This window comes from Ostrinia nubilalis, chromosome 12 (assembly GCF_963855985.1).
Source record: "Ostrinia nubilalis chromosome 12, ilOstNubi1.1, whole genome shotgun sequence".
Classification (NCBI taxonomy): domain Eukaryota; kingdom Metazoa; phylum Arthropoda; class Insecta; order Lepidoptera; family Crambidae; genus Ostrinia; species Ostrinia nubilalis.
Window position 1 is genome coordinate 6440964 of NC_087099.1, and position 72089 is coordinate 6513052.

Sequence of the window (72089 nt, forward strand, 5' to 3'; positions counted from 1 at the left end):
TCCACATCGCACGGTTGGTAGCGGCCTGCATCCAGCGCTTTCCTGCTACCTTTATCAGGTCTTCGGTCCACCTTGTGGATGGACGTCCCACGCTGCGTTTTCCGGTACGTGGCCTCCACTCATAGCAAGCACACTTGAAAGCATCACAGTTCTTCTTTTCTATTCCCCAGAGCCGTTATTTCGTGACAATTGTATTCACTTTTGTTGTGATTCTAAAAGTGAGGACATACAATTCTTAAAAAAATATTTAACAAACTGTTTTTCTTTTAAGTTTTAAAGGAATAGACTGGGTACTGAGTGTTTGCGGTGCATTTTAGCACTTGCCAAATGTTCATATCAAAGCACCTGTAATAAAACAGTATGATTAGCTGAAAATGTTTGATTTTGAGAAAAATGGTTAGAAAATAGGTAAAATTGTACTTGTACCTAGCAGTGAATTAAGTTACATTGTATGGATAAATACTTAAATATAAATTTAAAGCACACATTTTTAATACCAACGTATTTTTTTTAATACGACCTAAAATGTAAATACAAAACATAAAAAGAAAGTTTGCTTAAAAGAATTACGACGTGTAGACTACCCCTAAAGTAGTTTGCCGTTCCGTTTTAGCTGTGGTCAAGTCGGACTTAACTTTACACTGCGTTCGGGTCTTTCCGCCGGCTCCCGAACGATTCCGAACGTTCTTATTTGTAGTAGACTACGGCTCGTAGCGGTAGTCTGCAGTAGTCGCTTCGTAGCTCTCGTAGCACGTCTACGTCGCTCGCTACGGTCCGCTTTTCACTCTCGCTCCCATTTTCGAGGAAAAACTTGAATAATTGATCGCCGATGAATTTGTAAACGCAACTGATTGAATTTTGGTGATTCGTATTATTAATATCTACGGGGTTTTAGCTGATTGTGCTTGGATATTCTCTTCAACAGGTGAGGTATTGATATATTTTATTTATAGATTTTAATAGTTAATGTTAGATGCTTACTTAGATGTTTTTTAAGCTTTGTTTTGTTATCTTTTTTGCCAGAAGGTATTGTAAAAGTGTAGATTGAGCAAGTTCTTTGCCGTTTTTTAGTTATTTTAAAAGCAATGGAACTCAATTATTTATACTTCTTCGTTCTTCAGTGGTTTGTATTTATTATAAGTTTAAGTATTTAAAAGCATGATATTAATCACAATTTGTGTCGTGACTCTTTTCATTACGTTTATGAAACATCTACATAATTTATACTTCTTTGATCATTTTGTATTATGTATGCTTTGGTTAATGAATGTTCACGTGGTTTATCCCGAAATTCGAAATCACACCTTATTTTGTTTTTGTCTTTTTTGTGTTAATTATTGTATTAGACGGAATTTAATTTCGTAAATCGGATTTAGATTTTTTACTTACATAATTAATATTTATTTTTAACTAATTACATTTTTGGTGACTTTTTTGTAACTACAGTCGAAGAGTAAATAAGGTCCATTCTACGAGTATTACATAGCCATATACGAGTACAATTCATCGTACGAGTTCATGCCCGAGGCATACTCAAGGATAACGAAGGTTCGAGTAATTAATTAGTCCTTTTGAAGACCCAAATAAAGTGTCACCCATCGTTTTGGTCCATTATCTAAGTTTTATTCTGCAGAAACAGTAAAACGTTCTATTGTGGCGTTTCCAATTTTACCGTTTTCCGAGTTGTGGACAATATAAAGGGCTCCTCCATTTAAATGGGAGATTTTTTGCGTCTCTACCTATTGAGATTAGTCGTTAGATTGATCCCTAACATTTGTAGCATGAATTAATTTATTAAATCTAAATAATAAATAGGTTATTGACAATAAGAAAGCTTTCTTTATTAAGATTTTGTTGTAGAAAGTTACCAAAGGGACATTTAATTTTATTAATAAATATTGAGACTCAAACATGGAATAAAAAGCTGATATCGAATAAAATTTTCTTATTTACTTTATCTCTTTGCTGGATGAGTATTATTATAATATTAACGAAAACATTCATCATTTTGTACGTTTTCTCTTTAGAAAGACTACAATAACTAAGCTGTAAATGTTTATGTAAACTGAACGACCGTAGTTTAATACTTAGACCTAACTAAAGAGTCGAAGCTCAGGAGTCGAACATTAATAGGAGCAGTAAATATTTATGTTTATGTGGCAACAACGAAAATAGTATCATTTACTAAAGTACTTTTGTAAAGATACAAATACATTATCTTTTTGTTCGTAGTCTAAATTTACCTGTTAGATGAGTTTTCAAGTCTGTATGTAAGTCTGTAGGTAACAAGGTTTTGTTTTCAATAATTATTTTTGTACCCATTAGGTTAGGTTAGCTAGGTTTTGTTTTCAACATCCAGCCTGGAATTTCACATATTCGTCTGTCATAACTCTAATATGTACGCCGAGTTCAGACATATTTCTCGTGTCATTCTCCCGTATAAGTGAGTGCCTATTGTTTACTTATTCATACTTGCCCGGGGGCACATTCAGGCATAACGAGTGCTCGAGTTAATTAATTAGGCCTTTTGATGACGCCGGCAGTCTCTCTCGGGGGCTCTTTGATAAACAATGCCTTAGCTTTTTTCACGACCTCGTTTTCTGGTTTTGAATGTTGGAGATAGATGGAGGTGTATGACGACTGTTTTGTTTTTGGTGGGGTTTTTCAGTAGGTACTCGGGGTTGGGATGAATTTTGTTTTGTGACTTTATATTTTGTTTGTTTTTCGAAATTGGATCTGCATGTTAGCATTCATGCGACGTGTACAAAATTAATGACAGTAGCCCAATTTTAATTTGAAGTTTGGTTTGGGTTCACAATTTCAGAATCATCATTTAAGATGACAAGATTACGAATGTATCACACATTTTTTACGTAAATAGCTATCTAGATGGGTGTTCACTGAAAAAAATGTTTGGTTACTGCTTACACAACAAAAGTGACCACCGAACTAAGTGTTAACTATAACCAAACTAAGTCTAGCTCACTACAGATTTATTTGTTTAATTTACACAACATTTTGTTCCTCTTAACCAGTGTTCGGTGGTCACTTTTGTTGTGTAAGCAGTTACCAAACATTTTTTTCAGTGTTCAAAAGATATTTTTTATATCCATGAACCACTTAATGTATTTTGACAAAGTTCACAAGTACCAACCTAATATGACTATTATATCTAATTAAATAGCACCCACTTAGATACTCGTATATGTAGGTGGGACATAGGTACATAATATACTGTCTGTGACGCTTTTCACTGTCAAAACTTGGATCCCAATTCTGAACTCGTTAATATGCTCTTTGATACACGAGATTGCTAGAACTTCTGAACTGAGGAAACAGTTAAAAATAAGTAGATAAAGTTTAATAGGAAGGAGTTCCGTGAAACACAATAAGAATAACTTGTTTATGGCAGTGCTGGTACTGGGTGCTTCAGAGTGGAATACTGCTTGCTTTTATAAATAAAGTTAAATTTTATTCGGTACGCAGTTCCCGGCGCGGGTCAACGTCCTCATTTTCTTGCATCGACTTGCATATTCGTAATTGGTTCGTACAAAGAACTTTTTCTGAGAATTTCATTTCGATTTGTTTTTAAATGGGATTCAAAAAGCTAGTTCTGAACTTTTAACCATAATATAAAAAGTATATTTGCCGTGTCTTTTGGGACAGCGTTTTTTAAACTATTTTTCTATATTTCTTAGTCAATGTAAACTAACGAGCCAGCCCTACACTCACTGGGTTTTTAATCCCCAGAGAGAAACTTTTTGGGAAACCTAATCTCAGGCTGAAGTTACTCAACTTCTCAACTCCTTGTCTTACTCGCAAGACAAAAATTAGAGCTGCTGTTTTCTCGAGCATTCTAGTGTTGGTATTAATAAGTATCACGAACTTGTGTCCCCTTAATATTCATGACTTATACTTACATTAACGACATCAAATTCATTCTAAAATTGAGTCCTAACCAAAATTGTTAAGTTTTTTAGCTTCTATAGATACAGATGTCAGTGTAAAAAATGCTGATTTTCATGGTAATTTGATAATAAGACTTAGGTTTCAAAACTTCGCACACTTATCTAGTTAGGCGCTTGCTCTCAAAATTCTCGAATATAAAAGCATGGACAGAATTTAAACAGATCTGATTACATTAGAGCGTTGGAAGTTCTAAAGATACCAAATGAACGAACATTTAATTTTCTCTTCGGTTTGCTAAGTTCACAGCGACTGTTCTATTTAATACCACGTAGTTGTGAGCCCTCGGATTAAAGGCTTCACACCAGGTGTTGCATTTCTAGTTAACTAAACACCTCCCCTGTTTAGTAGGGTTCTTGCGAGTTACTTGTTTATTTTAGGACTTTGTGTAAATCAATGCGAAGTTATCTTGTAAACTTACGACGTGCGACACGTTTCTTGAAGTTGTTTCTAACTAGATTTGCTATCTAACATGTTTATAGTCGAGTTACTTGGGAATTAATTAAGTCTGAAGAAGTTTGAACTTACGTCGTCACATACGAGTATTAGTCGTAAGAACTAAGTGATATCAAGTCAGATATTGTAGATATATATCACAGTATTAAAAAATACGAAAAAAGCGTGAGGATCTACTATTTCTGAATCAACCTACTATATTCATAGTGAGACTATAGTTGACTCATAGACACCCACAATCATTTATGATCGATTTCCATTATTGTGTCTTTACTCACTAATTAAAAAGTAAATAGAACGCGTAACTTACCTACCTACGTTTGGGACATCATTACAAACTTAATATATGAAATCTAAGTAACATTTATTGAGGGGGAAACTCAGCCCTCTCCCTCCACCCCTTAACTCAACCCTTAAACATTTAAATTGCCAAAGTGACTTTTTAAATAAATAATTATGTTACAGAGTGCTGCTTTAAATTTTAACAGCTGTGAGTGAACATGCGTGTTCAACATTTGAATAATTTATAATGTAAACGTCAATAAACACTTTATACACATTGCTAACATTTAGATAGCGTTTATTTTGGAGCTAGAATAACACTCATTAGGCATAAAGCAGAAGCAATTTCACGCTTCTATAGGATTATAATTTGCTTTCCACGTCAGGAATTAACGTTTGTTAAATTAAATTCATACAGACTTCTAAAAATATCCGTTAAAATCATCGTCATCATCATCAAATTATTTAATTTGCCGTATAATAATTTGTTCATTGTCCAGACAGATAACAGAACATCAAGTTTAAACATTTTCGTTTCAAAATCGCCTTTACTACAACTACATTCCGAGTACAACCACACATCATATTTAATTTGTCATAACTGTACTTTATGGACACGACAAACATTTCACCAAAAGTTGAAAACGTAAAACACATCACACAGGTATTTTTCGACCCGCATTTGGCGTTTATTCCAAAATGATATATCATTAACGCCTTTGTCCAGCAATTTTCGCTGTAACTGCAATTTATTGGCCATTTACTTAAAGCGATTATTTACTGAGTCTGCGGGCTATATGAAATTGCATTCCAGTCTTATACAACACATTTATTAAAGCTATATAATGCAGGGGTCATCTATCTCCAGGTTGCTGTTGCAAAAGTTATGGCCTAACTATTGACCGAGCATGAGGTATAAGAAAATAAACTCTCAGTTATACGGTTTTAGATATATTTTCAAATTCATGGAGCATTGACCACGTGCATTCAGCACTCCATCCATGCACCGTTTATGCGATGGCAGCATTTCAAATTCAATCATATCTAGTTGAGACTGGAAGAAAATTTGCGGTGACTTACCTCTATATTGAACACAACTAAAATACCCGAATGTTTTTGTTTTACACCTACAATGTTTAACTATTCAAACTAATAAAAAAGTTACGTCAAGTTACATTCTTAATTAGTTACATTTAGTGCTATTCATAATCGTGTTGATATCTTAAAATATATTTTCTGAACTTATGAACTTTTTATTAGACGAACCGTAAGAAAATCAGTAAGAATAAATATGAATTTCAAATCAAACTAAAGAATAATATGATAGAAAATCCCATGGCAATGTAATGCTTGCACAAAATGCCGTCCCATATGCGTCTGGCATGGAAGATAAATGGCCACTGCATACCAGTTTTATATTAAACTTGCTATTTGCAAAGCTAATCACGTATTTAATTTTGCTAAGCAATATTGGATGTAACAACGTGATATATGATACTAGAACGTAAGGCTTCTTGATAGACTATTATTTACCTTACGAGTATGTACTTATTGTTCCATTAACCTAAAAGCAGCTTTTACACTCTTGTCTTTCAAAATTTCGAACAAATTATATTCATATGAATTAATTCGATATCATTTACTTATATGCTTCATGAACTCGCTTTTAAAGTTAATAAAGATAGGTATTTAACTTCAAAACAAATTTTTGTTAATTTTAATAACGACAGGACAAATGCGATGTTATTAATTGTATGAATAAAAGGAAATTTTTCACTCAACATTTATGACGATCGATCGATATGACAATCTGTGTACATCCATCAATGGCCCATAAAGACAGTCATTAAACCTAATCAGTATTGCCGATAGATGTATCTTGTATGTCAAAATGAAATCTATTGCTATGGAATAAGTAGTATGTAATACAATTAGCTACCAGAAGTTGTGTTTGTGGAATATCTACCGAAAGTCATTTATCTTAGCGCTCCACTCACGTGGTTCGCTCGACGTTTCTATTACCGTTACGTGGTTACTTGTTGCTGTAAAAGGTAACCAATAGTGCTGAACAGACTATTAAGCTTTTACTTCCAAGTGGAGAACAGCGTGGAATAAATGAAAGATCTATCTAGATACTATTTTGTAAAATATCGTGGACGATATTATGTACAACCGTCAAAAAACTTTCATACACTAACGGAGAATAGCTTTAAGTTTTTAACTTTAGTCCCTTGTGAAGTAAAGCTCACTAATCTCTTTGGTATAAATCGATTGACAAAATGACATTTTGTAGCAAGATATTATGGTTAGTTGTGTTATGATTTCTTCCGAGCACGTGCGACATATCGAACTGTTTTCCTTTCATCAGATTGTGGGGTTTTCCAATATTAAGGTCGCCATTTTTTCAATGGGCTAGTTCATCTGCTCACGTATCCTTTTTATATCTGTAAAAACTACCTTGAAAATATTTGGATATTCGGCAATTCGGCATTGTCCACCAGGTTTTAAAATTTCAGGAACCGTATTACAGAACAAAGATTAAAACTCGATTCATTTAAGACACACCGCAGACTGCAGACTTTTAGTCGGCCGATAATTGGATCGGCTTCCAATTTTTATGAGGAATCGGCCGACATAAATCGGTGTAATATGCGCACTTCCATAAAAGTTCATACTAATTAACAGCCCGATCAAACTATCGGCCGACGAAAAGTCTGTACCTAGTCTGCGAAGTATCTAAGGACCTTCCTACATAACTTCTCTGTTGCTTTTAACATATTTTCTTTGCCCAAATACTAACCGTGCATAAAAGTTGTCCACTGAAAGTGACGTCCACGTGTTCACCAGATGCGTTTTCAGTTACCGCATGCATAATAAATGCAGGTAACTTGTTGCTTAGTCTCTCTATTTTTGTTCTGCTTATGTTGTCAACAAAAGTAATGCTTATCTGGGAACTGACGGAGTTTGTTAATAAAAAAGTTGTGTATGCAGCGGCCATTTATTTACTTGTCAGACGTGCGTTGCAAGTTTGAATGTACTAATTCAGGTGAAGATGATGTGGAAAACCAAGCGATTCTTCTTCTTCTTACTCGTTACGCTCTTGGCAGAGCGGTCGTGGTCACGTTGAGGCGTTGTTCACATCGGTTGTAGAGGCGGATACAACTCTCCGCACGATCTCCCTCCATCTCTCTCTATTGGCAGACTGTCTGGTGCAGTCACATACGCCGTCTCCCACTGCTGCTTTCACTTGGTCGGTCCAGCGCATTGGTGACCTGCCACGCGATCGGGTTCCTTCGACTTTTCCTTGGACGACCAGTCATTCTATGGAGTTGTCATCCCGCCTCGAGGACATGTCCGAAGTATTGCAGTATGCGATTAGTACTAGTTAAACTAAGCTTTCTCACACTAAACATTAAACTTAAGAACGATGACTCTAGTTGGTACTGATTGCATTCTTGGATTACGTTAGAAGATCACATTTCGATTTTGCATATATTATTATTTGGGGTTTGATTAACAGGCGATTTGAATGTAAAGAAATTAAACCTCTTTTTATTCCAACCACAACTACATTAGGATTAATACCTACAATATTATATTGCTCAATACTATTATTTTAAGCCTGTAATGTAAGCCTATAAAATTGTGGACCGACAACATCTTAATTATTATTATTTACTACTCTATTAGCTTATTTCCACAATATTCTTTTCTGTGGCGCTTCGCTGCAGACAGCACCGCGTGTGCCTCTGGCACACAAGATAAATGGCCGCTACATTACACAACTTTTATATTAAACTTGCGTCTAACTTGACTTCTGATGTTTGACTAGAAGCAATCATTAATGCTGGGCAATATTACTTAAAAAGTAACTACATATTGCTTGTTTAGTATTTATTTATTAGGTACATCAACAAAGTCACATGCATACAGTTCATACATTTTAACATGGTTTAACACATGATGTGTATATGACCTCAATACAGGTATACATGTCGCAGGCAAATTGTATGATTCCGCATTTTACAAATGGCGTCGTCAGTTTACAAACGCTCGCTGTTCTATGAAATGCCGAAGGCAAATTGGCGACTCGTTCAATTGATAAAATTTCGACTATGATTGTTGCAATAGGGTGACCATCATAAAACACATATTGGACAACTCAGACTTTATTTCAGAAATCAGGTATCTATTGTATTCAAATAGGACAAACTTAAAATACGTGCTACTCCATAAGTCATTCAAATATTTTCATATCAAAAACAACACTAAACTAATTTAAACTGATGACATACTTAAGTAACAATAATACAACTTTAATTAATTGTAGCTGTATTTTAATTGTATCTTGGTACTAATTTGGAAACACTTTTAGGAATAATATGGCACTTTCGATTAAAGACAAACGGATAGGTAGGGACATAAAACTATGACAAAATAAGTTACTATAATCAGTTATTTACTTAAGTCTTACATTTTAATTATACCTAAAAAAAACCTAGAAGTATAATAAACCTATAACACTATATTTTTTATACCAATAAATAATACTCCGCAGCAGTTCTCCGAGCACCAGATTTCATTGTCACCTTAGCGTATTTTACGTGCCGGATAACCTCAAAAACTTTTTCATTTGTCCACGGCTTTTTCACTGCTCCTATTTTGTGAATCGTAAAATTTCCTTAATTCACTATTAATATAAATGTCTTTTTTGTGAAAATTCCTTTGAATACGCAGAATTTGCACTGTTTTCTATATCACAAAACCACTACTCGACGCCATTTTTCTTGTTTTGATAAGCAGCGCCGCGCGTGGTAAGAAAAAGAACTAAATACTTCAATTTGCCGCGGCATTTTGTAAACGGCGATTGAATTGGTTATCAAATTTTGTGGCATATTATAAAGTGCCAAGGCAATTTACATTTTGCCTTCGGCATTTCATAGAACAGCGAGCGTTTGTGAACTGACGACGCCGTTTGTAAAATGCGGAATCATACAATTTGCCTGCGACATACACATCATTTATTTTTGCTATGTTAGGGTACTTATACACTAGAAAAAACAAAAATTAATTGAATAGAGTTTAAGCGCCGAACAATATAAAGGATTTAGTAATTGTTCATTTTGTTTGGTGCCTAACTTTTGAAAATGTTGACATGTTTTAATCAATTAACTTAATTAAATCATCATATGATTTACCCGAAACATGAACGATAAACCGGGTGGTTTTAAATTAAGTAAAATAAAATGTATGTATGAGCCCTGAGTTGACAGCGCGTGTTTTGTTTTAAGTTTATAAAAATAATATTATATTTTTAAATGCAGAGGACATAACAAAGGCCACAACAAACTAAAACATGTTTTAAAGCTTGAAATGTTTTTTTGGCAATTGAACAATTTAAATAGTTCAATACAAACTTTAGTTAGATTGGATTTTAGAAATGTTATAGGTATGTAACTGAAATTCGAAATGCAAATAATGTCTTAACTGAAATCACAAACCTAATTTCGTTTATTATTTACTAGCTTTCCGCTCGCGGCTTCGCCCGCGTGGAATTTTGTCTGTCACAGAAAAACATTATCGCGCGCGTCCCGGTTTCAAAAACCGGGATAAAACTATCCTATGTCCTTTCCTGGGACTCAAACTATCTCTATGCCAAATTTCATCAAAATTGGTTCAGTGGTTTAGGCGTGAAAGAGAGACTCACAGACAGACAGAGTTACTGTCGCATTTATAATATTAGTATAGATTCAAACAAAATATGGAATGTCAGTTACTTAAGGTTCCTTTGCAATGTCAGTATTTTGCGATTTACTCGTCTTATTCACTGAGCAGTGACTATTGTTTGAATTAGCTAAGTGGTATTAAATTACTGAAGTAACTTAAGCATCAAATAATTGTAGCACGAAGTTTAATTAGACTTTGATGTTAATTACTGGGATTAAGAATGAGACAGTAACTTTACAAAGGTTTAAAATGCACATAAGCATTGTTATAAACAAAAGATTTTATCTCAATTTTGAGACACAAGCTAACCGGGCGAACTTCGTACCTGCTATGTTCATCAGAAATATTGTAGGATTAATTTTTTTCCTGATCGGTCCAGTAGTTTCAGAGACACAACACAACACAAGATTAGCACAATACAAACAAACAATCAAATTTTTTCTCTTTATAATATTAGTTTAGTTAGACAATGAGTCTGTACCTTTAGGTAAAGCAATCTAATTGTGAAATTCTGTAACAGTATCGGAATCGCTAAAATTGTCGCCATTCCAATTTTCGTAGATTTCAATCCAATAGAATTTATTGATTTCGTTACTCCTTCAGTTTTAATTCAGACGTAAAACCTTTTGTACAAAACAAAATTAATGAGAGCTAATAAATTGTATTACAATAGAATAGATTTAATAATGTACAATACAACGACTGTGTATAAGTATTATTACGAGTATTACCATCATGATGTAGAATCTATGTAGGTACATTTGATTGTAATAGTATGATAAATTGAGTCGTACTAAATATTCGTCCTGTTTTTGTTGGAAGAGCAAGCTCTTGATAAAAATCAACCGAGGAGTAGGTACAGATGCGATCTAAGGATCTATAAATTGATTGTTTACCCATCTCCATTGGTAATTGAATTTATCTATACCCTACCTAATATAGTGTAGGTAATAAGAATAAGTTTATTAGTTTATTTTCCTCAAGAGTACCGTATATTCTGATCATAATACTTCTAATATAATGGCTCCACGTGGAGAAATATAGAAAATTCTTTTAGAAAATAATTTTCTTCTAGAAAAGAATAGAACTATCATGTCTGGAGTTTCGGATACCGGAAAGTAAACTTTAACAAACAAAATATAAACAAAATATAAATAATATTATTATGTGATAATTCCTAATAATTCCAACAGTAGTTTTATATGTAAATTATTGTTATTAAGAACCCCGAACGAAATGTAAGCCTAAAATTTAATCCGATTAGGCTGTCCAAACTACCCTACTAAGCCCGAAGGAGGTTTTATATACGATTATTATAAGTTGAATGTTAACAAACAAGTTTGATAGGTTTTAACAAAATAAAATTGAATATTAATAGTAAACTTAATTGTATCTAGAAATATCTGTACGGGGTAAAATTTCTTTTTGTATTATTTGAGTCTCCATTTGACCTAAGTTTCATCATAGCAAGTGATTAAAAACATTTATGAATTTCACGACTAAGCTCGAGTCGTAAAGGCATCCATGTAGATAGTATATAATTTGGATGCAATAAGTTATTGAGAAGTATTGAGTGTGTTTTAGAATTTCAGCCAAGATTAAGCTTTCACATGTTGTACAGTTAAGGCTAAATCGTATTTTTGGCACTCATGTTAATTCTTTCTTGTAATGTAGAAAAAATAGTGATGAGCAGTCAAGAGAAAATAACTTAAAATCACAGAACCTCAGCGATAAATTTAGCATCGATAAAGCAAAACATTAATAATCGAAAATACCCGCGTGCGACGGACCGAGATAACTGGCTATCGGTCAGACACTTCCATTATATGTATTTGCCGTCGCTGCAATTTATCTGGCTGCGCTTTTTGTCGGTCTGCTCGTAAATTATGAATAGCAGAATCAATTCCAGCGCTGGCCTCTGTAATAATAGAATTCAATTTTGTTCGCAGATCTCATGTTCGAACATGAAAACTTCGAGGGCACCTGAAAAAGTTTCGATCACAAAATGCAGGATGAAGATACCGAGAAATAAAATGTAAACATTTCGGTAACGGTCAGAGATGGGTCGACAATTTGTGTACGTGCTGGCCTCAGCACTGGCACTGCAAATAATTGGTGCGTCGACGTTGATGTGTCCAAGTGACCCTAACTGCGTTTGCGGCGGCACGCTCGCTGTCGAACTCAATTGCAACATCGACGGTGAGTGCACTCCGATGTTCGTTTCAAACTGTCTTTTACAGCCGACAGAAAAAGGACAGAATAGTTTTTGTTTAGTTACTTTTTATTGGATTAAAATGTTTCGCCAACAAATAAAATCCGTGGTAGTGAATCCTACGAAAAAGAGTTATTTATGTTTCTTAAACTAACAACGACGCTGAAAACTTGATTCAAATCCATTGAACCTCGATCGATCCAAGCTTCGCTTCATAATACAGACTAAGAGGCAGACTTGATTTTTTACAACCAATTTAAACAGTTTTCAAAAATTAATATACCTATTTATTTCAATCCAAAAGTAACATTATGTTCATTTCAAGTTACACTAACGACCATTGTTTGTTTCAGGACGAATTTTCAAGATAAATCTACTACCAAACACATACATAAACATAAAATGCGAGAACACCACAAGTCTCGACTATAGTAGACTACCAAAATGTGCCAATGTTTCAAATTTATTTAAATCAGTCAGCTTCAAAGACTGCCCTATACCATTATCATCTTTCAAAGATGTCCTCACAACCATGGGAGTATCTAAAACTATGGCATTGATTTTTCAAAACGCCAAGAACTTGTCTGGCTACTTTGATAGAAAACACTTTGCTGGACTTCAAGATTTAACCAAACTACTTCTGTCAATAAATGGCGTAACACACTTACCAGACAACTTATTCGCGGACATAAATAAGTTGACTTGGCTTAACATAAGATCAAACAGTATCAATCTCACAGAACAACTGTTCAAGCCACTAGAAAGATTAGAGACTTTAGAGATTAGTCACAATCACATGACCAATATATCTTCGAACTTATTTTCCCATTTATCATTCTTAAGAAAGCTTTCGTTGTGGCAGAGCAACGTTACCTGGTTCTCCAAAGACTTTTTCACGGGAGTCAACGTGCTCGAAGAATTAGATTTAAGCTCTAATGGACTTAACGAACTTCCTGGGTCGATATTCAAACCGCTCAGGAAATTAAAGAAATTAACATTATTCTCAAATAAGTTCTCGTCGCTGCCACAGAGTTTGTTTAAGACTAACGATGAGTTGGAAACAGTCGTTATCCTTAACAACGATGTCAAATTACAAGAACTCCCGAAGTATCTGTTCGGGAACCTGCCGAACTTGAAGTTGATTTATATTCAAAGGTGTGGACTCGAAAGGGTTCCGTACGACGTTTTCGCTGACTCGCCTTCAGTAACGAACATATCACTAGCGTACAATGATATCAAGTCCCTGCCAGAATCAGTATTCAATGACCAAATTAACTTGCTGGAATTGGATTTGAGCCACAATAAATTGGTTAAATTGGAATCGAAACTGTTTTCTTCGTTGGTTAGATTGGAAAAGCTTGATTTGCGACACAATTCGTTGGTTGAAATAAGCGGGTAAGGAAAACAACATTTTTTATCTGACGAAACTGCTTTCAACTGAGATTCTGTATTAATAAGGAGAAAAAAAAAAGAAACTTAAATGATTACACGGCTCAAAAGTAGTTTCGCCTAGATAGTTTTTAATGTAACATACACTATACGTTGCAAATACAATATGCTAATGTTATCCAAAACTTTCAGCACGACGTTTTCCTCGTTGCTCAGCCTTATCTACCTAAACATGGAGAACAACAGTTTGAAAGTAATATCTTCGTATTTGTTCAGCAACAATAAACAGAAGATGTCTATCTCGTTGGCGTACAATAAACTCGATTTTGAACACAAAGAATTGATAAACAATTCGTGGGTCGTGAATAAGGCGTCCCCTTTTGCGCATACTTACAATTTGAGATTGCTAAACTTGAGTCATAACGAGTTCAGAACGGTCTTCGACGATTGGTGGATAAACGGACATGATCATTTGGATATCAGTTATAATTATATCAAGAATCTATGGGTAAGGCTCAATTTAATAAGGAATATTGACTGTCATTTACAAAATTAATGTCGATTCCGACTTCGTTGTAAGAAACTAATGATTTTTGACATCACTATTATTCCTGAATAAGTTGTTTATATGACATTTTCTATATTTTGTGCGTGAAGTCTAACAGTAATATTATATTACAGGATGGAGATCACCCACTGGATGAAGTAGCAGATTCAAAACGAAGCTACCAAGACTTCTTTAAAAAGCCACTTAAAGAAGTTTGGATTTCCCACAATCCATTGAGTTGTGAATGCCAGAACTTTTACTTTCTCGACTTCTTAGATGAACATACCAAGACAAAGGTAACTAATTTCTTTTATCCCTTTTGAAGCTGCTATCTGGCAGCATTAAATACCTCTTTACTGTGATCGTGACGTACAGTTCTTTGAAAATATTTAATTGTTTCAGGTTATCGACATTCACTACTTCAAGTGCCACATTTGGTCTAGAGAAACGTGCTACACACGTTTTACCATATTCATTTCAATCATAACAGTAATAGTGTCATTGTATATTATAGTGTTAATACTCTTCATAACGTATAGGAAACAAGTTAACTCGTTGATAAAGAAAAAACTCTCTGAAAGAAAACACAAAAAGAATACAGCAGTTACCAGTGGAAGGCGGAGGGAAATTGTCGTTAGATTTTGCGAGAGCGACGAAGAATTCGTCCTGAAAGAGATTTTACCCGAACTAAAAGGCCATAAGGGAGTAGAAGTACAGATAAATCCGATCAACAATCCTAAGAACAACCAATTTATGGACAGTTTGAAGATGTGTGTCAAGGAACACAAACACACAACACTCGTCGTGTTTTCCCCGAACTACTTAACGTCAACTTACAGTCACGTGGATATAAAGAAAATTCACGGTGAAATGTTAAAGGCGGAAAATACAGTTTACGTTTTCGCCGACGTTGGCCCCGAAAACTCGATATACGCGTTCCTGAAGGAGCAAAGAGATGAGCGGACTTCGGTTGTGTGGAGCGAGGCAGATTTTTGGAAAAAGTTCTTGGGCGTGGTGTCTGGTGACATGAAAAAAGACGAGTTACGAATGAAGTCCAAGTACGCGAAAGCCAAAGCTAAATTGCCGTCGAACATTTCGTTCTCGAGACTGCCCGACTGGTCGAGCCTCAACAACGTAAACACGTTCACCCACAGTCACGTGTAGGCTCTCTGTAATTTAGCGAGGTAAAGACTGACTTCTCCGGTATAGACGAGGCCCATATTATCAGTTCCAATATCAATCGGTATCTTTGTAATTAATGGACAGTTTTTGTATTCATAACAATATTGTGTTATTAGGTAGACGAAACAAAACTATTACGATAAGTGTTCGGTAAAAATACTTATTGTGAAATTTTTACGAAATATTTTGACGATGTAAAAATTTAGTGTGTAAGGTATATTTTATTATTTGTAAACTGTAACTTGTAGGTTAATATTAAGTTTCTTGTTTCGTGGATATCTTACGTTGATGCGGACTTCAAAGAAGTATATGTTAACATCTGTCATTGCGAATGTAATAGTTAATGTAATCAAGTTTTGGTTAATAAGTGTACATACGAGTATTAAAATAAAACACAAACATTTAAGTTTCATGGAAACTGTATGTTGTTAAGAGTTGTAAACTGCAGCTTATAAAATAAAACGTATACTTTACCAGCTCTATAATTATTTAAATTAATTTACAACTTTCAAACACATTACCGTAGCTTAGACATAGTAAAACTTCTTCCAATCTTAGAAAAATATGCTTCTGGTGGTAGATAACATAATTAATTATGCATCTGATTTTAAAACTCTTGGGTTCGATTCCCTTGTAATTTCCCTTTAATAATTTTAATTCTTATCAGCCATAATGTCAGTTAATTCATTACACTAGCAAAACCAGAACAAACCCTTCAACACTATAGACTCAGAGTTAAAATTACTCACTCAGTATAAATACCACAAAGTCGAAAAGGTAAGTCAATAGAAGCTAAAAATTACTAAAGCAAAAAAAACACGATTTTACAATGCTCTATACATAGTCAATCAAACAACAAAATAGAAATTTTGACTTTTACGACTTATTTGAATGCTGCAAGTAAGTAGGTATTATCTTTCATATCGCAACCAACAAGGAACATCAAACGAACAAAGTGAGCAAGAAAAGCTCTGTGAAAGCTCAATACTTCAAACATTTTATGAATTCAATATCTAATACCAAAGTTGTTTATTATATTTTCTTTTGCACTATCTTGATAGTCTCTTGACAATAAAACTTGAGAACTTCTTTTGAACTCATAAATTCAATAAGGATACTACTCGCAGTTTAAAGATCTTACCGGTAAAGTTTATTTAAATGCACATCTTTTGGTCAAGTCTTTTTATCGATTGAAAGAATTAATAATTTTCCTTCTCATTAATATTATTAAAAAAAAAACTGATACAATGAAACATTTAAACCATAAACTTCTGTGCAAAGCACTTGTTTTGATGAAACAACGCTTACGCACAATAGAATAATTAAAGATAAATGTTATATTTTATCGAGAAAAAAAACCATATATTTGATCAAAAGCAACGCATCCCACTTTTGTCTAACTTAGTGATGTGAAAAAGCAAATTACCTACACTCAGTCATTTTCCAAAACAGACTGATCATTTCCCAAATTCCAAATTTTTTTTTGTTTATTCAATGTTTTCTAAAGCCTTTCAGAGGCCATCAATAAGGGTAAAAAGAGGAATAATTCATTGTTGTCGCTAAACACGAAAATATGAGCCACTCGAAACAAAACAAAGCGCAGTCAGAGTACTTTTGTTCCATTGTTGAATGCGCCCTTTCCTGTATGCGGTGAGCGAAACCTTTATAATATGAGCACTATGAGCAGGGGTGAGGGGAAAACCCTGTCTCGTGTCGCATCCCCAGGGTTGCCATGTGAATAATAATGTGCAGACGCAAATAACAAGTTTTTATTGAGAGGGACAGGGTATATTGTCTTTGAGCTCGAATTAAATTTTCATTTGGTCATCCGTTACTTTTTTTCAGGCCTCGTGAACAGGCATCATTATTTCAGTCTACTGATTTCGTTCACAAACGAAGGCTTCTGCTATCGACCCATGTATCATGTTTCATAGTGAATATGGTATGCAGTCGTGGTCTCCACTTGACTGACTACGGAGAGAATATTTTAAGCTATAAGTAAGTATTGAATACCTTCATAATAGACTAACATAAATTGACAAAAAAAGTAAATGTAAAATTTTCATCAGATTTTACATAAATAAATAAAATTATTGGTACGGAAAAAACACATAAATACATGAGATTTTATTAATGGATGTTCCCAAAACTATCTTTCATATAAAATCTCGTTGACAATCTTTTCATCAACATATCGAGTGGCCACAAAACTCTCTACATTAAATTAAAATAAACTCATATTTTAATAATGATTAACGCTACCCATTGATGTGTTTTAATGAATCCGTGATCAGCTTTGTTGATTTATGAAACAAAATGGCGAGACGCCGGCCATTTAATAACCGCTATTTAATTTTGTCCAGAAGTTGATTTATTCCGGTTATTTAATCAACAAAATTAAACATTACGGAATTAGAGCCAAAGCACACGATACGTTGCGGCGCCGCACTACAAACATTTCGTAGCCGCACTGATCATGTGCCCGCTACAGATATTTCTGTGTAAGACGACCGCAGCGACACCGCTCCGGTGGCGCACCGTCGCCGCAACGCATCGTGTGCCTTGGCTCTTATGGTCAGGCTTATAATTATTTAGTCGTGCCACACGCGATGTATGAACTACGGCACATCAAGTTAAGCTCAGTGCCATCTTTTGTAACTGTAATAAGTTCTATTTTCCAACAAAAACACAGGTGTGATGTCGACGGTACCCGATAGAAGACTAAGAGCCATTCAAGGTAGGTACATGTTATCATTATTATGAATAATGAGTATTATTATGATAACGGTGTATAAGGGTAACAAAGTCAAAAACGTAGCTTACTTTTAGTTTTTATTTAAAGTTTATTTAATTTATTCACTTTATTTTTCCAGTACATCGATTCATAGAATTAAAAAAAAAAAAGACAAGATTCTTAAACATTTTTTGAATATTGGATATCACTTCAAGTGCTACGATTTCTGAGAAAATCTTCAATCACTTACGTTAAGGCGATCATTTTCTGCAAAAGTTGAAATCAATCGGCAAAATTGTTTAGCGACCATTTCTTTTTATTTGTAAAAAAGTGGTGAACACAAAAAAATATAACTTTTTAAAATACTTTTTAAAATTAAAAAATATCCAACGCTGTGGTAAAAAGTACATTTCGATTTATTTATAGCACCCACATAAAACAAACCAAACAAAACTGCCTTGTAATGTTAAAATCTCACTCGGGTAAAACAAGTTCTACGAAATCCAAATATGAGAGATAAAATATTGGTTTCATATTGCTGGCCTCATGCCCATTCGACTGTATTAAACGAATAATATAAAAGACACATCATGCAAGTTCGCGAATCTGCTTAGAAAATGTGTTGTCAGCATATTTTCTTTGAGTGTGGAACAACCTTAAAGAATTGTACTTTCTTCACAAATTAAACCAGTGTTAGACCGTACTACAGTGACAGTTATAACAGCAAGTTATGATACAAGCCTGCTATAAGAGTAATAAATAAATGCTTGAAATATCATCACGTAAGTAGTTCCAAAAAGTTGCATCTAATCATTTTGTTTCTCTTAAGATGTTCATTTCGTTGTACCTACTCATAATAATTAACACAACTAACCAGTCTTGCAGTGTGTGGCAGCTAACTACCTATTAAAGGTGGAAACATCTCATTCACACAAAACACAGATGGGTCGCAATGTTTTGATGTGTCTCTAATTATACATACATCGATGTAAACTCTAGCATTGTAGTTATAAATATTTTATGATTTTCCCAATTTCCATTAAACGAAAGTAAAAAGTGGAACAAACGCTGGAAAATCATTCGCTGCACGTTGCCAACTCGGGTCCCGCAGGTATAATATATCGGAATGTGAGAAATAAGCTCCATGCTGCATTTTGAATTTCAAAAGTGGAATGTAAGCTCATAGTGATACGGTTACATTTCAATCAACATCAACAGTTTGTTTGACACAACTTAATTACCCGCCTTGACAAGCATTCATAAGAGGCCTAATTAGATCCAAAGTGAAAGAAAACCACCGTCATTAGGAGTATACAAACACAAGTATTTATGTTGACAATCTCTCCGAATTTCGTCCTTTACAACATTTCGATGCAGTAATTAGCAACGTTTTTCCTGTAACCATGCTCGATGCGGGTTGCCAGGTAACGAAATAAAACTCCCTCGAAATATTGTTCAATGTACTTCCAATTCTTTTAATTATTGTCCAGGATTTCCTGCCATTGTTTCTGAGTATAATTGGCTTCGTAAATAACCTACAGTTTGATATCATTGCACTAGGATGGAATTTATGTGTATGTCGCTGCAAGTAATTTGTAACGTTTTTCCTGTAACTCGATGCCGGGTTGCCAGGTAACGAAACAAAACTCTCTCGAAATATTGTTAACTATAGGTAGGTGCTTCCAATTTCTTCAATGATTGTTCCGTCTCTACCATTGTTTCCGGGTATAATATAGTTATCTTCGTAAATAACCTACAGTTTGATAATTGCACTAGGATGGAATATACATTTCGGTGCAACTAATTTGTAACGTTTTTCCTGTAACTCGATGCGGGTTGCCAGTTAACGAAATAAAACTCTCTCGAAATATTGTTAAAATAAGGTAGGTTCTTTCAATTCCTTCAATTATTGTTCTGTCCCTGCCATTGTTTCTGAGTATAATTGTCTTCGTAAATAACCTACAGTTTGATATCATTGCACTGGGATGGAATTCAGGGCACGTTGCCGGCTCGTTGTCGCTTATCCCGCGAGGCGCGCGGAATGAGATTCGATCGTGCCTGTGTATAGAAATGTACAAGAGGAATACAACTTTCGGATGTCGGCGATAACAGGCGTGCACAATACCCGCGTGACAACTAAATGGAATCAGGTACTCGAAGTAGCTGGTGTGTAGGTACAGTGCAAAAGAATAAAATTGTATCTTTTGTTTGCCCGACCTTGTCGAAGTAATGGATTTTTCATAATATCGAAAAATCTTTCACGCGCAGCACTTGTTGTTTAATGTAGTTTTTGTAGATAATGACTCTGAAATCTCACTAATTATTAACAAGAAACCCATGAGGTTTCATTAAATAAACATTCAATTCAATCAATCAGGACAAGTGATTTATTATCTAGACAGGGTGGGATTTATAAATAAATGAAGTTCATTCAGTATTTTTCCGCTATTACATTATCGATCGCACTAAAATTATTTTTCATTATTTTATGTAGGTTGGAATAATATTACTAGCGACATACCTTGTTAATGATATGTGTCAGTTAGGTAAACCAATGGAAGAACCTCCGAAGCTTGAACACATCTTTCATAGGTGAAGATCATGTTAATTCAGTCTGCAACGTAACTTACTAAATTAAAATAACATTGAGCATCAAATCCTAGACCAAAAAGTACATATTTGAAACTATCCATACCTACTTGGTCCATACTAAAAAATCGTCAAATAACGTGGTAACCAAAGTTAGGAATCAAAACCTGGATATACAAGGTTCATAATCACTGTACCAAAGAAAAAATCGGAAAGGACACTGGCCATATTCCGAGTTATGCAATTACACTACAATGTCATCGTCAGCGTGTTTTCTGTAAATTGTGCACAATTTCCTATAATTATAGTGCATTCACGACACGCTGGCACGCGCCGGGCGCCGCGGAGCGCGGAATGGAGTTCGATCGCATTAAATTTGAACTGTGCGATTTCCACTTGCTACTGTCTCGATAATATGAATTTAAGGAGTAAGTATTTTTGTAATTTTAACAATATATACATAGGCTGAGTTGCACCAACTTACTTTAACCGTTACTTTTTCTGTGGAGTTTGACAGATTTTTGACGTTTGTTAAAGTCAAAATAAGATGGTGCATCTCAGCCATTATACTCTTATATTAAAGGTGAACATACATTTTATAAATAATACTTAGCACACATATTGAGAGACAAGAAAAAGCTATTATAAAAATAAATATAAAAAAATATGTACTTTCTTACTTAATTAAGAATGGTAAAATGGCCATCCCACTCAGCATAATGTCGAGGAAGCTAAAGAGCGTCTCAACGCTGCTCTGACGTCATTCATATAAAATTAGCTGGCATCTATTTTAATATGGTTGCTAATTTATTTTTCTTGTTGAAAAGAAGAGAAAAACATTAGCATTGATTTACTTCTTCTTTCTTTCGTCGAAAATTAAAGAAATTCTTGGTTCGTACTTTATTATCATCATTGCATCTACAGGACGTCAACTGCTAAACATACTTTCCCAATGATTTCCAGATTGGCTGTTTTGAAGCGATCTGCATCCAGGTTCCTGCAAACTTTATCAGGTCATCTGTCCACATGGTGAATGCACCTGCCGGTACGTGGACTCCTTTCCATTTCTTCCTGTTTGCTTACTGAAAACAAAAAAATATAAGTTTACACAGTTGTCATCTTTGTTTTGTTTTTAAAACTGAGATGCACCACCTTATTTTAACCGTAACAATGACAATAACCGGTGCTTTTTGTATGGAGTTGGACAGATTTTTGACGTTTGTAACAGTACTATGGTGCAACTCGTACATAAGAAGACAATACATAGGAGCATGCAGATGCACGAGTACTTTTACCCCAAATTTTTGCATCAACCTATACCAATGCATCAATGATGCACACTAATAAATTAGTCGCGTCATCATGGTCCACAAACCACTAAAACGGCAATTTTGCGAGGGCCAAGCGTGCCTCAATTAGGTAAAGGTTGTCGTCGGTAGGTATGCGGCGATCAGGGGTCGCTTCATGTAATATTCATGGGTGATACGGACCGTGGACACCCCTTCGATATATTTACCGCTCGCCACGTCAGCGCGGTGACAAGGAAATTATGACCGAGTTCATACTGTAACTAAGGCACATAGTTGCAGTTGTTTTGTGCTACTGAAAAAAGTATAGTGAAGGTTAATGCAATGACTAGCCATTACGGTAGATACATTGAGTTGATTACACGGCACGCAATTTGTCAAATTCGCGTAATTTGTCCTAAATGACCAATTGTTTAGAAATGTATGTCAAATTGCTTTTTACTCTATTGTAATTAAGTAGGACTTTTTATTTGTTCATACCTGTGTATTGTGAGTAAAGGTAATCGTGTCAAAAGAGGTCGAATATAATGACTGACTACGTCGTAGACGTCTCGTAGCTCGTAGTAATGACTACGACGCCGTAGTCGTAATACGGGATTTTAACTTGAAGTAAAACTCACATGAAAATTGACATCTATATCTGCGGGGCATACCTTATCATTTTATCTCAGAATTTGCACAAAAATGTACTAATGTAAATACGTCACAAGATAAAAAACCCAGTTGTGAGTCAGATCCGTATTGAACTTTAATTTTTCATACATCTCCTTGTAGGTAACTTGCGAAGTAAGTATTTTCAAGAAAGGCGACCCTAAAAAGTTAAACCACATTTTATCCTGTCAATAAAATAAAAAAGTCGTGTCGTAAACACGTTTATTTTCTTCCAGTCGAGGCAGTGACGTTGACGAGTTATTTTTCCTTTTAATTTCTTAATCAGATCGAGGACATCCAATCGGAGTTGGCGTCAGCTGCACTCGACGGGTGATCCGGCGATCCCATAACAGTCTTTGCCGTGTTTACGTTAGGTTTGGTACGTGTTTTTTGGCGAGGGGAGTGGACTCTTTCACGTCATCCATTTTAAGGGCGATTACGCACGGAGCGGCGTCCGAGAATATCGGTCTAAAGTAACAGTGAGTTTAGAGATTGTGAACTAGGAACATTTGAATTTGTTTAACTGATTTTTCTACGGTACAAATACTACTGTGTAATTATTTAAATGATTGTGAACGTACCCAATTATAATAAGAGGTTATTTGCCTCACATTAAAGGCACTACGTAGTACACCAAATATGAAATTTCACTTAGACACGCCTGCTGCTAGTTGTTCCCACCCATTATTAAATCGACCGATACTTTAATAGCCTTCTTTATTACAGTCCTTAGTAGGTATATCTTGGTAGGTATATCTTGGGCATAGAATTTTTTTATTTCACTTAAACGTCACGGCAGCCAGGTGCGCAGTTAACTCGACTGGTTTGTAAATGTATAGGTTCTTAATATAACTTTGAATGCAAACTCCATAGGGTATAAAAAACATGTTGGAGCAGCAATCTCGTCCTCAAAACACGATTAGTTATTCCCCAAATATTATTACCATACACATTGAAAGCAGATACCTAATTGAGTGACTAATCACCTTTGTGGTAACGCAAGGCAATCAATTAGGCGCCTTTATCATCAAGTATCTTCCTAGTTTCAATCACATTCATGATGAATATGTCACGTACAGAACTTAATTACTATAGCAACAAGGACCAAATTCGAATATACACGACGCGCTGCGCATTTCTTCCTGGTTTCAATTACAACGGGGTTGTACTGAATGTGCCATAATGACAAAAACACGTATGTACAGAACCGTAAGGGTTATATTAGAATGTCAAACGTACGTATGTATTTGCAGTGCCAAATATTCTGATAGTTTGTTCACGTCACAGTTATATCTCTCTCGCTCACGCACCGACGTTGATTGATGAAACTACGCGTTTGTCCTGTTTTAGCTCTGAATGGTAGGCCTTTTGAAATTGGGTGAAAAATGCATTACATTTTCGATTCAAGCTTTAATCATATTCACAACCCATCAGGGTTGAACCATAATCGTTAAACTGAACCATCTAAAGGTATTTTTTTAAGAAAATTGTAACAATCTCACTTACAAATTACCTATTCACGAAGTATCCTCACGGGAGTTGAATTTCTTTACGTATTTTTTTATGAAATACCTTTACGGTAAGGTTAACTTAATAGGGATCTAGTTGAAACTTGGCTGCATAACTCAAAATGTCCCTACCCCGTCGTTATCCTTATCCCGTAATCTTACATAATTTGGGATATGGCCCATTACGGCAGTCCAAGACAGTGGCAGTCAGCTTGAGTTTATGGGTCCCCTGAGCCGCCATAATAACAATAACCGATGCTAATGAATGTAGACTTCAATATCCAAGTCCTAGCAAATTGGATTGTGGACTTGGACTAGAGAACTACCAATTGTTGTAAGGTCTAATTTTGGACCAGAGAAGTTCAAAAGTATTCAGCATTCTTACAAATTTGCCTTTGTTTTATGTGTTACAGACTCAATACTGAACTTTCATTAATAAAATGGACACTGCTTACCATCAGTTTAGGTTAGGTGTGCTCGCTAGCGGATACGTCAAAAAAATCTATGAAGATTTTATTTCCTAAAAGTAGCCGTCAGGGGCTCTGCACAATATGTCATACATTGTAATTTTTTTACGCAGTCGCTAACGTGCACACCTAACGTAAACTCATGGTAAGCATACTGAAGTAATTCCTGAAGTTCTGAAAATACTCACTGAAGAAGAAAATGTGCATGTCATGTAAGTACAAACCCAGCTTTTATAAAAATATTTTAAGGTACTACATGCTCAGCGCTCTACGCGAACTCGTTAAAATAGATCAAATTATGTTCAACAAAGTCTGAGACATGAAACCATAGAAGTCTGATAGAATTTCATATCAAAGACATTTATCAACAACATTATTTCATCTCAAATATCACAGACAGCTCTGACCTGACACTGCAGACCGAAAAAAACGTAAAAAGCAAATACCCACCCACCGTAACTAGACGCTAAATATTTCATTTTCTCTGCGAAGCATTTTCTTTTCAAACGCGTCATCTGTTTTCATTATTCATTGTCTACGGAGCTCATTGCCGTTTCCAATATTTAGCGGTATCGCCTTATGTTTCCTTGGAGAAATTATGCTACTGATATTAAATGAGATACCAAAATGCAGCATGATTAATAATGTTAGCTATCCTTAAATTAAAAATTGAGAACATACAAATGAGAGAGCCAATCAACAACAGACAAGTAGGATGTACGAGTTTGTACACATTTCAGCGGTAGCTGGAGTACACATTCAATAAAGAATTTAAAGAATGTGTTTATGAAATAAATCTACTGTATATTTGTATTTGTTATTCAGGGCAATTTTTATTTATTTTATAAGTGTCAAATCTTGGTCTAAACTGAATAAAAGACATTTCATATTAGCAGCGTATCATACAGCTATGTGTCAATTTTTCGAAAAGTAATTCTCGCTCGCATCGCCAACTCTGACGTGAAAAATTGAAACCTCTGCCTTACAACAGTCCGCAGAATCGTTGAGAGCGGTCAATTTTTATCTATGCCGCTTAACTCAAATAAATCGCCGGCGATTTCTCTCGCTGAAATATAAGCGGCCCATCCGACCATATCTCTCATACAGCCTGTTAATAAACCCAATCTTTTAAAATGTCGGTCAAGCTCGCGTCTTGTTTGGGGCGGAGTTGTAGCTCTATTATCTCGCGTCGCTCACAAAAACGTTATTGCATGTTTTACGAGCAATTTGTTTGGGCGAAAAAACAAGCTTTTCATTATTAGATCGGAGCTTTTTTGAACAAGTGAAAACAAAACAAAGTACCTACTTATTTTCTTTTAATGGATTTTTTCTGTAACTTTGTTACTACATTTTTCAACGTTGCTAAAATTAATACTTTACGTGTGAATAATTTTTTTCGTAAATAATCATAGTACTTACATTGTTTTAAACTTTCATGGTCACTAATGTTAAAAATAACATAAATAATCATTTCTAGATTCTATTTGCCGATTTAATGATAATAATTAAACTTCAATCTTGTAACTACTAAATACTTATCATTTCTCTTACTTTCCCAGCCTAAGGATGTTTCCTCAACTTCATCTAACCACAAACAAGATAGAGCAAAAAACGGGATCACACGATCCCCTTTCCAGTCCCATCTTAGAAACTTACATACATATAGTGAAGTGACCGAATAATTCGCTCATTTGTCAACGTCTGCGCATTCCCTACGAGAAAAATGATTCACTGAATCTGTCGGGCTTCACTTCGTTGAATTAATAATTGAAATAAATTACCCACTGCGCGTTAACAGTTTCATCTTAGGGGAGAATTTGAGATCTGCGGCAATTACTCAGCGTCATTATTAGAGATGATAATGTACCTTGATGAGAGAGCTTAAAAAATATAGTGAAAATATAATACTATTATTATTAAAATGATATTTAGAACTAAAACATCCCCCTCCCTAAGACTTTACTTGAAATGTCGTCAAGTAGGTAACTAGTGTAGGTGTGAGAGTTTGTAAGTAGGCTTAGTACTCGTAGATGTATGTCTGAATTTAGTGTCAAACCTATAACTGTTAGCCGCGTTATTGTTACCATAGCAAAATAATTTGCACGTTCTTAATTTAATGGGTTAATTAAATAGAACATTAATGTAGGGTGGGTGCACCAGTCCCACACCAGGAACCAGTAGTACACCATTTCTAATTTCACATCAAAATATTAACAATCTGTCGAATTTCCCGCCACTTTTGTTACGTTTGGTAGCTCTACCGTACTTCTACCAATCATTAGTCATAAATAAAAGCGACAAACACGACTTGGTACGATCTGGTCAACCTTAGGCACATTGCGACTTTCCACATTGATTGTTAAATAAAAATAAACCTTACAGCTATTAAGAAAATTGGAATAAGCTACTTGATTCTATGATAGACAAGGAGTAGTTAATTCTTTTTTTTTGCAATGATTGTTGTAATAATTGAGTCACAATATCAAAATTACTTTTAAAATGTCGCTTATTCGGTTTGTTACTGGTACACCCACCCTAATACTGTATACTTGCCTTGAATTTGTGTAGATGCGTGTGACCTATACAATTGAAAGATAGTTACATTCTTCTAAATTTTATAACAACATTTTTTAATTATTATTGACGAGATTGCTACCTTGATTTAAGTTACTCCGTGATCATGGCGCTGCAACAGTGCGGAAACTCGATTAAGGTACAGGGTAGCAATCCCGTCAATAATATTATTATGTTAGTGAAAAAAAAAAGACATAGGGTTGCCTTAAAAGCTAGATTTTCATATCGCCAATTAAAGACGCAAGTGTTTGATACAAATAGTTTTAACTTGATAAATTGCTGTCGACTGTACCTCCACTCTCTGATTCATTACACTAACGCACACTTGTCTAGATGAGTAATCGTACTAATTACAACTGGCAATCATTTTCATTTCCATTTCCATTTAAATGTTGGCTTGACATAGGCACACTTAATGCTTCAACCACACCAACGCGTGCAGATTGCCATCGCCAGAGTGATCCTATGATCACTCTGGCGATGGCAATCTGCACGCGGCCTATTTGGCCTATGCCAATGACAGGTCGCGCGACCCATGACAGTCCACGCGGTGTGGTGGTGTGGTTGAAGCTTAACTCAGAATTGATGGCGGCACACACATTTATTTGATGCTTAAAACGGATCACTGCTACTTAGTCAAAGTTTCGAACAAGACGAGAAACTAATAGCAGGTTCACGATACTCTCATCACTTACAAACTTAGCCTGTCAATAATTTAGCTAGTCTCGTAGGTATCGAAGGACTTAATATTGCTAATTCGAACTCAAAGAGCTATAAACGGTATAAGTTAAGAAACTAAACCTGAAAGTTCTTTGCACTTTAAGCAGTTGAAAATAAATTTGATGATTCTTAGGCCTGGTTGCACCATCGTACTTTAACTTTGACAAACTTCAAAAATCTGTCAAACTCCATACAAATAGCACCGGTTTTCGTTATATTTACGGTCAAAGTTAGTGGTGAAACTCAGCCTAAAACAGCTTAAAAACAAATGACACGCACAAGAAATGGAATAAACGATCTCCTTTTGTTTTTTTTTGCTTACACACTACTTTATGCCCCCCTAAAGCTCGTATGCATGATTTCTAAGCTAGCAGGTGAGCGGATGAACTCACAAATATTTCAAGGCACTGTTAGAAGGAAATTGAAATGGACAGCTCCTCTTGGGATCAATTCAATTTGATGCACACCGTGCGAAGCGTCGGAAATTTGTAACTGGGTCGATGGCTTTTGGGAAACTTTGATTTTTCCATTCTATTTTTATAAATTCTTTTATTTACTAAAATATCACAAGTTTTAAGGCGAAACTTTCTAAAGTGTTAAATTAACTTTTCAAATTATGTTCATACTCACAAAATACCTATTGATTTTTTTACTGTAAAGATCAGTCTTTTGATTAATTTCAAGCATGTCCATGAATAACAAGAACTTTTGTACTTCATTTACGGGTTTAATTACAATACATAGCCGTGCATTTGTATCATTTCCCTTCACGTTAAAACTGTATGAATATAGCAGATTACAAGCTACGTGCCAAATAAGGATAGTAAATTTTGCGGTTATTATCCTCGAAATAATTACCTACGATATGAGGGCACGCAATCGCAGCGCCTCTGCTCTGTAGTTCCATAAGAATAATTTATTTAACATTATATGACAGAGGAAATAAGCGTGCGTTCACGGACGGTAGCGGTAGCGACTTTGATTTACACGGTTTATCTTGTAATGCTTAATAGTACTCCTACAAACTACAACCCGTTATGCATAGGTACATAATGCTATAGTGTAGTAGCGGTATGTGAGCAACATTGCAACAAAAATCTGTCGTTTGTTTGATTCTTTCAAAAATCTTACTTAAGCCTGATCAGACGTTACCGTTTTGTATATTATAGTGTTTCTTTGGCCATGTTTTGTGGATTCCCTAGGAACCATTGCTTATTTAAGCTTCAGAATCGACCCCAGCAGTATTTACAGTTATTGCAGCTACACTATTTGTTTATCATTATTGGTTAAAGGTACAACTTGTCCACTTGTCCATAAACCAGTGGAAGTGACAGTTTACGGTCCTGTTTGTAAATAACGCCATTCAATGTATAAACCAGTGTAGCTGCAATTGGCAACATTGTCGTAGCGGTCTGCGAATGACAACATTGTTGCTACCGTCTATGGTTAGAACTAGTCAAGAAAGTTAGCTCAAAGTTGAAACAAGCGAATTCGTTTCAACCAAAGGCAGCCATGCCCAGTTCTGGACAAAGGCCACCCTGCACAATGATCGGTCCTGTGTGGCCCGCATCCAGGTGCTTTCCGCAATCTTCATTAAATCATCGGTTCACTGAGTGGAAGCCCTGCCTAAATTACATACAATCTATACTCATATTATAAATGCGAAAGTAACTCGGTCTGTCTGTGTCTCTTTCACGCTTAAACCACTGAACCGATTTTGATGAAATTTGGCATAGAGATAGTTTGAGTCCCGGGAAAGGACATAGGATAGTTTTTTTCCCGGTTTTTGAAACAGGGACGCGCGCGATAAAGTTTTTCTGTGACAGACAAAATTCCAGGCGGGCGAAGCCGCGGGCGGAAAACTAGTTTACTATAAAAGTATACTATTTTTTGGACTAGCCGGCCAGTCTGCAAATCATTGGGGGAGACAATCATATTCAGCAGTAGGTAGTGTGGCTGAAAAAATTATGATGATGAATCAAAAATCACGTTTTGCCTGTTTTATTTTCTCTCGATACAAATCGCCTTTTACCCGCGGTTCACTACCCCAGCCAGCATAGGCGCGGTCTTCGTACCCACTTACCATAAACATCAATATTCAAATACGTGGGCTCAAAACTCATACGGTCCAGGTTTTTATGACGGGATATTTTTCATCGGCTGAATACTAAAGTGGAAATCCCGCGTGGATCGCAGCGCCAATTGGGCCATATTTTCACAGGCCAACCTTTGAATATTCTATAGAGTTTGAAAGGCCTGGCTGCTGGTTGAGGCTTGACCTTGAATAGAAAATATAACAATCCCCAGCTGACTCAAGAAGTTAATGAAACATTGCGATCTAGATTAATCTAGACTTGAATCGGTATTATAGTCGATATTGAAATAAACCGGACATCATGACTTCCATGATTGGGGGAGGCATAAGTTTAGCAGTGGATGTCCTGAAATGATGATGATTGATTCCGTCAATAATGGTACAATAATGAGCTGCTGTCAAAAAAGCGGTATCGCAAGGTTCAGAATTCCTGATTAGGATTCCTGTCGAAATTTTTAATTACATAATTTTTTCTAGAGGACTTCTGAAAGCTAGCTGAATAAGACACTATAAGTCCCTTTACAAAAATGGTTTACAGAAGTATCTCTACACAATTTTTGTTCCTGGCCGGGCGATAAGATAAATCAAGGCTCTTTCTACAAAGTCTCCATGACAATCAAATTACGGTGCACTCATTGTTACATAATAGCATAACGGCCTATACATCAAGCAACAATAAAACAGTGCCCTGGATAGGCTACGTGAAAGAAAAAAGACATTACGGTGTAATTTATCACGGTTTCCGAGCCATTAAATAAGAAGAGTGCAAAACGCGTGCGTGATAAGCTTGAGAACTGGATTGTGTGTAAACGTGAAAATCATTGGCGTCATCTTAGCTTGGATCGGTCCTTCAATGTAAAAGGCTTTCGGTATCACCTCGTCACGCGTGGTGATGAGAGGACAATTATTTCAAACTAGCTGTGCTTGCGAATTTTTACGCGTGAAAATAGTTTGAATAATATTTCCCATTTTTGAAAAAATTTTCTTTACTGCTCCGCCCTTATTGGCTGTAGGGTGATGTTATCTAACTTAAACTTTACTCGATAAATGGGCTATCCAACCAAAAAGATTTCTTCAATTCGGACTAGTAGTGATAGAGATTAACGCGTTCAAGTAATCAAACAAAATCTTCAACCTTATAACATTTATTAATGTAGATTTTTATTATGCAAATTCTTTGTCTTAATGTACGGGACTAGTCCCACCTTTCTTTCTCACTACTGCAACTCCTGTAAAGTCAAGATCTACAACTTGGCCTCCAATAAAACAATTCTAGTCTAAATTCAAAATGCAACCTACCTACCTCTGTTACAACAATGTCGTAACATAGATTGTGTTTCTTTAAAAAATCGCGCAACGTATTTTGTTTTTGTAACTTATTCAATTCAGCCATTGTGCTCATAAAATGTGGAAATTCTGAGAATTGACAAGTATTCAACTCAGTGGAAAGAAAAGCAAAGACCCCTTTAAATATTTTGTTTTGACAAATTGAATGAAATGAAGAAAGGATTCCATTTAAATCAAAAACGTTTAAGATCAAAGAAAACAATCTTAAAGGGAATAAATCTCAATGCTCATTTAAGTGAAGTTTAAAAGTTGTTTTGAATTTTATTTTGATGTGAAGTACACGTACCTATAATTGTATTCGCATTGAAAAGCCTTAAAAAGGTTTCACTCGTGTTTTTTCCACTTATCTAAGAATAAGGCTACGTTGCACCTGCTAACTTTAACCGTAACTACACGTATAACGAAAACCGACGTTTTTTGTATGGACTTTGACGTAGATAGTGAAACCCACCCTGAAATAAGATTTATTTGGTCTACATTATTACCTTTTTTTAATTGGATGACATTCATTACATTAATAGTTACATGAAACTGTATGAATTAATATCCATTTAACAGAGAAGTTAGTGTTACAGTTCATCCGTAGTTCCACGTTTAATAATTTAAAAAGACATTATAGGTACCTACGACTACACAGGTGAATTATACATGACCACCATAGGTCACCGTCCATAACGCTAATACACCTAGAGACCTTTCGTAATGGCCGAGCCACGCCGCGCTCAGCCATTGTTTCGCTCAAAGGCTAATGGCTCCGTGCGTCGGTATTCAAGTGTCACGAAGATGAATGTCGGTTATTTATGAAGTTGATAAACTGGCTTTTTGAAAGTTGAGCCTTTCGACCGCTAGACAGAGGTTTATCAGTGCCGTGACGCTGTTTATTTTTGCCTTTTTTATCGTGTTTGGTTTCGGTGAAGCGAGTATTGGATTTTTAATTAACACTACAGCGATTCAGTTTGGTGTTCGCAAAGGTAGCAGTTATTTTAAGACTGGATGAATTTGTATGGCATTGTAATAATCCTGGTGTTAAATTTTACCAGCCGCTTCAAAATACTAATGATAATTATAGCTACTTATACAGAAAATAATTTTATTAAATGTTTTTGAAGTGTAATCTAAATGGTGAAGTGCAGTATTGTGATTTATATTTGGTGTTGTGGGCACTGGAGCATAGCTGATTACCGGTGAGTTTTCTAATTATTCGTACTGTATTTGGTATTGTATTGGGTACGAATTATTCACTTTTGTCGAATGAGTTATCGAAGAGAGTGAATGGTGAAGAAAACAGTGAATGAAAATGCAAGAAAACATACGTAACAAAGTACCTTCTGCCTGCGACAAAATAAGAGAACCTTTATTTTACCAAAGGTAGCATAAATCTTCTTGAGATCGATCTTATACGCCCGCGTTCTTTAGACAACAAGTACGAGTAACATGTTTACAAAAGGCTCTTGGATAAAACGTGCGCATTAAAATGACGGTAAATATCGCCTGCATATAACAGTGGAGGAAAATAGAGTAAGTTCAAAACTCTTTCCTTAGAGACAAAAGCGAGGCAGCACAAAATTAAATGTTGTTGCTTATGCAGTCACCTATCTAGTCCTGTAAGGTTCGTTCGTTCGTTCGTTTCAGCCGAAAAACGTCCACTGCTGGATAAAGACCTCCCCCAAGGAATTCCACAAGACCGGTCCTGCGCCGCTCGCATCCAGGCACCTTCCGCGACCTTCACCAGATCGTCGGTCCACCTAGTGAGAGGCCTGCTCACGCTACGTCTTCTGGCTCGTGGTCGCCACAAGGTCACCTGCAAGGTTACTGGTGTGTAAATAGACCTGTGGTATGTGCCAGGACATAATCGTCAGCATGTAGTCAAACGTCACTCCAATATAACTTTGTCGTAGAATTATATTGTACTTCTTCTTCTAGAAAAAGAAAAGCCATTGTACCAGCATTTCTTTATCATGATCTAAACGCAACTTCTCCTTTCCTTCTTAACCCTTAACTGGTATCGTGGAGGCCGCGCGGCCCCCACGCATGACGTTTTCTTTGATTTCTAAGAAGCTACGCATCTTGGGCACCCAAAATTTTTGGTATTCTCATTTCGGCGGTACTCGCATCTGGTACAGGCGTTTCAGCACTGCATCATTCACCAGGACGAAGATATGCATGTGTTGGGGTCCGCGCGGCCCCCACAATACCAGTTACGTTAGTTTTTTTTTCATGGCAATTTTTATTTGATTTTTGTTTTTTTGCCGTATTGATGGCTTATTAGTGATAAAACAATAGAAGATACCTAGAACGACGTTTTTGATTCCAAATTAGTGATTAGTAGCATGTCAGAAGAAGGATATAGTGATAATAAAATTATACGTCATTGTGAAGACCCAATAACCAATATTCGGTCGATAATGAGGATATTGATTCTGATTTTCGAGTTTTTTCTTCAGAGAGTGAAAATGAAGATGTTGTAGGACCTAGTCAATCCAGCTACTATGAAAAAATAAATACAAGTGGTCTGACAATCCACCAGTACCTGCTAATGTTTGTCAACATAATATTTATGTTTTTATTTTTATAAAATGCTTATTATTTTTATGAAACTTTACATTAAAACTTTATTTATTATTAAGTTCACATTATTATGGATTAATTAAAATAATAATATTTTTGGTTTTAACTTTCTAAACGTAGGTTTCGTAGATATTTGTAACGTTAAAAAAAATTAAGTAAAAAGTGGTTACTATTATGTAATGTCTTGAAGTATATAAGTAAGATGATTTAATACAATTAAAACTAAATGATTACATAGAAAAAGCCTGATATATGTCATTTATGAACATTTATTCAAGTATATAGGTAAAACATGCTTGCTAGAAGCAAACATAGTATGGGGGCCGCGCGGCCCCCACGATACCAGTTACGTATGTCCAATTTACGATACCAGTTAAGGGTTAAACCACAAGTATTGTATGTAAACATTTAGTATCCCTACTGTGCGTGCTTATATTATGTACACACTTGGGGTGCATCCTGCCGCATACCGCAAGAAAGTAAAAGGAAAACAATGGCGACATCGATCAATAGTAGTCACTGTACACTCCCAGACAATGCCTATGTTATACATAATGATGGTAGAAAAATACGCGCAATAGACTGGAAATTTGTGCATATGGTACACGTATTAAGTAATTTTTCTTCTTCTATTTGTTGTGTCGACAACAAACCTACACAGTGTCAGCCCAAAACACCGCCACAAGAGTGGCGTTGTCAGTAGCCTTCATTAAATCATACTGCGTGCAGTTGTTTGGGCAGGCAGGGCAGTTACGGCATGTTTGAGCAATCCAAGAATCCCCACCTGAACAGTTTGTCCTTACTACGGCCGACCTGCGTCCAAAGTTTATTCAAATTATATTTAAGGAATAGTGTCAATATTTTTAAAATTATATAGAGTATTTCTAGAGTCAAAAACTTTGGTAAGGTTTTCCAACATGACAGCTTAAAAACTACACAAACTGTCGAGTAGTCGCTAGCGAGTATAGTTCTTGCAACTCATGAAGGCGAGTGAGTTTACTTGTGTGTGTACATGTATATGCACATAACGATAGTGTAATGTCTATCAAAACTCTTGAAAAACAAAGAGTAGCGAGCCACCACACATGTAAAACTCAGTAGCCTTCGTGAATTGCAATAACTATAAAGTAAAACTTCAAGTGACTTATGGTAGAGCTACAGTTGCAGCTCTGTAGTCATTAGCCTTAATTGTTGTAAAATAAAACTTATTACAGCAAGACGACATAATGCTAACCTTGATGTTCCGCCGTCTGTGCCGCACAGACGTCTTATTGGTTTGCAAATTGACAAAGTTTTTTGGCGCAGACTTTTGCTTATTATGCGTCTGACATTGCTCAATCAGACCGAAAAGCCTTAATAAGCCTTCATGACTTGGTTTGTACGATGTTTTTTTGTTTCTGACAATAATATAATATGCTAGTCGTAGATCTAGTGAGACGGCCCAGGACCGAGCCGCCTGGAAACGCATGATTAGGAGGGTTGACCCCAAATAAAAGAAGAATAGGCCAGGCAAAGAAAAATAATAGTCGTAGATCTATATGAGTTCTCCCTGACATATACTCGTATCTATCCACTTCGGATGCAAATTCGATTATTGCCTGGATATGTATCTGCTAAAGTTCTAGGTTAACTTCATTCATACATTACATTCGCATTAGTTCTGGCATAAATTATGCTAATGCCTGTTGCTACGTTGTTTGTGTTTGTATTCGTGGCATAAACAGGCTATGATAACCTTGCGAACGAGGTAGGGCAGTAAGTAAAGGGTTTGCTTTGATTTGAGTCTAATAATAAAGGACCGATCAATACAATCAAGGTTGGAAGCTCTATCTAGGTTTGAATACTTAAGCACAAGGAATTTAAATGACATAAGGTATTTTAAACTATAGCCGTAGCTACGTCCGACCACTAATGTTTGATATAGCTCGTAAATAAGATACGCCCGTATTCACAAACATTACCATGAGGTGCGATTGTGGTCAAATACCTGCCTTGTTATGCATAAAAAAAGGTCTCACAGTGCGTATGGACGCACAAGTGGCACCTTGTCTTGTGGCGTCTTGCACAAACCAATGACAGAGCTCTATTCAACGCTGTGCGTTCGATTTGCTCCTTCACTTAAGCAAGCATCGTTTGTGAATACAGGCGTTAGTCAATATCGGTTGCTCAGTTTTTAGAGCCTTCACCCGGCAAGCGTATGGTTGTCAGTTCAATTGAAGGTACTAAGTATTGAATAATCTATAGCTCAAGTCCCTATTATTAGCTAGTTATTTATCTAAAGTAAAAAACCATGTTAATATTTATGTAATAGATGTTCACATTACATAATGCAAAATCCCCAACAACTTTTAAGTAGCTGTACAAGTTTACAACTTCACGGACTTAAGATATCGATATGCTCCTATGATACATAGCAAGGTAAAGTTTGAGACTGTTAAACATTGTCCCAGCTCCAAGTTTCCAGATACTTTCGAACTGACCCATGAAAGTTTAATAGTGTACTAATATTGATGACACGACGTTAGGTATTTATCGAGACTCATGTAAAGGTTTACAGTCAGCGTAAAATATTTCGTGACGCCCAAAGTAGCCAAAAAGTTCGCAACACGTCTTTGTTACGATTGGAATAAGATTGTGTTCTCACTTTTTGGTCACTTTGGATGTCACGAACTATTTGACGCTGACTGTGCCTACACTACTAGAAAAATTCAACAGAAATAATATTATGTCACACACTACTAAAGTTACTTCAAGTCAAGCAACCAAATCCGAACAACAATTTATTTATTAACCTTAATAATTGTAAACTTACTTTAAACTCTTCCTTTGATTCACTTAACTTACATTACTTTCATCACCCTGGAGGAATCACTGTCATCTAAGATACAGGTTTAATCCTAGTTTAGTTGGCAGGGACATACTTAAGATTAACACGATTGTCAATCGTAGTTTACAATATTGTAAATCGTCATCTTCTTGGTTATTAAATAAATTATTTATTTATTTATTATTATTAACAATGTAGATCGTATCATCGCTCTCATTTCACGATATGAGTGTTAATTTGTCCACTAAATAAAACCTTTCCAGGCCTAGCTAGGTCTACCTTAACTCAGTCAATGCCTGAGATATGGGAGCGCCACGGGAAGTTGTTTTTGAGAGAGACTTCAAATTATATGCTTCAGATTTGTATGCTCTGTCACGTCATAATATGTCAATGTCACCTCATGGAGTTCCCATACCTCAGGTACCTACCTACTGACTCAGTTAAGCGCTATATCTCTCGTTCGTTCGTTCGTTCGTTTCAGCCGAAAGACGTCCACTGCTGGACAAAGGCCTCCCCCAAGGATTTCCACAAAGACCGGTCCTGCGCCGCTTGCATCCAGGTACCTCCCACGACCTTTACCAGATCGTCGGTCCACCTAGTGGGAGACCTGTACCCACTCCTCTGAAGGTTGGAGACACTACACTCGAAGTTGTTGACAATGAGGATCATTTCGATTTTTAGCTGTGAATGCAGATTTATAGGGCTAAGAAATCCTTAATTTACAGTCCAAAAATTTTTGTTCTACGACAAAAATTGACGAAGTTATGGCCAAATTACTAAAAAAGTTTACTGACCGCCCGGCGCGGGAACGACGTCACTATATCCGATCCGAACGCTGCCGGCGTACTGCGTGGATAGAAAATATTTTTTTCTAGCCAAACTATCAGTTTTAGAGAAAAACTTGTAATGACATTTATTCATAAGAATAAAGTAAGCTATCGATAGGTAATTTTTAAAAATAGAAATTGTGAAAAATATCGCAAAAAATCCATACGCTCATACGATTCAATGGAACGCTGAGACGCGATTGGGGTCTGCGGTGGTATATTTGGCGATTTATTCAAATAAAGTGTTCAACTGTTCATAAGAGTTGTTAGTCATATCTTCTTCCAAGTAATATATAAAAATGTATAAGTATTTATTTATTAACTTCTAAGAATAAGGTATAGCTGAGGCAGATACACTCTGCCTAGGCTACAAGCAAGACATTGCTATGAAGATCATTTCGATGTACACGCAATACCTACCTGTTATTTAGTTTTTCTGAGTTTAACCTACGTAACACACGCCCACACTGTTAACTATCCATTTCCGTTTTTGCTCTCGCTCTAATCAAATGGCGATTCTTTGCGATAGAACAAGATGACATGACTTTCAATGGGCAGTCACTGTTGGCGATAGTACCTACCTATACAGAAGCTGGGTATGACTCCCCCGCCCCCCTCCTCTCCCCAGGTCATAAACTGGGCATGACTTCCCCCTCGGCCAGAAGTTGGGTATGATTTACCCCCCTCCCAGGCCAGAAACTGGGTATGACTTGACCCCCCCCCTCCCCCAGGCCAGAAGCTGGGTAAGGCTAGCCCCTCCCCCCGGCCAGAAGCTGGGTAAGGCTAGCCCCTCCCCCCAGCCCATAAGCATAAGCTGGGTATGAATTACCCCCCCCCCCCTAGGCCAGAACCAGAAACTGGTTATGACTTGATCCCCCCCTCCCCTCAGGCCAAAAGCTGGGTAAGGCTAGCCCCTTCCCCCAGTCCATAAGCATAAGCTAGGTATGACTCCCCCTCGGCCAGAAGCTGGGTATGACTTAACCCCCCCTGGCCAGAAACTGGGTATGACTTGCCTCTCCCCCCTCCTACCAAGGCCAGAAGCTGGGTAAGGCTTGCCCCTCCCCCAGGCTAAAAGCTGGGTATTACTTATCCCCCCCCCCCCCCCCTAGCCCCCCCCTCTAGGCCAGAAACTGGTTATTAGCACTCATATTATGTATTATTATGTTCAATACAAACAATCATAAAGTTACACTGACCCTAACCGCGTCTCCGCATTCCATCGAATCCTATGAAAATGTGGTCTTTGGACATAGCGATACTTATTTTTCAAAATTTTTACTTTTAAAAATTACTGGTCGATGGGTTACTTTATTTTGATGAATAAATGTTATTAAAAGTTTTTTTCTAAAACTGATAGTTTAGCTGGAAAAAAATATTTTCCATCCCAATAGTACGCCGGCTGCGCTCGATTCGGATATAGTGACGTCACGCGGCCCTGCGTACGTTGACTTTTAGCGGCAAAAACGGCCTATGTTTATTACTTAATATCTTCGTAAGTAATGGTTCGATTTGGATAATTCAAAAAGATATATCTTTCTTATGTCTTAAAGATTAACGTAGATACTAGTTTTATTGCATTTTCTACAACAGTACTGATCCTCATTATGTATACCTAGGACAAACAGTCCAGTTAGGTAGGTCCAACTTCGAGAAAGAGGTTAATCGTCGAATCCAACTCGGCTGGGCAGCGTTCGGGAAGCTTCGCGAAATTCTCACGTCCGAAATACCGCAGTGTCTCAAGTCAAAAGTATTTGACCAGTGTGTGTTGCCAGTGATGGTGTACGGATCCGAGACGTGGTCGCTTACTATGGGCCTCATAAGAAGGCTCAAGGTCACCCAAAGAGCGATGGAGCGTGCTATGCTCGGAGTTTCCCTGCGTGATCGAATCAGAAATGAGGAGATCCGTAGGAGAACCAGAGTGACTGACATAGCCCGCAGAATCGCTAAAATCAAGTGGCAGTGGGCGGGACACATAGCTCGAAGAGCTGATGGCCGCTGTGGGGCAGGAAAGTTCTTGAGTGGCGACCACGAGCTGGAAGACGTAGCGTGGGCAGGCTATATCTCTCACACACTCGAAATCAACTAAACAAGTTGGTATTTATCAGTAAGTACGACCTCCTATTAAGATAAGCTTCTGTAATTAATATACCCAATACCCATGAGTTTTTCGTAATAAGATTAATTACTAAATAGAGGAAGGGATTAATTATTAAGGAGATCAAAATCGTAATAACTACCAATTTCTGAGGAAAATCTGGAGAAATTTTGTTCCAAAATTATACTTTACATTTCGATATTCCTGAGAATAAGGAATGCTTAAGAAGATTTTAAAAGTAAAATTCCAAAGAAAATCAACTAATCATAAAGTTGTGAAACAGTCATTTTGTCATTATAACTAAATCAATTGACGAAAAACCAAAACCAATAAGTTAATTCTTTACAAAAATAAAAGCAACCTAAATGGAAAATGTCGTGTCAAACAATTCATTCCACTCGAACTCTGACAACTCTATCTACGTAGTTCGCAATTTGTTAGTTCTAAGAATCATTTCGAATCTAATAACATCGCCAAAAGAAGTTAATCAGAATAATTCATTGGCTTTTTATGTGTTAATTTAATGAATCTAACATCCTATTTTGTTAGATTAAAGCACGGGAATCTTGATTAATGTAAATGTTACAAACTTTGGGAAATTTATTCGCGGTTAATTTAGATTTAACCCAACGTTTTGAATTTGTGTTGACGCAAAATCTGTTTTTAGATTAACATATTAATTTAAATACAGCCTAAACACTTCATAGTAGCGCACGACTTTACATTTATATGCATATTATTTTAAAAGTATTTGAAGAGTTGCGGGTTTAGTTAAGATAAATAAAGACTTTTTCTTTAGAGTAACTTCATTCAAGTTCATTTCAAGAAATATGAAGGTAAGCAGAAAAAGGTTCCTTGCGAAATTTTTACATGTTTAATTTAAGAAGTCTGTAGTAAAAAGTTTTAGTGGCATGCCTTTTACCTCTACTCTCTAGAACCTTTTTTCTACGTCATGTTTTATAACATTCATGTCCTAATTCAGGATTTAAAATTCATACTACCACCCGCATTGACAATCCGAACTATCGCTACAAGGCTTTCGATTTCGTCGCCTAACTTATAATGTATATTCAAACGACGCGAGTCCATCGTATGTAAATAGTGAACATGCGTTGTTGCTTATCCCCCAGACTTATGATGAAGTGATCGCATTCGGCGAGACAGTTTCCAACCCGTTCAAAACCCGACTTTGCGTCTTCGGATTAAGAGCGTGTACCTATCAAAGTGATCGCCCGAACATACATACTCCTGAATTATTCATGGCTAGAGAATGCGGCAATTTGCCCAATATACTCCGTGTCCCACAAACATCATGCAGATGTATCTTAAGTTATGCTGGAGCACAGCGCAAGCGAAATGGCCCGTTGTCTTCCGTTTAATTTCCCACGGATTTAATTCTCTCCTAGTTAAGCATATTGTCTGACTTTCATTAGATTACCTTAGCTGCACAAAACAGCCGTGTCTCCCATTCGCGCTGCATTTAAGCAGCGTAGATTTCTCGGAGATTTAGCATTTGCCAAATTTAAATCGTGCTACTTCTCTACTTGAACTAATGTGTAACTTCATGAGTACTTTTATACTTCAGTTTAGATTGATGAATTTACATGTTCCTCGTTCCTACATATATTTTAATTTTATGGGATTATCCCAAGAATCTAAAATAACATAATATAGTTCTGTTTAAAATCGCCCTATTCACTACATGAGATACCAGTGTTTACTTTGCTGTACCTACGATCGTCTTGTTGTGTTATAGCACACGCATCATATCATATTATACTCAGCCTACGTCAGAATAATCTCCGGGAAAGAAATCCTGAAAAATATCCGACTCCAAAAAAAACTTGGCTAATAAAGATTTATCGTTGCGATAAAAAATTTCATAGCCGTGAGTTCGCCGTAAATAATTCGTGGCATACCTGCGAATGCTGATTTGACATGGGTCAGGGTCTTACGAGGCCGCATAATATTTCATTTCTTCCAAGGATCGAGACTCACGAGCGGCGTAAATTGAAAACCGCTCGTCCCACTCTCAAATTATATTGGTTTTTCAAAATGTTTGCAGTCGAGACAAGAGTCGTGTTTGTTCGCATCAATTTGTATTGTTAACAGTTCTAGTGCAGCTGTGGATATTGGCGACTAATACTAACGGTGTTTTAAGATTGATACAGACTAACAGAGATTTAGAGCAGTCATTAAGCATTTCAGTTTCTTTTCAGAATTATTGCAAAGATTAAGATGTTAAGCCCAGAATATACACATAAACTACTATACATTTATAGTATCATTATCCTAAATCCGTCCTCATTTCTAAATTAGACACATATTGTGTTGACACAAACTTACAAAGCGCCGCTTCAAACGATTTAGATGAGTTCAGTTTAATATGATTGCACTTAATACTGTTCGTTTATAGTAGAGACTAGGCATTATCCTCTATGAATTGATCCATTTACCTAATGCCACTGAGTTTTGTCTCGCCGCCAAACATTTGAAACTGGAACATATTGAGCTTTCAACAGTTCTAATAGAGATCAAATTCGAATGAAAGAATCCTAACTAATTTAACCCTACAAAAACCGCGTATTCACGTTAGTTGTTTTGTCCCACTCTCATTATTTTAGTGAAGTGGCTAACCCAGGAATATCCTAAGCTATTAACCACCGGAACGGGTTACACAATAAATTTGGACTTTTCATATATAAATCAGGGTCAGACGCGCCCAGAAGGTCCGGAGATAAACCCAATGGTATAAAGAGAGTAGAGAGACATTATCCGAGCAGCTGGTCCGTCGCACTCTGTCACATTACGACGGTTTATGCGAGCGCAGGCGAATTTGGGCCCTAAGCCGCGCGTTTTCTTCACGAAACTTACGCAAATTGAAACTCGTATCGAGTTTGGGTAATTGGAACATTTGTGCGGTCTAAACGTTCAATTGTTTCTGTCTATTCGATTCGAATTGAATGTCGCCGGCGAAGGAATGCCTCGAGACTCTTTATTGCTTAAACGAACAACAAAATGGATAAACGACACTTTGGTACTAAGCATGCAATTTTAAAAAGTCAGGCCATTTTATTCGTGGAAAAAGACAGTTTTAAATTACGAGTAGGTTGGGCTGGCATGAGGCAGTCACGTTCTGACAAAAGTTTTCGGTGAATTTATAAAGACACTAGCTGTGCTCGCAACTTTTGCACGTAAAAACGTACCTACTTTTGTTTAGAAATCTGTTTTCTTGAGAAATACTTCTTATTTATATTAAATAATATTATATTAGATTATCTTCAGTATAGGGATTAAGCCGTTATAATAACATAAGAAAATAATGTTTTTTTAAATGACATACAATAAGAGTTCGCATAAGCTTATAATTACAGTACAACGTAGACAATTATTCAGATATGTAGTGTCTACCCACGACTGGTTTCCAAAATCTTTCATTGCTATAGAGCCAAATTATAAACACTTTTAATTTCACAAAAAGATTCAAGAACATTAAAGTAAGTGATTATGAATGGAAATCTACTTAAAAGTATCCCCGCTCACCATATTCCGGGCTCCGTTTCTTTCCCTCAAATCCGGATATCCGGGTTCATTCAGAAGTTGCTTTTTGCACTGTCTCAGAAATAAATAATAGTGAGCGGAATACTTTAGTAGGAAGATATTTAAAAGTTTTCTCAAGAGCTGGAAGATTTTAATCTTGTCACGTTATTTAATGTTGAGTTTCTTCACCTTATATTACACAAAGTTAGTTACAAGTACCTACTCCATTAGCATTATTTGTAAACAAGTTTTTGAACATTATTTGTTGTACTAGAAACTAAATTCTCTCTTGGTCACTTAGTGGTCAACTATAGCAAATACTATTAGGACTACAAATAAGAAACGATAAATTGGTGTAAAAGAAAGAATACATGACTAATCTAAGGATTAGGCAGGTTTCTTTTCAATAAAACTTCCAAAGCACTTAGGTAATCGGTGTTCGGAATACTAAATACGCAAAAAGGCAAAATATTATAGAACAAATGAAGGTCGGTGGAAACAAGTCAGATATGTATTGCCATGGAAACATAAAAACGGCAATTCCTCTCGTGCTATTAAATTTCGCATTTTTTTCCGTAATAGCGACGCGATATTTCATTTTCGCCCTTCACGCTTCGTAATTTTATTACGGGATCAATTTTACGACATTCGATACTTTTACGGCTGTTGGGCCTTAAACGCAGAAGGGTTACTGTTACGGTGGCCATTACTTTCTCCCTTTGTTCTTGTAAGACATATTGAGAAACAATTCCGGTTTTAAATAGCCTTTTGATTTTATTGCCTCGGATCCCGATAACAGCCGCTTTGTGAAAGTGCACAAAAGGTAGGTTTTATTGTATGTAAATGTAAATTGTTGGGTATTTTATGGGAAAAATCGAATCGTTTGGGATTACATGGGAGCATACTGTAAGCCTAGGCTTCGACAGAGGTTTATCCATGAAGAGGATATTCACGGAACGACTTACCTTTCGCGCCCGCAGCGCTTGGAAAACCATTCATTTATTTTCATTAATTTTCCGTTGCCATTATTATCATTTCTATTAAGTTTATGACATAACAACAATGTTAATAGTAGCATAGCCTATTAATATTGTTTCTCCCAGAATTCTCAACAATACCTGCCAGATTTCTTAATAAGTCTGTTTCTGTATTTTTGAGAATTCTGGGCTAATCTCCCTTCCACCTTTAGCCTGATCATTACTCCCCATCAGGTAAAATATGTAGGCCAAAACGATGTAGACACCGTACTCAACTTTTAAATAGTAAAAACCATATCTTAACTGATAGGATGAAAATTCAATTCTTCATATAAATGAATGTTTGAACTTTCTTCAAATCTTTGTACAAAACTGGTCGGATAAGACGAAGACGGTCGGTTTTATAAACTACAAACAGACCCATCCACCTAACAGCTAGTAATTGAAGTCAAACGTTTCTCGAAATAGCTCGTAGCGATTGCTCGTAGCCACGTAGCCGATAGCGGACAGCGGTTGAGATCTTATTACGTAGCTAGCGCTACGGTACGGTGTCGTAGTAAATATCGAATGCAGTAGGTGAACTTGTTTGCAATGAAAAATGCTGCTCTTTAATTTATATGTTTTTCGTTAGTTGTCTGCGATAAGATAATGGTGACATAAGACTTATGGCTCTATATTTACATAAGATTTATAGGATTTTCTCAGCAATCTACAACCTCAACTATTTTTCTGACTTCATTTTCTCATCAAAATAAGAATAAGAATAAATTTATTACTGTATAAAAACTTAGCCTAAACACGGTACAAGTTTGGTTTCAATAAAATTATAGTTAGTGTGCGAAAGTAATTAATGATACTTAAACTAAGCAAAATTTATTGCCTGTATCTTAGGTACTCGTATCTGTTTAAAAAGTGCTGACTATACAATATTACAATAAGATTATAAAACTCAAAATAAGTAGGTTACATTTACTGCTATACTTAACTACTTACTTACTAAGCATTATTTTTACATTGACCTACTCTTAAAATAAGTAATTATGTAAAAAATCTGTTCATATTGCAATTTTCTCCAGTGTATTTTAAGATAACAGCTACTTGCGTTGATTCCCCAAACATCCAACTGTTCGTCGTCAATTCAAACTTCACAGTTATTTTTAAGTTTATATACTGCAAGAAAAATTACTTTACACCCTCTACTGTGGCATGTACCGATCCCGTAGCACTACGTAGCCCTAACCTTATTGTGACCTGTACCGCTGTTGCCGGTTAATTTGATCAAAAACAGCATTTGTACAAGTAGCATTGTCTTAGCTTTATTTCTCCTGACTTGTGGTGAGATATTTAATAGTCTTTAGAAACTTCACGTGTATTTTAGTACTGTTCGCTGGGAGAAATCAGAATTCTACTATTTGTAGTAATGACATGGGTGGAAAAAGCCATTTATAGAGCGAAATAAATATTTGTTTCACTCTATAAATGGCTTTTTCACCGAAAAATATCGTAGAGTACCGTACCATATCGTATCGCATATCGTAGTGATTATTTTCTTTATATTATTATATCCCTCCAGAATTTCCATTTCGAAGAATGCTCATAAAAAATAGCAATAAAGAAAAATTGCACGCATATCTAGTACCTGGGTACTTTAGCTAATATTTTCTTTATACAGTAGATAACAAACGATAAAGACATAAGCTTAAGCGTCTTTAGAAGCAATCCTTTATGCTGAAATGGGTAATAAATCCATTTACTTAGCTTTATCGACATCTGCCGTTATATCGAAATGTTCATTGGCCCGTAATTCACGGCTGTTCACTATCTAAAACTAAGAATCCATTTATCTCTCCAAAGTCATTTGATTTTGCAATTTAAGCTTCAGACACTGAAAGACTTAGAATCCAATAAAATACATTAAACGAATATAAAGAGTTATTTTATTTTCTTCAAACTTTGCTTTGAGCTTCAGTTTGTACTAATAGTTGCCCAGTTCGTTTACCCCATCCTCTCTAGTTTAATGTTTTAAAACAACAACGTCGTACAGTTGTGACGCTGATCACGTAGAGGGCGATGGGGGCGTGGCGGTCCAAAAACGGAATTCTTCAGCGGTCCTTGCTTGACACGTGACCGTTACAAGGGTTCTATTCTGTAACAATCTGTATTTTTGGCTCTGTCTACTCTAGAGACAAGGACAATAAGTCAGGTTATGTGAGTGAGACGCAACGATACGAAAATCTAGAGAGTTCTCTAACGATCTATATTTTTGGCTTTGTCTATCACTCTAGAGATAATGTCAATAAGTCAAGGTGTGTAAATAAGATGCAACGATACGAAAACCTAAGGCACGTTGATCGCGTCCCTTGCACACGTGACAGTTACTATACTAGGATCCTATTCTCTAACGATCTGTATTTTTGGCGCTGTCTGTCATTCTCTCTAATAAAAGTAAAACAGGTTGTGTAAGTGAGATGCATCGATATGTAAAAAAAATAGAGACCGCTGATCGCGGCCCTTGCTTGACACGTGACCGTTACAAGGGTCCTATTCTCTATCGATATGTATTTTAGCTTTCTATCACTCTCGCAAAGTGTGTGAGTGACGCGCAACGACACAAAAATCTAGAGATACGTTGATCGCGTCCCTTGCTTGACACGCGACCATTACAAGGGTCCTATTCTCTAATGTTCTGTATTTTAGTTCTCTATCACTCTCGATACGAATCGATACGATACGAAAATCCAGACATCAGAGATTTACAGAGTAGGGACCATAATCGAATGTTCCATGATAACATTTCGTGTATTATTTCTTAATAGGCAGTCGTTAAGTAGGTATGTAGCACAATACTTTTATTGTTATTTGTTTCATATTTTCCAATTATTGTTTTAATAAACCTATTATTTGGCAATAACGTCAGTATTAAACTGGTTAATTATTTCCACTGCTTGTATTCTGACGCTTTTGATGGCATTAAAGCGAGACCACAATGTGGTGTGGCTTTGACACATACTGACAAGTAACAGCAACAATTTTCAACGCCGTGCCGTGTTATGAAGCGTTATCTATTATTTTCCGACTGACATATTTTGCGGTCACCTTTTAAAACGTGTTGCAAATGATATTTATAATTTTGCTATAGGGTGAAATGAGTTTTGAGTTTCGTGAAATATAATATTTTAAGTAGCTAAACTAGTTTCAAGTTTCCAAAAATCTGGATGCAAGTTTTTTAATTTAATTACGATATTCAAGTTAGTTTATTTTAGTTGTATGTACCTATAGCCAACTATACAATTTTTAGAGGTATTATCTGTATTGTCGACCTTTTTAGCAACTAATGGTAAATGGCATATCCCATTCACAGAAACAGAACAACGGAATAGAAGTTGCACTTCATTTTGTCAACGCCAGTCTTAATTTAGGCGGGAGCTGTATTAAAAGCTCGAACAGTGCTTCGAAACGGAAGGTGCATGCAGCTGAATCATTATAAATGGCGTGTGAAACCATAATTTAGTTCACATGCGACGGACAATCCTCGGGCGTGCGGAATTATCCGACTATGGTACATTCTGTCTGTTGGATAATTTGAGAGATCGTCCGAGACGCCGGAATGCTCTAGGATAGGGGTTCCCAACCTTTTCTCGACCAGGGACCACTTTGATTTCTTATTGTTCGTAGGGACCATTAAAAATCCGTAAATGAACTTAAAAAAACTGTATTATAAGTTAGTATTATTTAAAAGGAAGTCATCTTTATTTAGAAAAAAAACTAAGAACGTGTCAATATCAATGTGAGCTTGCATTCTTCTGTATTTACAAGTTTGGTAATCCTAGTAGGACTAATATACTTATTACTTAAACCCTTCCATGACACGTGGAAGTGAAATTTAAAATGAACGGGCGGACGGACTATATTCTTAACTGACTTCAACAAACGGAGGAGGTTCTGGATTCGGTTGTTTTTTTTTCTATGTATCTACATTGATTACGCCGAGATTTCTGATCCGATCGTATATTTGTCCTAACAAAATAAATATCGTAATTATTTGTCTACTTTTTAGCGCACTTTTTTAACTCCTGCGGACCACCGGTGGTCCGTGGACCACTGGTTGGGAACCTCTGCTCTAGGACGTGATTCGCATTCCCCCGTGAGCATTCCGTGAACGAGTGCACTCGGACTGGCTTCCCTTACACGTATTGCCATCTATAACTAGCATCTGTAAATTAAAGAATATAATATAGTCTAGTAATCGGACGACGGTAATCACTTACCATCAGGTGATCCGTCTGCTCGTTTGCCTCCTGTCACATAAAAAAAAGTAAATTAGGAAAATATCTTTGATTCACCATTTGTGTTTCAAGGTGTCATAAAAATGGATGAATGCGTTTATTTACTTTAGCGATAGATGATTTAATTTACTTACCTTATAATAATGGTGAAGTTGTTCACAGCAGAGATGTAAAAACTAAAGAAAAAACCTGAACCTAAGTTTTCAATACAGTTTCAGAACCTATTTATTGTATTTCTAGGAACGAAATCTCATGAAATATGTGTTTGAGGTCGCTCTTTGGTTCTCTTTATCATAACATAAAATACATTACAATACGTAGGGAAAAACAAACACACCAAAGCAGATTTGTTGTTTTGAAAACATAAGACGAAAGAAACGCTCTACTCAATTTAAGAAGTTAAGTTAGACGTTACTAAAAGGATTGTCTGCTTTATAAATAAATAGGTAGATCTCTTTACTTATTCTGAACTCAAGACAGTCAAGGCCAATAAATAAATGTGCTGCGAAAAATGTTCTTGTTTTCTTCCATGAGCTCATTTGTATTCTGATAAGATGATTGTGATTGACAAGACATTGACAAGACTGACTAAAATGTTACTGAAGTAAATATTTGATACAAAAGCTACATTTACTACGAGTATTTATGTAGTTACTGTGTAAGTAAAACTGCTATATGGAAATTAGACTAAGGCTGAGTTGCACCACCTAACTTTAACGGTAATTGTAACGAAAACCGCTGATTTTTGTATGGAATTTGACAGATTTTTGACGTTTATTAAAGTTGAAGTAAGATTGTGCTACCCAGCCTAACTATGTCTGCCAAAAAAAAGATTTTTTTTTTTCAAAAAGATATTATCTGAACATGCGTTCTCGCTAGCATGAAATTATAATATCTTTATTCAATAAGGGACTAATGTTTGCTCTAATTTTTAAGCTGTGTAAAGTTTTACAAAATCACTTCAGTCGATTTTATCACCCAAACTTCCACGTTCATAATATTAGTAGAATTAATGGTGTGATTTGTATTCCATGTCCGTGGCAATTGAAGGAGCTGCACTTGTTCTGGCTTCCTTACACGTATCGCCGAAACATTTATGGCCAGCTTAATATTTAACGCGGAAGGCTGGGGAGAACAAATTATTGGGGTTTCCGTCACTTAAGCCGCTTTAAATTTTATGAGGGCTGCTGTTGTGTCATTACATTTTGTTAGGTCTTTTTTCCTCAAATATCAATCATTTTACTCATTTACTTGTTTGTAGTAGTGTCCGACCGAAACAAGTTTTACGACCGAAACCGAAACCGAAAACGAATTTCGGCAACGGTGTCTATTTCGGCCGAAACCGAAAACGAAACCGAAACTTCCTTACAAAAGAAAAATAAAGAAAACGTTGTTATAATCAGTCAGTCTTTATTGTTTTCTCTTTAAATTGCATTAAAATTGAACTTATAAAGTTCCTTTTTACTCTAAAAGGTATCAAATTATGTATTAAAAAAGAAAAGAAGGATTTATAGTCTAGATTTTTTTTAATTACTCGCAATATTCAGGACATCTACATTCTACATAGCCCGTCCCATGGTCGGGCATGGTCGGGTCTTTTACCTTAATAATTTCTCAAAACAAAATTGGTAGGTAGTACGTAAGTTAGTATCTACTGTACTTGCCACTTGGATACCTTGGTGATAAATACTAAAATGAACTTTGAAACTCTGAATCCATAATATTATTACCATGAAATGCACTATAGTCATTACTATAAAACTTACCAAATTCAAAATAAATCACTCGAAAACTCGCCACCACAACAAAACAAAACTAACAGCAAACAAACAAGCGAGCGAATCACGACATTGGCTTGGCTCTGATCGGATTCATTCACTAATTCAACGCGCCGAACATGACCGATAACAGCGCGGAAACTCCCGAATGCACATTCGGTTTCGGTCGTAGTTTCGGCAAGTTTGCCGCCGAAAACGAAACTAAACCGAAACTCGTGTTTTTACCGAAACTCAACCGAAAACGAAACCGAAACCGAACATTCGGTCGGACACTAGTTTGTAGTCTACAAACCAGCTCCGCCGACCCGCCTTTATGAGTCGTCGACTTTTGAGATTATCAAAAGTCATAGAAAATAGGTACAAGTCATCGACATGATGCTTTTGAAATAAAGCCGCTGACTCCAAGCCGCTGACTGATAGAGCTGTGTAGAGCCATTGATAATCACTATCACTATGTTTTAACTTTTTAAGCCGTTAATACACTGTTGTGGTAAACTTCCCAAAGTTGACAATTTAAACTCACTCAACGCTTCAATCAATTTTAAATAGGCCTACAAACTGAATTTTGGACCCATAAACTTTTGACGTTCATAATAAAATACGCAATTAACCATTTTGTTGCTGCGCACCCTGTATTTTTATTAAACTAGCGCTCGTTAAACTGACTGCGGGCGAATTAAATCAGAGGTCATTTGGTTTTACTGACGTCGATAATTGCTCTTGTACTGCCTAACGGGTAGGATCGTTGCTGATATAGCGTTTTTAGCTCACATAAGCCATTGAGATCGGCAACAATTACGACAAAACAAACGATTGAACTTTCAAATGTATTATCTGACAAATGTTAACTCTGTATTTTAGTGCGTTGCGCGATAATCCTCAGATGTTTTCGTAAATGTTACTTTATCCATTTTCCTCAATACTTAATTATTTATTGCTTCCATTTGCCCTTTTATCCTTAGGAAGAGTCTTACCTATGTCAAATTTAGATAGCATTTAGGTTATAAATTAAAAATAGACGTGAAAAATAGAAATGAAAATCAGCTCTAATCATGTTGATTTAACAAATTCCACCCTTTAACTTGCAATCGGTTAAACACAAGAGCGTTAAAACGAACTTTCACATGCCAAGTCTGCGAACGCCTTTAATGGTACCTGACTAGGTATGAGAGAAAAATACAGGCAGTTTAATGACTACAAAAATACGTCATTGTTCAGTTTAGAATAATTGCACTGGAATTTATACGTTTTAATTTTTAAGTGAATCATTTTAATTGGAACCATTGTTATTTTTTTTAACCCTTAACTGGTATTGTGGGGGCCGCGCGGCCCCCACGCATGACGTTTTCTTTGATTTCTAAGAAGCTACGCATCGTGGGGAGCCAACATTTTTGGTATTCTCATTTCGGCGCTACTCGCGTCTGGTGCAGGCGTTTCAGCACTGCATCATTCACCAGGACGAAGATATGCACGTGTTGGGGTCCGCGCGGCCCCCACAATACCAGTTACGTTAGTTTTTTTTTCATGGCAATTTTTATTTGTTTTTTGTTTTTTGTTTTTTTTGCAGTATTGATGGCTTATAAGTGATAAAACAATAGAAGATACCTAGAACGAAGTTTTTGATTCCAAATTAGTGATTAGTAGCATGTCAGAAGAAGGATATAGTGATAATAAAATTATAGGTCATTGTGAAGACCCAATAACCAATATTCGGTCGATAATGAGAATATTGATTCTGATTTTCAAGTTTTTTCTTCAGAGAGTGAAAATGAAGATGTTGTAGGACCTAGTCAATCCAGCTACTATGAAAAAATAAATACAAGTGGTCTGCAAATCCACCAGCACCTGCTAATGTTTGTCAACATAATATTTATGTTTTTATTTTTATAAAATGCTTATTATTTTTACTAAACATTTATTTTAAAACGTTATTTATTATTAAGTTCACATTATTATCGATTAATTAAAATAATAATATATTTGGTTATAACTTTCTAAACGATAGGTTTCATAGATATTTGTAACGTTAAAAAAATATTACGTAAAAAGTTGTTATATTATGTAATGTGTTGAAGTATGTAAGTTAGGCCAGTAGAATTAAACACAAAAATTGATTAAATCGGAAATAATTCCTACAAAAGATTTTTTTTGCTTTAATGGCTTCATTGGTTGCCCATTAAGACTCTCCTAAGTTTTCGACTTCGACGGAGTTGTGCTTAAGTGGTGGGGGCCCCCGAAAGGGGCGTTTTTTCGGTTTTCCGGTTATGCCGCGTAAAGGACTTACCCTATCGAAAAGTGGTCTTCATGACGGTTGAAGGGCACTTAATCCTGCATTGAATAAGACCAAATTCAAATGTTTTGGATAAACCGTTCCCGCGCTAAAGTTCGGAAAAGTAGAAAATATACGTATAATTAATGACCCTCTCCACGTCCAATGGCTTGTTACCCACAGGCTTCCAAGTCTTGAAAAGGGCCACCTCAACCAGTGTAACCCTATCAAGGCTTACGAGCTTGATGCGCCTATCCTTGTGCGTCCCAGCCGTTCCTTAACTGCGGTTGGTGCACCTCTTCCTTGCACTCTCCTGAACGACCCTGTGTTACCTACTGTGGCTGTCCCTCTTCCTTGCAGCCTCCTGCACGACTACGTTGCCTAGCCGTATGCCTGGTCCAAGGTTTGACGCCACAAAATCAACTTCGCACGCGTGAAAATAGTTTAAATACTATTTTCCGTGCTTGCAACATTTTTCTTTACTGCTTTGGCTCTATTAGTCGTAGAGTGATTGTATATATCCTATAGCCTTCCTCAATTTATGAGCTATTCAACACAAAAATTATTATTTCAATCAAACTAGTAATTCTTGAGATTAGCGCGTTCAAACAAACAATAAAAAAACTCTTCAGCGTTTTAATATGAACTTGTTGTTGTTGATTTTTGGCGTCAAACCTTTGACCAGGCATACGGCTAGGCAACGTAGTCGTGCAGGAGGATACAAGGAAGAGGGGCAGCCACAGTAGGTAACACAGAGTCGTTCAGGTGAGTGCCAGGAAGAGGTGCAGCAACCGCAGTTAAGGAACGGCTGGGACGAACAAGGATCGGCGAATCCAGCTCATATGCCTTGGTAGGGTTACACTGGTTGAGGCGCTCCTTTTCAAGACTTGGAAGCCTGCGGGTAACGAGCCATTGGACGTGGAGAGGGTCATTAATTATACACATATTTTCTACTTTGCCGAACATTTGCACGAGAACGGTTTGTTCAAAACATATAAATTTGGTCTTATTTAATGCAGAATTAAATGCCCTTCAACCATCAGGAAGACCACTTTTCGATAGGGTAAGTCCTTTACGCGGTATAACTGGAAAACCGAAAAAGCGCCCCTTTCGGGGGCCTCCACCACTTAAGCACAACTCCGTCGAAGTCGAAAACTTAGGAGAGTCTTAATGGGCAACCAATGAAGCCATTAAAGCAATAAAATCTTTTGTAGGAATTATTTCCGATTTAAAAGCTAATTCTACTGGACTAAGTAAGAAGATTTAAAACAATAAAAACTAAATGATTACATAGAACAAGCCTGATATTTATCATTTATGAGCATTTATTCAAGTATATAGGTAAAACATGCTTACTAGAAGCAAACATAGTATGGGGGCCGCGCGGCCCCCACGATACCAGTTACGTATGTCCAATTTACGATACCAGTTAAGGGTTAAGTACTTTGCGCATAGTGAATTTTTCAGGAAATACCATAATCTAAATTATTTTACGACCTAGGTTGTTATTACAAGAAATAATTATGTCGTATTCATATGCTAAACTACATACGATGCTAATCTAAACTTAGGCTGAGTTGCACCATCTTACTTTAACTTTAACAAACGTCAAAAATCTGTCAAACTCCATACAAAAAGCACCGGTTATCGTTATAGTTACGGTTAAAGTTAGGTGGTGCAACTCAGCCTTAGTATTCTGTCTACTGTTCTCATTTCATACGAAAAATATAAAAAAGTCCAAATGAGAATATTTTTTACGATTTTTTAAATCCATGTATCTGAAGCCAATACTTTAGTTAATAAGATTTTGCCTAATGAGATCCCCAAGACAGCAAAGCCAGCAATCGAACTAGTATCCCACTATTATCGTAAGTATGCAAATTCAATTGCACTCTAGCTGAACTTTAACCCAGATACTCCTGAAACTTTTTATCCTTGTCAATTTTTATAAATTTTTAGTATGTTTCTACATAGAGGTCAAGTATCCACAGAAAAATTTTAGAAAAATTCTTGGTCAGCTGGAAAAGCCGGAAAATGGGTGGTGTTTTAACACCTGGTCGGAGAATGGACTACTACTACGAGAAAAAATTATACTATGATTTTGTTAGGTTTAAGAGTTAAAAACGAGTTGTAAGTTATACACATTTATTAAAAAAATACCAAAATCTTATTCAGAGGAGGTAGGAGGATGGTGGAGACATAAATCATAACCCAGGATACTTTAGTACGTGGCGCATTTTTTACACCAAATTGATTTTTTCTTGCAAATTTTACATGTCAGTTGCATGTAGTACTTGTAAGTACAGTAGTACATACATAGGGATGTAAGCTCCGTAGACCCTGGTTGTGGCGCCATTCTTCATAAATAGTGTTTCGAGTACCATAACTACTTTGCCATGTATATTTTAGACATTTTGGCACAAACTTTAACAGAAGGTACTTGCACTATATTGCATTGTTGTAATAATTGTGATTGCGGTAGGTACTTTCATGGCAGAAGAACTAGCTGCATTGGAGGCATCATTAGATTAATTTCGTCTTACTTTAAAAAATTCAGAAAGCGGGATGTTATCCTCTTTGTCTGAAGAAGACTTGTCGTACTGTACTTCTGCCTCGGCTCTAAGTTCGTGAATTTCCAGGTTCTCAGAACCTGGAAATTCACGAAAAATAGCAATAGAAAACTTACACGCTATAAGTAACTGTAGTTAGATAAACGGAAGCAGGCTAACCTGGAAGATTTTGTAAGGTAACGTGGTCTTCTTCACCAAAATCTTCATCTGTTGCTTCTGCATTAGCATTTTCTGGTGGTAAAATTGCTATGTAATTCGGTATCTGATCATCGTCGTCAATGTTTTCTAATATTTCCACTATTTCGTGAAGTCTCAGCGGTCTTTTATATCGTGGCCTAAACTTTTAATGAATATACAAGTTAGACGTCGATTATGCGACCAGGTGTTAAAACACCGATCGTAATTTTGTCATAAAAAGTCTCAAAAATGTAAAGCTTTTCAAAAACATAAGTTTATAGTTTTGTAGCTAACAGTAGTACCTAAAATAATAACCAGTATAATCTGAGGTATTACTAGCAAGTTTATGAAATATCTTAGCTTTTATAAGACGTTTTTGCACAAAACTAAATAACAGAATTCAAAATAGTAAAACTCTAACAAAATAAAGCAAATATGCGATATCGAACATACTCAATTACAACTTGATTCGTAATGAAGAGAAAATACAAGGAACAGTAAATAAATTCTCCATATTTTTATAATTTATCTGAGGATATTCCGAACTACTTTTTAGCGGTGTTATAACACCTGGTAGGAGTAAGTGGGTTAAGGGGATGCAATCGAGGGTAAGAACAGTCAGAGGCAATTTAATGTGTTACTATCCGAATTTTCCGCTTAATAGAATTTGAAAAGAGTTCCGAATTCAAACAGTTCTAACGGTCATTGTTAGTGCGGAGTTGATCGCCTCTGATTAGTTTGGAACACATTAGGTGATTGTTTGTAATGAGGCGGATTAGAAAATTGAATTGTTATACTTATTGGCCAATCTGGAAATCGCTGGAGGTGACCTATTTTCGGCAGTAGATGTCCTGTGGCTGAAATGATGCAATGATGTCGATGATTTCCATACTAACTAGGTACTACTATTTATTTAGATTTGATTTAAATAGATTTTCACTTTTGGGGTTATGTTTCTTTATGAAAACTCCAACCAAAATGCATTTTCTCACTATATTTCATTCTAATTAAATACACCAAGCAAGAGATATCTTCAGCAGTGTAAAATGTAACTAAAATTTGTAGTTTTTGGCTGGTATTTCGTGAATACAAATGGTTTCCAAAACAGTTTCGTATTCCTGAACAATTTGCTCCTCTAATTTACTTATCAAAGGAAACCTCAACGCATTCTCTTTCAGCCATTACTGTGAGCACTTCTTTAAAGGGTAATTCCCAGCTGCATTATTGTTATTCCAGTTCGCAACCCAAAGCAAACCACTGGCTGGAAAACTACTAAAAGCATATTATGCTGACTGTACCAATAAAAGGCGATAGAAACACCCAAATTGCGCAAAGCAACGGTGCAGTTGGGTTTTTCCTTCGCAATTGAAGTAATTTATTTTTGGTCGTTGTTGTGTTTTATCGTCGTCAATGCAACTTATAAATGTTTCTTCTTTTAATAATGAGAGTTTTAGGCAACAACATTGACATTTAATTTTGTAATTTGAGAAAATCTATAGACAGTAGAGCCTACAGTAGTAGGTAGATAGAGATCTAGAAATAGTGGAATATACTGTAGGTAGGTTCAATTTAGACGGAAAGCTGTTCAACAGTACCTGAATAGTGGTTTCTTAAACAGCGTTCGTGTCGTTATCGTTTCAGCCAAATAACGTCCACCGCCGGACTGCGGCCTCCCCTAAGGATTTTATCAACGATCGGTCCTGCGCTGCCAGCAACCAGCATCCAAGTGCTTCAAGCGCGATTAACCAGCGTACATGTTAGTATGTAACTTCAAAAACGAAACCATTTGTGCTACATTTGTGTTTTCTATGTTTAATAAGTATGTATTTACAAAAAAAAAGTATTTAAGTATGTTTAGTTTATATCCTTTGTCTAGTACCCATAGTACAAGCTTTGCTTAGTTTGGGACTAGAAGCGCAGTGTAAAATGTCCAAGGATATTGATATTGATTGATTGATACATACTTGGCTTCTAACGTCGCATATTGCAGTCATAGAACTGTTTTTTTAATGTTTTGTCTAAAATAAGGCACGTTCATGAATGGCAATAGGAACGCCCATATTGCACAAAGCGCAGTCTGTAATGCCACCCACGCGCCATTACCGCGATTTGAGCGAGCATAAACCAGCTTATGTTATGAGCGTCTAGAGGATGCTCACAGCTCATATTAGAGTGTTTTATTGTTCTACAGTTTCGTAAATACTCATAATGCTGGATGCATGTTATTTATGGGTGTATGTTGACCTCAAAATTTTATGTGGAATGAAATATTTCGGGAAAGTTGAATTTCAATATCTGATAAGATATTTTCAATTTTAAAATAGAACTGCCTATATTTTTTTATATCAAGATGTTAATAAGAGAAGAGATTACTTTGATACATAAATAAATCACACCTTAAAGTGTCTACTATGACCACAAACTGCAAAATAGTAATATGTAATTACAAAATTGGGGTTTTACAAAAAGTACAAAATTGGGTGCTTGTCTGCGTAGGTTATATTTTTATTTCTTTATTCATACAGTTTAATAGTATAGTAGCAAGCAAGCATACCTAACGCATGTGGGCAAGATTCGGACCGTCTCTTAGACAACGATGGCTTGCTGATAAATCTCCTTGCTCAGCACTGTCCAATGTCCATCCAATGCTGCAGGCTGGTTTTATTTTAAAAATCTCAAACACTAAACAATAGACTGCGAATTTATTTAAAACAACGCATGGACCGGACGTATGTACGTCACAATGTTGTTATAGCTAGCTACAATAGATCTGCCATGTTGCCCCGAGGGAAGGCAATTTTATTATAATTCTACGTGAAAAAATATCTAAAATGCTAGAAATTTAAAAATGGCAAGTCAAAACTGGGTGCAAAATAAAAAATGTATTCAATTCTAAAAATAAATTACCTTTCTCGTTTATTTTTAGAGCGATAATGATCTCCTGTTATCTCCCACATAAAGGATTTGTCTTGGCTACATGATACCTTTCATTGGATAATTAACTAAAAGATTTGTCTTGGCTACATGATACCTTTCATTGGATAATTAACTATTGTTCGAAACAAATGAATAACTATCACAAAGCGCCAGCTCGCATATTATTCGATATTATTCAGAAACTTTGACGCAAAGGCTGGCCGTTCTTGATAAATGTATAATAACGTTATTTTAGGTAGTCCATAGCGCAAAGTGTTTGCTCTCGTATTGTATAATATCTGTGACAGTAACTGAGTCGTATATTTAAATTACCACTGACAGAAATGTTTCAATGTTTGAATGGACTAACCGTTAGCATGTTGCGTGAAAAATTTGATATGTTTTTATAGTACTCAGGTGTGAACTGGACTTTAGATATACCTTTATGACAATTTTATGAGTATAAACGTAACACTCACGTTTATTCTTTAACTCTAGTTAGTCGAGTCATGAACATTAACTTTAATAAAAGTCATGCAATCTATGTACCAATTTAACGGACATTTATCTGCAACTTACATACGGAAGTGGATAGCGTCCAAGTTTACTTACTTATTCTCAAGTCGAATTTTACGCTTGAACATAAAATTTTCAGCCAGCGAAGTAGCGTAAAATGCGCATTTTATTTTCGTGTCAAAGTACAGAGTTGTGCAAAAACAAAGTGAAAACCGGTGAAGAACACATTTTCGCCAGAGTCACAGAGTAATAAAATAATTTAAAAAGTCGTCTTGACTGGTAAGCTCTGGACGGTCGCCAAGCCCTGGTCGCAGTATTATCCCTGTCTAGCAAAAACTTTTAAGGAGCACCCTCAAGTCTAAGTTTGGGGCTATTATAAATGTAAAGAGAGGAAATAGCATAGATGCAGTGCAACGGATTTTTAGACATTCCAAATAACGATTATGGAACGAACTCGCGCCTTGCTCGCAATTTTTATAGGGTTCGGCCGTACACGGTTATAGCTTAAGCGGATTTCTATGGTGGAATTTTATCGCAAGGCTTAGACTCGCGCCGAACCAAAACGATATTTTATGACGGCTGAATATTTGAAAATTACTTTTGATGTGTGGTGGTTTATAAAAGGATTAGCCAACGGTTTCATATTAAATGGAAATGAATAAACCATTTGCATGGCAGTGCGTGATTAAAATGCTTTTTCGCAGGTCATAGAGGTTAAGCTTGTAAAAGCATTTAAGCACTAAGGTAAAATGCAAAATTGACGCTATTTGTATTTGTGAATCTTGAAGGATCAAAATCTTGGGCTGATTTGTACCACCTATCTTTAACGGTAACTATGACGATAACCGGTGCTTTTTGTATGGAGTTTGACCGAATTTTGACGTTTGTCAAATTAAAGTAAGATAGTGCAACCCAGCCTTCAACTTGCCACGTGTCTAATAGAGTCAAACCAAAGTATGGACTCTTCAAATATTTATCTAGGAACTGCGTCAGTTGGCACGCTATCACGGCGTATTGAATTAGGTCGCACCTCGGTATTGGCAACCAGTGACTCGTGCGAGCAGATGGCGCTTCCCTCATGCATCATTCAGTCGTAACCTGCATCCATGCTTTACATCATTAATGGTATATCTATCGGATAATGGTGCAGTTTATGGGTTCCAGATGATTGTGATGTATTGAACATTAGGTTTGGGAATTTTAGGGCGGTTACACGGTACGCACTTTTTAAAGGGTTCATGTTCCAGTGTGATTTAATAAGTGATTTAATAATAACATTTATCTGACTGTATTTCAAACTGGAACGACGACATCATAAAGGTAGCAGGAACGCGCTGGACGCTGGCCGCTACCAATCGACCGACATGGAAATCATTGGGGGAGGCCTATGCTCAGCAGTGCAATGATGTGATGATTTTAGAAAGTCCTGGATGAAAATAGTTATAACAATCGATGTGAGCTGCAATCGAATAACGGGAAAACATATGTTAGGTAAAGTTCGTAGTTACTAAAATACACTATTCCCAGTTCACTTTCTTCATAGACAACTGATTAGTCATATTCCAACCACGCAACTGGGTGCTAGCTCATAGCTATAGGCAAGAAAACTTTACAGAAAAAATTAAGCCTAAGACGTTCTATCGTTTCCATTTACGTAATAGCTGGAAGATGATAAATCGCTGTTCCGTAAAATGTGTGGTCTCCAGATTCTTGCACCGGGCTTATGTAAAATGCATGACTCGTCAGTATGATTCATGCAATCAAAATGTATTTTTAGTGCTTTTTTGTGAACCATAAAGTTTGGAATTTGGTTATGAAAACACAACAATGCAAGCTTTAAAACAAAGCTTTGGCAACAATGTAAATTGTTTAAATTAAATATGTACATAGTTTTAAAATTGTTATTCGTTCATTGAATTTGTGAACTAGCCACTGATTTCATATCAAAATGATTTGTGTTTTTTTTTTCAATATGCCAACATGAACACTGACGTAATCAAGTTTTATATCACTTCATTCAAGCCTACAACCTACATGCCCTTATAGACCCACACGCTCGAGTGCACGATAAAGATTGAGATAAATGAATTACCTATAATACGTAGGTAAATTGATCTGATCATGACTTATAATGTGGGTATTTCTAAATAATGTGTTACAATTTTTATCATGGATGCCAAACATGAGATGAAAACTGCGATTAAAATGTAATCAAAATTTTGGCAAGCGTAAACGCTGCATGTTAAGTTTTATTACACTTATTACAGCTATTTTATGATAGAACAATATTATGTATTGCTGTGTCACCATGAAGTAAAGCGCTATGTATAATACTTTTAAAATTGTATAACTACTTTATACAATGCTTCTAAGTATAAAATCGTAGAAAAAGTTCTTAATAATAAGAAAAAACTTTTCAACTTCATAGTACGTTCCTACGCGATAATATTATGCCTTAAACATAGCTTTGAAATATTTATTTTAGTACGGTAAGCTTCCACGGCTAAAATTATCTAAATTTAAGTTTTAGCGTAGGCAGGCAGTGTTCGACATGATTTCATTAGCATTAAAATACATCTTAGCCGTTAAGCTGTCTGATCTTTAGGTAATCTCCATTCTTAAAACTTTGGCCTAATTTGGTTTTATATTTTATTTTATCAACCCAGGTTCTTATAGAAGGAAAAGCGTACCTATATATTTATTCTTTTTCATGTGAGTGTGATTTAAAATTTCGTCCACTTAATAATGTTTGATAAAATAGTCTGTAAACATTGTAAAATAGAAATAAAATAGCCTTATAACCATGTAAATGTTATGTATAAACATTGACCAGTTTTGTACAAGGATAACTCAACTCGGAATTCCATTACTATTTTCTCTTCAACACAATAAATTTGTAATCACAAAATACACCAAAATACTGTTGTTCAATTTATAATAGGTTAACTGCCGATCAAAATCACAATTCATAGTATTCATGAGGTCAATGCCCTTCTTTATTACAAAATCAACGCAATATTAATATTTCATCTCAATAAGCCCCTCTGGCTTGAAATGGTTCCTCTAATATTAACGCCAATTTTAGCAATATCGCATTACGTTAATAATGGGTCTATTTGGACTATAACTAGGGTCTGCAGGAAAACCAAAGTGACCGGCATAGCTCGCAGAATTGCTAAAATCAAGTGGCAGTGGGCGGGGCACATAGCTTGTAGAGACGATGGCTGTTGGGACAGAAAAGTTCTCGAGTGGCAACCAGGGACCGGAAGCCGTAACGTGGGCAGGCCTCCTACTAGTAAACTAGTTGGACCGACGATCTGGTGAAGGTCGTGGGAAGAACCTGGAGGCTGGCAAAGCAAGACCGGTCGTTATGGAAAGCCTTGAGGAAGTGGACGTCATTTGGCTGAAACGAACGAACTGGGCTTTGCAGGTTTGACTCCTGTAAGGATCAAAATTATGGAACTATACATATACATTACAGTAGGTACGAACGAGTGTATCAAGCATTTGCTTTGTGATTGAAGTATGTAAGCTAGTTTTAATTTATAAGTAATTCATTAATGCATTTTCTAATTAATAATATAACAGTGACGTAATCATTTTTCTTTCAGTTACACCCCATCACATAAACCTCTTTGACTCTCCTTTCTATTGTTCGAGCCAAAGCGGTAACCATTCCCTATCAAATTAAGGTGATTGGATTTCTTGTCAAGTGTGAAATTGGTCCTTCTGTTTAATAGAAATACGATTCAGACATCTGCTGCGAGTGGACGTGAAATTTAAGCGGGTGCTTTCGTTTTAGGTCATTCACCTATGGAGCGAATGTAAATAAAATTTGTGTACCATCGATCGGGTATCAAACTAAGTTTTTGTAGCAAATTCATACCTATTAGGAATGTAAAAGATGCTTTTGAGTTCAGCTTGTTGTGTCGTTGTCAGCTATGTTATCTCACCTTGGTGACAATTTACTTAATGTTATTAATAAGCACACGCTTCTAAAGATAAATAGAATTGAAGCAAGTATGTTTGTAATATGAAAATAACTTTAAATAACTATACATAACTAGCTTTTGCCCGCGGCTTCACCAGTGTGAAATTAAGTTTGTCACATATTGTCATAAATTAGGTATAATCGATATGTTATTCTGTGTTATAAACAATAATACTGTAAAGCTTAATCTAAATCCGTTCAGTAGTTTTTGCGTGAAAGAGTAAAAAACATCCAGACATCCAAACTTTCTCATTTATAATTTTATTAGTAGGATTATAAAATATGCAGGACTTATATGAATAACAAATACCTCTTTGCCTATTATTCTTATTTTTAAGGGTAAGACATTAATTTGTTTTTTAGAGGTAGGTTTTTGAATAAGTTACCGTGCAAAAAATTAAAGCTCACAAAATTGTCAAACACATCGTGATGGGCCGGAATACAAAATGCCTGTATTGCTACGAAATAATACATTTTACCAAAGCTTTTACAATAATGTAGCAATAATAATGTGCCTTTCTACCTTTCAAACATTGCAGGCTTTGAGGTATACCTATGAGGGTATTGACTTCCGCAATCGACATCTCTTTACTTTACCCGAATTACTGGGAAACAACGTTATTTTGATCAAATATTTCCCTTTGATGCTTTCAATGTTTTCCATAAGCAGCAAAATTTATTTCCTGCTTATTCCAACGTTATTATATTTTGCAATACTACCTACTTTGCTGCCATTATCCAGCATTTTTTCGCGGAAAAATATTTAGAACATTTGGTGTAATGTGTAATAACTATTTTATGAAGTTTCGACGGAATAAAATTGCATGGCTTCCAGTAAACTGTCTATTATTAACATAGTTTATTTCTACGACACTAAAGTACTAAAATTAAAAACTTTCTCGTAATATTGACTAGCGGCCGCCCCGGCTTCGCACAGTTGCAATGGAATTTCCCGGCTTTTCTCTTCTATAATATGCATGTTTTATACCTATAAACCTTCATCTTGTGTCACTCTATTTATTAAAAAAAAAAAACAAATCCGTTGCGTAGTTCTAAAGATCTAAGCATACATAGGGACAGACAGCGGAAAGCGACTTTGCTTCATTGTAATGATGATGTCCATGTAACAATACAAACCACACTCCCTGTAGAGAAGCATTGTAGATAGATACGGCAGACTTACTACAATTTATCTAATTGTTACGCATTGGTATACAAACTGTAAGGCCCAGAAGAGACAGTGAAACGCAACTGCAACGAAACTGCAACTGCTAGTTACTTTTTAGTTGCATCTAAGTTTCTGCCATAGCGTCCGTTGAGAGACCACACATGACGCGACCAGTTTGAAACTTTCAGTTTCAGTTTCATTCATCAGAATCATCAAAAAGTTGCAGTTTCGTTGCAGTTGCGTTTCACCGTCTGTTCTGGGCTTAACAGTTAGTAAGGCTTTTAACTTTTTGGTATATCGCACATTCCACGAGAAAAAATAGTTTTTATTCAACAAAAAGTCAGATTGGGAGTGCCATTCTAGCGTTAGGCTAACGTTATCTAATACCTCAGATCATAGAAGGGAATAGATGTGAAACGGGGGCGTGGCGCGTCTCCGCGATATGCCCAGAAACGAACATCGGCCGCGTAGCTAGGTTAGTCGCGATTCAGTCGTACTAAGGAAATGTTCTCCGATATTTTGGATAATGCGACGTTACGTGCAATAAAACAAGTGAAACGAAGAACTACAGGAACAATGGAGTCATTTACTACATGTAAGTATTGCAAATCCATTGGTATTTAGCTTATAAATAAAAAAAACTAAACATTTTTACGAACGAATTCAGTGCCGTAACAGTTACTACGATATCGAAATCAGTGGTGATAAAAATTCTAACACACTTGTACATTGACGATTTAGTTAGCAACCACTTTATGTCATGCTCAACTACTGCGCAATGTATTTAATTTCTTCCGATATCCACTGTCGTGTGAAAATACACAGTACGGCCGCATGTGCCGGTCGTAACATAGTGCCGTGCTCGTGTTCTAATGCGGTTTCCTATTATCGATAAATAGAAGTAAATTATAATTTTCTATTTTGTAATTTTAAATAAAAAAATGATGTGTTACTTGCGATTATAAGATTTTATAAAAAAATAAAATAACAGTAGAAGCCTCTTTCTTTATTTATTAGAGAATAAATTTTATAATAATACATTAACTTAAATTAGTAACTGTCAACTATGTAATTACTATAAGAGCTAGTTGAAAGCCTAATATAGGCATTATTTTTGATAAACATATGCGGTACGCAGATCGCCATAATTAAAAAGTAAATGCGTTATAGTAGTTAATAATAACGTATAATAATAAAAAGGTTTTCATACATAAGCATTTTGTGAAACCAGTTTCGAGCCTTGCCCCTAGCGAGTTAAAGTATCGATATCTTGTCGACTCCATTTTATATTTGTTCTCTCACTAGTTTTCAAAGTGTGCGTCACGTCACGCGGCCATTGATTGGCCATAAGGCACGCCTTCTGGCCAATCACAGCACTTTTAAGCCGGTTGCACATGTTGTCGTAGACTCTCAGTCGCTTTGTTTTTACACAGTTGAATGTGTGTGTGGGAGCTGTGGTGGGGGAAATGTGGGGACACTGGTTCTCGTTGTAGTTACTCGCGACTTCATATCTATTCTCTTTCTATGATCTGAGTCTAATACCGTACCCGCACAAGTTAGGCACATAAAGCGTTTACATTTTTGGACGATTCAAAGGGGCGTTTTAAACTATCACTACGTCCATTCAAAGGCCGGAACGACGCACCAACTTTTATGTGCTTTGATATGAACGCGCAGCGCAAGCAAAAAGTATTTTTCATACTTCGTGGCGCTATTAAAACGGTGTAGTGTGTTTAAACTACTCGTTTGTCTAACAATGAGGAAACATTTTAATATTAGTTGTATGCAGTATTTTTTAATGTATTCCCCAGCAGTCATACTCTTTATAATCAGATCAGATCAGTTCGAATATTCCTCCCTTAGTCACCTCTTAGGACATCCACGGGATGAGTGGGGATATTGGTACCTAACCACACGGCTAACAACTATATAAATCCCAAATATTATCCTTGGACATTCACACTGTCCGATCGCAAACTAAGCAAATCTTGTAATAATGACAAGAAGTCACCAAAAGTCACATAAACTAAAAAAGTTTCAACCTAACAAAGAATGCTGAAATAATATCCCTAATGGAGCCTGCTCTTTTCAAATTACCCTTCAACTTTTAACCTGTCAACGTTTGCTAAAAAAACTAACAGTGAAAACCAAGTTACGGTCTATCTGGCCCCTTAATCATCGGGTTCACGAACTGCCGAGTTAACCCGTGCCTGGCACACAGTTCATTTTTTAACCTGAGCAAGTCTATCTACGAACGATGCTTGCGAACTAAGCATGTTATTCGACTACAAATAAGGTAGAATTTTATTAATGACTGGTCGTTGAAATTGTGCGTGGGTTAGGTTTCAGATTGCATTAATATGTTACAATAGGTAAAATGTATAGTGCTGTGTGGGGACGGCCGTAAAAGAATACTTTTCCCCACCGCCAACAGGAGGCGTGTCGTAAGAGGCGACAAACTCCTGTAGCACCGGACGGGCAGCAGCGTCTGCGTGCGAAACCAAGCAAAAAAACTGCGATCGCCAACCCGCCTGCCAAGCGTGGCGATTAGGGCAAAACCCTCCAAATGGTGGTAAAAACAAAAAAACGGCCCCTAGTCCCCGGCGGCCCCACTATCCCGGACCACGGTAGCGGTCACGGTAACGGTGGGGCAAGGGGTGCGAAGAATCCCCGGGGGATGCCAGGCTACCAACACCGACGACCTCTGGCCCTGGCAACCTATAACGCTCGCACACTGCGTACAGACGTGAAGCTAATGGAACTCGAGGAAGAGTTGAGCAGGTTACGGTGGGATATCGTAGGATTATGTGAAGTCCGAAGAGAGGGGGAGGACACCATAATTCTTAAATCCGGAAACCTGCTCTATTTCCGGGAGGGCGACCAGCAGTCCCAGGGTGGTGTCGGGTTTATCGTCCACAAGTCCCTTGTCAACAACGTGGTCCAGATCGAGAGTGTTTCGGCGAGGGTAGTGTACCTGATACTCAGAATCACCAAACGGTATTCGCTGAAGGTCATACAGGTATACGCACCGACCACGGAACACCCCGACGACGAAGTGGAGACCATGTATGAGGATATTTCCAGAGCCATACATGGCTCCCGGTCCCATTTTACCGTTGTGATGGGGGACTTCAACGCGAAGCTAGGTAAACGAAGCGATAATGAGCCGAAAGTGGGGCAATTTGGGTACGGAGAGAGGAACGCACGTGGCCAACTGCTGGCTGGCTTTATGGAGAGGGAGGGCCTCTTTATGATGAACTCCTTCTTCAGAAAGCCAAAACAGCGAAAGTGGACATGGCTGCATCCCAATGGCGCTACAAAAAATGAGATAGACTTCATCTTGTCGACGAAGAAGCATATATTCAATGATGTCTCTGTGATCAATTCGGTCAAAACAGGAAGCGATCACCGAATGGTAAGAGGCACATTGAATATCAGACCCAAGCTCGAGAGATGTCGACTGATGAAGTCTACGCTCCGCCCAGCGCCCATCCAACTCCAAAACCCCGAAAGCTTTCAGCTCGAGTTGCAAAATCGTTTCGAATGCCTAGGAGACTGCGAAAATGTGGACAAATACAATGACAGGTTCGTGGAAATTGTCCAAACGACTGGGTCTAAGTTCTTTAAAACCCGTCGTTCAAAAGGAACCAAAAAGATCTCTGACCTCACCAATCAACTCATGGAAGAGAGACGGAACTTGGTTCTGCAGTCCTCTGAAGATGCTGCTCAGTATTGGCGCCTTAACAGACAGATCTCCAAGTCTTTGACTCGCGACCTACGCCAATTTAATACAGACCGTATTAAAGAGGCGATTGAGCGAAACAAGGGCTCTAAAGTGTTCGCAAGAGATCTGTCTGTTGGCCAAAGTCAACTGACCAAGCTGAAGACAGAGGATGGCAGAGCCATTTCGTCGGGGCCGGAGATATTGGAAGAGGTCGAGAAGTTCTACGGACAATTATACACGAGTGTACGTGCACCTGTCACAAATCTAGCCGAAGACCCAAGAGCTAGACTGACCCGACACTATACCGAAGATATCCCGGACGTCAGTCTGTACGAGATTAGAATGGCTCTCAAACAGCTGAAGAACAACAAGGCACCGGGTGATGATGGAATCACGGCTGAGCTTTTGAAGGCAGGCGGAACGCCGGTACTGAGGGCTCTTCAGAAGCTGTTCAATTCCGTCACCCTCGAAGGAAAAACGCCTACGACATGGCACAGAAGTGTGGTGGTACTCTTCTTCAAAAAAGGTGACAAAACCTTATTGAAGAATTATAGACCCATCTCACTTCTGAGCCATGTCTACAAGCTGTTTTCAAGAGTCATTACGAATCGTCTCGCTCGCAGGCTCGACGACTTCCAGCCTCCCGAACAAGCCGGTTTCCGAAAAGGCTTTAGTACCATAGACCACATACATACGCTAAGGCAGATTATACAGAAGACCGAGGAGTATAATCAACCACTTTGCCTGGCGTTTGTGGATTATGAGAAAGCCTTCGATTCGGTCGAGACCTGGGCAGTGCTACAGTCTCTCCAAAGGTGCCAAATTGACTATCGATATATCGAAGTGTTGAGGGGTTTGTACAAAAACGCCACAATGTCGGTCCGCCTTCAGGATCGGGATTCGAAACCTATCCAGTTGCAGCGAGGGGTAAGACAGGGAGACGTCATATCTCCAAAACTGTTTACCACCGCCCTGGAAGATGTCTTCAAGCTTCTGGACTGGAACGGATTTGGCATAAATATCAACGGCGAGTACATCACCCACCTTCGATTCGCGGACGATATCGTAGTCATGGCTGAGACCTTGGAGGATCTAGGCACAATGCTCGATGGCCTCAGTAGAGCCTCTCAACAAGTGGGCCTCAGAATGAACATGGACAAGACAAAAATCATGTCTAATGTCCGTGTTGCACCCACTCCTCTGAAGGTTGGAGACTCTACACTCGAAGTTGTCGACAATTATGTATACCTGGGACAAACAGTCCAGTTAGGTAGGTCCAACTTCGAGAAAGAGGTCAATCGTCGAATCCAACTCGGATGGGCAGCGTTCGGGAAGCTTCGCCATATACTCATGTCCGAAATACCGCAGTGTCTCAAGACGAAAGTCTTCGAGCAGTGTGTGTTGCCAGTGTTGACATATGGATCCGAAACGTGGTCGCTTACTATGGGCCTCATAAGAAGGCTCAAGGTCACCCAAAGGGCGATGGAGCGGGCTATGCTCGGAGTTTCCCTGCGTGATCGAATCAGAAATGAGGAGATCCGTAGGAGAACCAAAGTAACCGACATAGCTCGCAGAATTGCTAAAATCAAGTGGCAGTGGGCGGGGCACATAGCTCGTAGAGACGATGGCCGTTGGGGCAGGAAAGTTCTCGAGTGGCGACCACGGGCTGGAAAACGTAGCGTGGGCAGGCCTCCTACTAGGTGGACCGACGATCTGGTAAGGGTCGCGGGAAGAGCCTGGATGCGGGCAGCGCAGGACCGTTCATTGTGGAAAACCTTGGGGGAGGCCTTTGTCCAGCAGTGGACGTCATTTGGCTGAAACGAACGAACGAAATAGGTAAAATAATTAAAGATGGGTTTACATTTTGAATTAAGTATGAGTGGTCAGAATATTAGTGAATAAGGCTGGTTTTAGAAACGCGCTGACCGCTTACTGATCGTCGGCGCTGACAGATCAATGTGTATGTAATTGAAGGGAACGTTCCTGAGTGACTCTGATCGCTCGGCGCCGATGCTTCATACATTTCGGCTGTCAGCGCTGGCGGTCAGCGTGTATCAGCGTGACTCTAAAACCAGCCTAAATAATTCAAAGATTGTCTTTTTAATTAATCTAGCTAAAAACTAAATACCTAGGTATGACTACAAGAACTAAACAACATGAAATGACAACATATTTATGAACTATACTATTTATTAACCATACAAAAACTTTTTGGTAAATATAAAATACTAGCTGACCCGGCGAACTTTGTTCCGCCTTAATGGCAATAAATAAGCAGACTTTTTTTTATTTCGAACGGGATAAAAAGTATCCTATGTCCTTCTCCTGGTTCTAAACTACCTCCCTGACAATTTTCAGCTAAATCGGTTCAGCCGTTCTTGAGTTATAAGTGGTGTAACTAACACGACTTTCTTTTATATGTATACAGGGTGTTAGGTAAATGGGTATATGAGCCGACACTAGCCCATGTTAACATGGGCATATAAATGGTATGGTGAAGTCAGAAAATTGATATCTTCATTTTATTTTTTTTTATTTTCATACAAAATAAATTTTATAAAATCCGATTGTATGAAAATTAACACAATTAAAATGAAGATATCAATTTTCTGACTTCACCATACCATTTATATGCCCATGTTAACATGGGCTAGTGTCGGCTCATATACCCATTTACCTAACACTCTGTATAGATGATCGATTCATTACACAAACATTAACCCTACTTTTACATCCATATTCACAAACATTACTATGAGATCTCACAGTGCGCGTGGACGCACAGGATCCCAAAAACCTATTTATAGACAATAATAGAGTGAGTGCGAACCAATCATACAGCTCTAATCAACGCTGTGCGTTCGAATTCGAATAGCGTTGCTACTTCACATAAGCAAGTATCGTTTGTGTATACGGGTGTAAGCCGCCAATCCCAGTTTGCATCATACATGGATGTGTGTGTATGACGCTAACTGGGATTACGAGGATACGTAGCTGTAAAAATTACTTTAGATTATAGAGGGTAAATTCAGCCATAAAATTATTTGTTTAGTACAGGTTCAGGCGTTGTATTGACACTGCCATGAACTTTGACCTTCTACGCCCATTAAGTACTTAAATTTTGAATAAAACAACTTTCTAAGGAATCAAAGAGCAAAGCTAGGTTATCCATTTAGTAGGCACCTCTACACTTTCAATTACAAGCCTCTTGTTCAGCTTCTTTTGTGTATTTTGCTTTTACTCGAATCAATCTACGTAGATCTAAAATTGAGTTTATTCACAATCAATTTTGTTTTATTTTCTCGAATTCAATCTAAGTTATTCTGGCTTATAAAGATCGAGACTGACGAAATGAGTTTTAATATTATCGATTTATGTCATAACAAAAGATTTCGACTTTCAAATGTAATTCAAGTAGACATAACTTTTCAAGATAACATAACGCAAAACTTACAAAATGGTACCAATGATTTATCTATACTAATATTATAAAATGGTAAAGTTTGTGTGTTTATATATTTGTTACATTGTAAGGGGTAATCTCGGGATCTATTTAAAAATTCTTTCATCAATAGAAAGTCACATTATTGCTGAGTGTCATAGGTTATATAAAAAACCGAAAAATTCCACGCGGGCAAAGCCGCGGGCGTCAAGCTAGTTTTTTTATAATACTATTCCGTTAAACCATTGTGGTAGGTACTTAAGCGCCGCGGCGGGATTTGAACCGCGTTCCTCGGATGACCCGACACGAAAACCATTGGGCTGTTGTGGCTTCTAAATTAATAAGTGTTTGACTGTTCTATAAGTAGCTTTACTATTTTTAAACATATTTTTTCCTGTTTCCCAAAAGCATAACAATAACTTCAGCCATCATTTTCATCAGAGTAAATAAATATTAGAAACTCGCTCATTAACAGCAACAGCATCTCCAATAATAAACAAATATCACAATCGAGTGTTGTCTTTAAAAATGTTCCAGAAAAATAAAATATATTCCCGCCCTCACGGATGGATAAACGACGCAATCTTGTTAGGGAAACAGTCAATTAACAGAAATAATTGCCGGGGTTGTTGCTCGTCAATTATTTATCGCACTCGCCTGAGCGA

General features: G+C 36.7%; 1 protein-coding gene across 2 annotated transcripts; it reads left to right on the forward strand.

Annotated features, from left to right (window-relative positions):
• The first annotated feature begins 710 nt into the window (after positions 1-710).
• On the forward strand, positions 711-16230 carry LOC135076502 (protein toll-like). Of its 2 annotated transcripts, none has more exons than XM_063970957.1 (6): positions 711-930; positions 12381-12630; positions 12997-14038; positions 14225-14540; positions 14714-14875; positions 14982-16230. In XM_063970957.1, the coding sequence occupies exons 2-6, from the start codon at positions 12492-12494 to the stop codon at positions 15741-15743; spliced, it is 2421 nt and encodes an 806-aa protein (XP_063827027.1). In that variant the 5' UTR covers positions 711-930; positions 12381-12491; the 3' UTR covers positions 15744-16230. The 2 variants fall into 2 exon arrangements, with proteins under 2 accessions (XP_063827027.1, XP_063827026.1); XM_063970956.1 differs by having other exon boundaries at positions 711-925.
• Positions 16231-72089: the final 55859 nt, after the last annotated feature.

Coding starts and splice junctions, on each gene's coding strand:
- LOC135076502 (XM_063970957.1), top strand. CDS start 12,492: ATGGGTCGACAATTTGTGTACGTGCTGGCCTCAGCACTGGCACTGCAA. Junction 14,039..14,224: donor TCGTTGGTTGAAATAAGCGG/GTAAGGAAAACA, acceptor CAAAACTTTCAG/CACGACGTTTTCCTCGTTGC. Junction 14,541..14,713: donor ATTATATCAAGAATCTATGG/GTAAGGCTCAAT, acceptor ATTATATTACAG/GATGGAGATCACCCACTGGA.